The 71,777-nt window shown below is 47.8% G+C and overlaps 2 protein-coding genes across 2 annotated transcripts; both read right to left on the bottom strand.

Annotated features, from left to right (window-relative positions):
• Window positions 1–20,652: 20,652 nt before the first annotated feature.
• Window positions 20,653–23,316, bottom strand: LOC125526761 (endoglucanase 3). Its single transcript, XM_048691400.1, has 6 exons — window positions 22,859–23,316; window positions 22,565–22,771; window positions 22,231–22,431; window positions 22,043–22,135; window positions 21,385–21,822; window positions 20,653–21,267 (listed from the first exon to the last, which is right to left on the bottom strand). The coding sequence occupies exons 1-6, from the start codon at window positions 23,081–23,083 to the stop codon at window positions 20,935–20,937; spliced, it is 1,497 nt and encodes a 498-aa protein (XP_048547357.1). The 5' UTR covers window positions 23,084–23,316; the 3' UTR covers window positions 20,653–20,934.
• Window positions 23,317–60,433: 37,117 nt separating this feature from the next.
• Window positions 60,434–61,109, bottom strand: LOC125537790. Its single transcript, XM_048701103.1, has 2 exons — window positions 60,964–61,109; window positions 60,434–60,880 (listed from the first exon to the last, which is right to left on the bottom strand). Exons 1-2 carry the CDS (start codon window positions 61,031–61,033, stop codon window positions 60,603–60,605), a joined length of 348 nt encoding a protein of 115 aa, XP_048557060.1. The 5' UTR covers window positions 61,034–61,109; the 3' UTR covers window positions 60,434–60,602.
• Between the last annotated feature and the right edge of the window lie 10,668 nt (window positions 61,110–71,777).

Below are 71,777 nucleotides of genomic sequence, written 5' to 3'. Positions count from 1 at the left end.
GAGATGAACAATGGGAGTTAGTCAGAACCAAGAAGGATAGATCCATTGCATCTTTCATCCAGGAGTTAAACCAGCACATTCGACGCCACGAGAACCAGATGTGCAATGATATGGTAGAATTGAAGAATGCGAAGGCAAGGATCATCGAGCTAGAAGGAGAACTGAAGTCTACACGCAAGGACTACATGGACGAGATCGTAGCTCTAGCGAGACACAATGGCGATCTTAAGCAGGAGATTGAAGAACTCAAGAGGAAGTTAGCATCCAAGGAAGAAGACGAGTACGTCGCATGTCCGGACAACTACATCATCATCGACGACACCGATTAGGATCCAAGTGAACCCGACTTTGAAGAGGAAGCTGGAGCAGATATCATGGAGTCTTCCACCGGTTCAAATTTCTAGATGACCACCAGATAGTAGTAGTATTCCCCCATGTAAACATTATAGTTCGAGCACTTTTGCGATAGTTTTAGACCGACTGTAAGCCCTTGTTTAATTGAATGAAGTGATTTTGTGTGCATTTGCTCATGTGCATTGGGGTAGTGTTTTCCCTTTAGACCCCCTCTATTCTTAATTCTCGTCTTTTCTAAACCCTCAGATGCTTCCGAGACGTGACAATGGATTCCCACCGGAGCTCACTCAGTTGATCCAGCAACAGAATCAATTGATGCAGATGTTAGTCCAGAACCAACAAAACAACAACAACAACCCACCACCACCACCACCTGTTGACCACTTAGCCCGTTTTCTTAGGCTAAATCCGCTGGTGTTTTCCAGTAGCACCGAGCCAATAGTAGAAGACGATTGGCTCCGCAAGATAGGAAGGGAGTTGACCACTGCAGGATGCACGAATGGTGAGAAAGTGAAGTTTGCCGCTCACCAGCTTGACGGACCCGCGGCAGCATGGTGGGAGAATTTCATAGCCACTTACCCAGTTGACACTGTCACATGGGATCAGTTTCAGCAAGCTTTCCGCACTGCCCATGTTTCAGCAGGAGCTATGGCCATAAAGAAGCGTGAGTTTCGCAACTTACGCCAAGGAGGAAGGACAGTTGGCCAGTACGTTGACGATTTCAGCAAATTAGCACGTTATGCCCCAGATGACGTTGCTACAGATGCAGCTAAGCAGGAGAAGTTTCTGGAAGGACTGAATGATGAACTAAGCATGAAGTTGATGGTAGCAAGTTTCAACAACTACCAGGAGTTGGTAGATCGTGCCATCATGATTGAAGGGAAGCAACAGCAGATTGAGAACCGCAAGAGGAAATATGGATAGGGGAAGTATAACTCTGGAGCCCAGCAGAAGCCCCGTTTTACCCCTAAACCGGGATTTCAGTTTCAGCATACCCATGGAGGAGGTAGTTCGCACAACCATAATGGCCACAAGAATGGTAATGGGAATGGAGGAAGCAACAGCCAGAACCGGACCACCCCATCGACCCCATCCAAGAGAGACCTGAGTCAAGTCACCTGTTTCAAGTGTTCCAAGACCGGACATTATGCCAATGAATGTCCTGAAGGCCAGAATGGAAATGGCAATGGAAGCTCTGGGAAAAAGCCGAGCCCTTTCAATAGGGGACAGGTGAACCACATTAATGTGGAGGAGGTTGAAGCTCAGCCTGATGCAGTAATAGGTAAGTTTTTGGTTAAGTCATTTACTGCACTCGTTCTTTTTGACACTGGTGCATCGCATTCATACATATCAAGGGGATTTGTGGATAAATATAACCTGCCAACCCAAGCCCTTAGGTCACCCATGTTAGTAAGCTCACCAGGAGCGGAGTTTATGGCTAGACGATGGTGTGATCGGTTACCATTAAGGATTGGTAACTATGTTTTTCCCTCAGACCTAATAGTATTGGAATCTCAAGGTCTGTATGTGATATTAGGTATGGATTGGTTATCAAAGTATGAAGGGAATATTGAGTGTGCTAGTAAGTCAATTTTGCTTACCACACCAGAAGGAAGAAGGATCAAGTATGTATCCCGGCATGTGCCAAACAGGACACAAGTAAACTGCCTAACAGGAGTTGTGCAAGAAGAAGTACCAGTGGTAAAGGATTTTCCTGATGTATTTCCTGAGGAATTACCAGGCATGCCACCGGATAGGGACATAGAATTCTTGATTGAGTTATTGCCAGGTACAGGCCCAATATCGAAACAACCATACCGGATGCCAGCAAAGGATTTGGTGGAAATTAAGAATCAGATTAAAGAGTTATTGGATAAAGGTTACATTCGCCCAAGTTCTTCGCCTTGGGGATCACCCGTACTTCTAGTGGAAAAGAAGGATGGATCATTAAGGATGGTTGTAGATTATTGAGGATTGAATGAAGTAACCATCAAGAATAAGTACCCACTGCCAATGATTAATGATCTGTTTGATCGGTTGCAAGGAGCTAAAGTGTTTTCCAAGATCGATTTGCGATCAGGGTACCATCAATTGAAGATTCGAGAGCAGGACATACCTAAGACAGCATTCACCACGAGATATGGACTGTATGAGTATACCGTTATGTCATTTAGATTGACTAACGCACCTGCCTATTTTATGAACCTGATGAACAAAGTGTTTATGGAGTTTTTGGATAAGTTCGTCGTAGTGTTCATTGATGACATCCTAGTTTATTCAAAGAATGAAGAGGAGCATAAGGAACATTTGCGTTTGGTTTTGGAGAAACTAAGGGAACATCAGTTATACGCCAAATTCAGCAAATGTGAGTTTTGGTTGAAGGAAGTTGGATTCCTCGGACACGTTATATCCGGAGAAGGTATAGCAGTTGACCCCACTAAGGTTGAGACCGTAACCGAATGGGAAGCACCAACGACAGTTGGAGAGATCCGGAGTTTTCTTGTGACTCGCAGGATACTGCCAGAGGTTCATTGAGAACTTTTCAAGGATTGCGAAGCCTATGACTGAATTGTTGAAGAAGGATACTAAGTTCAAATGGACTGAGGAATGTGAGGCTAGTTTCCAGGAATTGAAGAAACGCTTGGTTACCTCACCAGTATTGATATTGCCAGATCAGACCAAGGATTATGAGGTGTATTGCGACGCTTCACGTCGAGGACTTGGAGCAGTGCTTATGCAGGAAGGGAGAGTTGTTTCGTATGCTTCACGGCAACTGAAGCCTCATGAGTTGAATTATGCCACGCATGATTTGGAGTTAGCAGCCGTAGTGCATGCATTGAAAACATGGAGACATTTCCTCATTGGAAATCATTGTGAGGTGTACACGGATCACAAGAGTTTGAAGTACATTTTCACGCAGAAGGAGTTGAACCTCAGACAAAGGAGATGGTTGGAGCTCATCAAGGATTATGACATGAGATTGCATTACCATCCCGGAAAAGCTAATGTGGTAGCTGACGCATTGAGCCGTAAGAGCCATATCAACACCCTAGTGACGGGAGAAGTACCAAAGGAGTTAGCAGAAAACCTTCGTGAGCTATGTTTGGAAATAGTTCCGAGAGGCTATGTAGCAACATTGGAGATTCAGTCAACATTGATGGATAAGATCAGAGAAGCTCAGAAATCTGACAAGGAGATCGCTGCTATAAAAGAGAAATTGAGCGAAGGAAAAGCAAAGGGATTTCGTGAGGACGAGCACGATACCTTATGGTGTGAGGACCGTGTTTATGTGCCCAATGACCCGGAGATCAGGAAGTTGATTTTGCACGAGGCACTTGATTCACCATATTCGATTCACCCAGGGAATACCAAGATGTATTTGGATTTGAAGGAAACATTCTGGTGGACCGGAATGAAGAAGGATATTGTAGCATATGTAGCAGTTTATGACGTATGTCAGAGAGTAAAGGCAGAGCATCAGAAGCCAGCAGGATTGTTACAACCATTGCCGATACCCGAATGGAAGTGGGATAAGATAGGCATGGATTTTATCACAGGACTACCCAGGACAAAAGCAGGCTATGACTCGATATGGGTAATAGTTGATCGTTTGACGAAGGTAGCACATTTTATTCCAGTTAAGACCACTTACACCAGTGCTAAGTTGGCAAAGATATACATGACTAGGATCATTTGTTTGCATGGAGTTCCGAGGAGTATCGTATCAGATAGAGGAACTCAATTTACCTCAAAGTTTTGGAATCAGTTGCATGAAACTTTAGGAACCAGACTGGAGTTCAGCACAGCTTTTCACCCACAGACAGATGGACAGACCGAGAGAGTCAATCAGATTTTGGAAGATATGCTGAGAGCTTGTGCACTAGATTATGGATCTAGCTGGGACGATAACTTGCCGTATGCGGAGTTTTCTTATAACAACAGTTACCAAACCAGTTTGAAGATGGCACCTTTCGAAGCTTTATACGGAAGGAGGTGCAGGACACCGTTGTCATGGGACGAAGTTGGAGATCGTCAATTCTTTGGACCAGATTTGATTAAGGAGTCTGAACGGAAAGTTAAGTTGATTCGCGATAGGCTCAAGGTAGCCCAGTCCAGGCAGAAGAGCTACGCAGATTCTAAACGCAAGGAGACAGTTTACGAAACCGGAGACAGAGTTTACCTTCGAGTATCCCCACTTCAAGGAGTTAAGCGTTTTGGAGTTAAGGGAAAGTTAGCACCGCGTTTCGTTGGACCGTACAAGATCTTGCAACATATGGGAGAAGTCGCTTATAAGTTGGAATTACCAGAGGAGCTGTGAGGAGTTCATGATGTATTCCATGTTTCTCAGCTGAAGAAATGTCATGCCGAGATGGCGGAGGTACCGCTAAGAGATACCGTGCCCCTCGAAGCGATTCAGTTGAAGGACGACTTAACATATGAGGAGAAGCCAGTCAAGATTCTCGATTATGCCAGCAGAGTTACCCGCAGCAAGGTTATCAAGTTTTGCAAAGTTCAGTGGAACCACCACTTAGAGGATGAAGCCACCTGGGAAACAGAAGAAGATTTGCTCAAGGACCACCCTCACCTATTTTCTAGCCAACCCCAATCTCGAGGGCGAGATTCATCTTAAGGGGGGTAGGTTTGTAACATCCCAAATTTTCAATTTGGAATGTTATACACTAGATCATCATGCATATCATATTTTCGTGCATTTTGGTTGATCCTAGAAATTTCACGCAACTCAAGGACCTTCGGAGAGAGTTGGAGATTTCGTTATTCCCATATTTGAGAGTTTTCTCGAATTGGAAAAGAGGATCATTTGATTTATTTATTTCATCTTCAATTATTTTTCCAATATCAAAAAAATGAGAGAGGGAATAATATGACCCTCCCAAAGTGAGGAAAAATGAAGATTTAATGAATAAGTCAAAATTTGGATTTTCCGGTGTTTATTCGCATTTTATTTGGATAGGGAAAAATGTGCACGTTTTCAAAAATTGCATTTAGAGCCAAAAAAATGTTCATCCTGTTCTAAATATTTTATTTAGACGTGAAAAATTTGTTTTGGCATTTTTAGAATTTTATTTATTTTTCTAGAATTTTTTTAGTTGCAGCGAAATATTTTAAAAAAAAGAGACCCCGCGCCCGACTGGGCCAAGGGCCCAGCCGAGCGGCCGGCCCAGCCAGCCGCCGCCGCCTCCGCCGGGTCGGGACAGAGTCCCGACCAGCGCCGCCGCCCGAGTCCGGGGAGGACTCCGCCTCCCGAGGCCGACCCCTCCCCAAGTCGCCTCTCCCCCCCCCTTTATAACCCCCCTGCAGCCCCCACCGCCCCGCACGCCGTCGCGCGCCACCCGCCGCCCTGCTGGAGTCTCACCGGAGCACCACCGACGAGGTAGCCGCCGGCCGGTTTTTGAGAAAAAACCATTTTGGTTTTTTTTGAAAACCCTAGTTTTCGTTTTTTTAAATAGATCGGTTTTTCTCTGGTTTATTTATTTAGCGAGCGTTCGCTCGTCCGTTCGTTTTAACTAACGCGTTTTTCGTTTAGTTCCTGTTAACGAACATTCATTCATTAACCTGTTCGTCGTTTTTCTTTTTCTGGATTAAATCCATGATTTTTCTGATCGCGATTTCTGATCCGATGTTCGTTTTAGTTTAACTTTTCGCTCATTTGTCGGAATCAGGCGATTCAAGCGCCTGGAGTTTCGTCTCGAAACCCTCTTTCCGTTTAACCAACTCAAACAAGTTTTTTCCTTGGTAAAAATTTGCCCTAGTTTCCGATTAGTAAACGAAGCTTATTTCTTTTACCTTTTACCTTTCGTTGCTTCTTTCGATTTGGTTCTTTTGCCAACCGGAGTTCTTAAGTTGAACTTTCTAGTTAGGTCTCTTATTCGAGTTTTACCTGTGCATTAGATGAGTACTTATTGTATGCTTGTTCGTTTGCGATAGAGTACCCGGAGTGCGCCGCTTGCTACTTCGAATCGCTAGGTTTCACGGATCATCAGCAAGGCAAGTAACACTTTGATCATACTTCCTATTACCCAGTTTTATTGCATTAGATCAACCCTCACACATTGCATTGTTTAGGATCTAATTAAATTGTGGGTATGGGAAGTAGATGAGGTATTACCTATTACCTATTATTATCAAACCGTTGGGAGTTATTTCTACGTTGCTTATTATGCCATGCTATGCTAGTAGACGTGGATTGGGTGAGTGTATCCATGACAGATGTGAGATTGTTAAATTAATGGTTTATCTAAGGTGGCAACTTAAATACACATCTGGGTGGATTGAGGCACCTGGGTATTCCAGCGATTGCCTGTTTTCTTTTGGACCGCCACCCAGGTTCAAAGGGATCATGAGATTATTCATGCTAGAAACTTCCGTGTGCAGCCATAAGCTATTATGGGCTCTAGCATAGTTGACTAAGTCCTGCGAACTCTTAAAGTGGTAGACTAGCGGATGTAGGGGATGTAGGTTGGTACAGTCTACCCGATCGTAAGGTGCTAGCGCTTCTAAAAGACTATGTCTCGGTCATCCGTTTCTCAAACACCATGTAGTGCGAGAAATCCAACGGAGGAGATCGAGCCTTGTGGGTAAAAGTGCGCAAACCTCTGCAGAGTGTATAAACTAATAATGGTTAGCCGTGTCCCCGGTTATGGACATCTTGAGTATCTAGTACTTGGATTATCATGTGAATCTCATCATGTTACTCTAAAATTAATTTTGTTGGGTTTTTAATGATGATGCTTAATTGGGATTGAGAATGCTGTCAACCATTCTCAATGTTTAAAAACTACCATGATAGTTAAATAAAATTTATTCCTTTGTAGTAGGGAAAAATTGGCTTTACGCAAAAACTATAACCATAGAGCTTTCCACCAGCCAAATATGCATATAGAATAGCCTTATTCTTCCATTACTCTCTATGTGTTACTTTGCCAGCATATTCCATGTGCTGACCCGTTTCGGGCTGCAACATTAATGTTGCAGACTTTTTAGATGACGAGTAAGGTGCTTTAGGTCGTGGTTCTATACTCAGTGATGCTGTTGGAGTTGATGGACTCACTTATCTTCCAAGCCTTCCGCTGTTATCGTTATTAGATGGCCTTAAGCCATATTTTGTAATAAGTTCTCTTTTGAGATACTTGATGTAATAAGTGTGTGATTGCTACTCTATTATAAATCCTTCAAGTACTGTGTGGTGTCAGCATTACTGATCCAGGATGACACCTGAGCATAGAGATTGGACCGTTTGAGGTCTGGTCGCTACAGGTTTGATTCCTTGCAATAGTTTTGCGATATAAAGATGGTGATATTAGAGTCATGCTAGTGGGTAGTTGTGGATTGTAGAAATACTTGTGTTGAGGTTTGTGATTCCCGTAGCATGCACGTATGGTGAACCGTTATGTAACGAAGTCGGAGCATGATTTATTTATTGATTGTCTTCCTTATGAGTGGCGGTCGGGGACGAGCGATGGTCTTTTCCTACCAATCTATCCCCCTAGGAGCATGCGCGTAGTACTTTGTTTCGATGACTAATAGATTTTTGCAATAAGTATGTGAGTTCTTTATGACTAATGTTGAGTCCATGGATTATATGCACTCTCACCCTTCCACCATTGCTAGCCTCTCTAGTACCGTGCAACTTTCGCCGGTACCTTAAACCCACCATATACCTTCCTCAAAACAGCCACCATACCTACCTATCATGGCATTTCCATAGCCATTCCGAGATATATTGCCATGCAACTTCCATCATCATCATATTCATGACTTGAGCATTCATTGTCATATTGCTTTGCATGATCGTAAGATAGCTAGCATGATATTTTCATGGCTTGTCCGTTTTTTGATGTCATTGCTACGCTAGATCATTGCACATCCCGGTACACCGCCGGAGGCATCCATATAGAGTCATACTTTGTTCTAGACATTGAGTTGTAATATTGAGTTGTAAGTAAATAAAAGTGTGATGATCATCATTATTAGAGCATTGCCCCAGTGAGGAAAGGATGATGGAGACTATGATTCCCCCATAAGTCGGGATGAGACTCCGGACTTTACAAAAAAATAAAAGAGGCCAAAGAAGCCCAAAAAAAAGAGGCCAAAGAAGCCCACCAAAAAAATAAAAAAAATATATAAAAAACCAAAAATGAGAGAAAAAGAGAGAAGGGGCAGTGCTACTATCCTTTTTCCACACTTGTGCTTCAAAGTAGCACCATGTTCTTCATATAGAAAGTCTCTTGAGTTATCACTTTCATATACTGGTGGGAATTTTCATTATAGAACTTGGCTTGTATATTCCTATGATGGGCTTCCTCAAATGCCCGAGGTCTTCATGAGCAAGCAAGTTGGATGCACACCCACTTAGTTTCAGTTGGAGCTTTCATACACTTATAGCTCTAGTGCATCCGTTGCATGGCAATCCCTACTCACTCACATTGATATCTATTGATGGGCATCTCCATAGCCCGTTGATACACCTAGTTGATGTGAGACTATCTTCTCCTTTTTGTCTTCTCCACCATCATATTTTATTCCACCTATAGTTTTATGTCCATGGCTCACGCTCGTGTATTGCGTGAAAGTTGAAAAGGTTTGAGAACGTCAAAAGTATGAAACAATTGCTTGGCTTGTCATCGGGGTTGTGCATGATGTGAGTATTTTGTGTGGTGAAGATGGAGCATAGCCAGACTATATGATTTTGTAGGGATAACTTCCTTTGGCCTTGTTATTTTGAAAAGACATGATTGCTTTATTAGTAGGCTTGAAGTATTATTGTTTTTATGTCAAACGATAGACTATTGCTTTCAATCACTGGTATCTTAATATTCATGCCATGATTAGACATATGATCAAGATTATGCTAGGTAGCATTCCACATCAAAAATTATCTTTTTTTTATCATTTACCTACTCAAGGACGAGCAGAAATTAAGCTTGGGGATGCTGATACGTCTCCGTCGTATCTATAATTTTTTATTGTTCCATGCCAATATTATTCAACTTTCATATACTTTTGGCAACTTTTTATACTATTTTTGAGACTAACATATTGATCCAGTGCCCAGTGCCAGTTCCTGTTTGTTGCATGTTTTTTGTTTCATATAATATCCATATCAAATGGAGTCCAAACGGAATAAAAACTGACGGAGATTTTTTCTGGAATATATATGATTTTTGGGAAGAAGAATCCACGCGAGACGGTGCTCGAGGGGCCCACGAGGTAGGGGGGCGCGCCCTGGGGAGGCAGGCGCGCCCCTGACCCTCGTGGCCACCCCGTAAGGCGGTTGATGCCCTTCTTTTGCCGCAAGAAAGCTAATTTCCGGATAGAGATCGTGTCAAAATTTCAGCCCAATCGCAGTTACGGATCTCCAGGAATATAAGAAACAGTGAAAGGGAAGAATCTGAGAACGCATAACCAGAGAGAAACACAGAGATAGATCCAATCTCGGAGGGGCTCTCGCCCCTCCCACGCCATGGGAGCCAAGTACCAGAGGGGAAACCCTCCTCCCATCTAGGGAGGAGGTCAAGGAAGAAGAAGAAGGGGGGCCCTCTCCCCCTTGCTTCCGGTGGCACTGGAGTGCCGTCGGGGGCCATCATCATCACCGTCATCTTCACCAACAACTTCACCGCCATCATCACCAACTCTTCCCCCCTCTATGCAGCGGTGTAACCTCTCTCTTACCCGTTGTAATCTCTACTTAAACATGGTGCTCAACGCTATATATTATTTCCCAATGATGTATGGCTATTCTATGATGTTTGAGTAGATCTGTTTTGTCCTAATGGCTATTTGATGATCGTGATTGGTTTGAGTTGTATGTTTTATTATTGGTGCTGTCCTATGGTGCTCTCTGTGTCGCGCAAGCGTGAGGGATTCCCGCTGTAGGGTTTGCAATATGCTTATGATTTGCTTATGGTGGGTGGCGTGAGTGACAGAAGCACAGACCCGAGTAAGTAGGTTGTTTGCGTATGGGATAAAGGGGACTTGATGCTTTAATGCTATGGTTGGGTTTTACCTTAATGAATCTTTAGTAGTTGTGGATGCTTGCTAGAGTTCCAATCATAAGTGCATATGATCCAAGTAGAGAAAGTATGTTAGCTTATGCCTCTTCCTCATATAAACTTGCAATAATGATTGCCGGTCTAGTTATCGATTGCCTAGGGACAAATAACTTTCTCGTAACAACAAACTCTCTACTAAACCTAACTTAGTTGTGTCTTTATCTAAACAGCCCCTACTTTTTATTTACTTGCTCTTTATTATCTTGCATACCTATCCAACAACACCTACAAAGTACTTCTAGTTTCATACTTGTTCAAGGTAAAGCGAACATCAAGCGTGCGTAGAGTTGTATCGGTAGTCGATAGAACTTGAGGGAATATTTGTTCTGCCTTTAGCTCCTCGTTGGGTTCGACACTCTTACTTATCGAAAGAGGCTACAATTGATCCCCTATACTTGTGGGTTATCAACCACGTGATGAAGAAAGAGTTGCTACACCACCAACCATTCCTGAAGTTGTTCTCGAGGAGAACGTGTCCGACCCTCCAGCTCCTGAAGTGGAGGTTACCAATACTGAGGCAGCCACCAACATCAACACTGAGGCCGATGACGTTGTCATGGCTGAAGCCAATGTGGCGCCTGAAGCTAATGTGGTGCCAGAAGTGCAACCACCTGAAGCAAATGTGGCCCCTGAAGCCAATGCTGCACCAGATGTAATCATTCCTCCTGAAGCTCCTGTGCCCCTTGCAGCCCATGTCAACGAAAATGCCAATGCTCCTGTACCCCCTCCAAGACCTCATACTATTGAGCTGGCATTTGATCGTGGTCAACCTGTTATGGTCCGTTGGCCCATTCTGGTTCCTCCACCTGCTGCGGGTCCATAATTTGACTATCATGTCGAGCACAGACCTCAAGTCCAGAAGCCCAAGCCAAGACTTCCAAGATTCCCAGTCACTGCAACTTCACCTGGGGTCTTCAATGTGAATGGCTTCGTGGCACATAACACCTTCTTCAACAGCGCCAAGAACCCTTACTCCAAACCTCGCATTTCATCGGATCGGTTCTGGAGCTATCAGCAACACAGCTACTATTCATGCGTCTTATACAATCAAGGGCACATATTTCCTCATGTGCATCTCGACACTGCAGCTATAGCTGGCCTGCCCTGTCTAGAAGAAGCGTTGGATTGCTTCAGGGACGCTGGACTCCTGCAATTTGTCACAGACAAGGAACCCTGGAATGAAGAGCTTCTGTTACAGTTCTATGCAACTCTTCACATTCGAGGCTACAACAGGGATCCAAAGACTTGGGTCCTTGAGTGGATGACAGGCAATGTCCATCATGAAGCCAAAGCTCTTGATATCATTGAGCTCACAGCCCTGCCCACTCCTGGTGAATACTATGAACCAGGTTGTCAACAACACCAGAATGCTTTGGAGAGCATTTTTCAGAAGCCAGAACCCAACATGAGCCAAATGTTGAGCATGATGAAGCCTTTGCCTCACGACGCTAACTACCCATCTGAATTCTTTGTTGAAGACCTAGAGTATCTTCCTCGCACCATTTTCGATATCATCAGAAAAACTCTATGGCCTGTCAAAGGACATTCATCTGCAGCGAAGCTTGAAGGAGCAATGAATACTTTGGTTTTCTATATCTTCAATGGCATCAGCTTCAATGCTCAAGACTTCTTCATCAGACAGTTGGCTGCATCTGGCTCCGACATTTTTGGTCTAAAGTTCTATGCTCCATGGGTAATGCGTCTTATCAAGCTTCACTCTGCCTTCAACTATCAGCCATCTGCGTGCAATCATCTTGTATTCTTGCCAGAGGTTGGTCTATCTATTGAAGCTATTTACCAAGAGCCTGCTAAGGATCCAATTTATCTTCACAATGCTGACCGTCAAAGCTTCACCCAGCCCATTGAAGGGGTTCAGGCAGTCTCTCGTGTTTATCCCTTGGCTGGTAACACCCGTGCCCCTCGCGCTCAAACTGACGCCACTGAAAGCACCATTGCCCAAAGGCCTCGGAAGTGATCTCGTGTTCTCAATGACCGAGAGCTTCTCGTCGTGCTACACCAGAAACAGGATAAGCATCACAACTGGCTTAAGCGTCAGATGCAAAGCCTCTTGGTGGATGTCAATCGCATTCGCAATCTTGCCACCAAGAATGCCTTTGTTACTCATGAAACCTGTCGGAGGTCTTGGAAGAGTTTGACATTACTTAGTGTTGAAGCTGATCTGCAAGACGATGGCTTCACCGAAAGATTCAAGTTTGACTCAACTCCTCCAAGGAATGCTCACTTGCGTCGGACTCCCTCACTTGAAGACTCTGACTATTCGTCTTCAGCTGCGACAGTGAATACCAGAGTCATCGATGACCAAGATGATGCCACTTCACCTCCTCCAACTTCAGTGCGTGTCGACACTGCACCAAGTTCTTCTGCACCACCGAACCTCAACGGCGACCTTGCTGCTTCGCCTGCACCTCATGGGAATGAGTAGGCGCTCTATGTCTTCAAACCTTTTTGGTCCTTACTGACAAAAGGGGGAGAAGCATATGAGTTGATAGTCTTCAAGCGGGTCCATATGGGTGGTTGCTTTACTTTTTGCTACTTTTTGCCAAGTGTTTACAACTCTCGCTTTTTGATACATTTGGTTCTTTGAGTTGTAACACTTAAACTCGATGGTCGTCTGCTACTTATTTGCTATTCTGTGATGCGATGATAAATTCCGCATGTGCGATCATAACTTCCGCACTTAGGTCATTTTGCAGACGTCCATTTTTCATTATGCATGTCATTATCTTCGTTATATCAAATCATGCATGATGAATTGTCATCATAAGTTGAAGAGGATCTCCACAAGTACAACCTGCCATGTGCATTTGCATTCCAAAAGCAAATTACTTATATGCACATCTTCAGGGGGAGCCTTTGCCACTTATGAAGACAATACCCTATCCTTTACAATTTCACATATTTTATTCCCCATTGAAAACTTCAACCAGTTTGTCATCAATCACAAAAAAGGGGGAGATTGTAAGTGCATCTAGTGCCACCCCTAGTTGGTTTTGGAGTATTGACGACAAACCTGGTTGAAGGACTAATGTGTTTGTGAGAATTGCAGGATAACACAGGTAGAAGTCCCTCATTGATTCGGTTTTCCTACCAAAGATGACTCCTAAAAATGTATGAAGACATTGAAGTCAAAGGTGGTATGTGAAGACATTCACATTGAAGACTATGACAAGAGAAGACATCGCGTGAAGACTATGGAGCGCGAAGACTTAGTTGTTTCATCGTTCTTTTTCCCCTTTGTTGAGTCATAGGAACCACCGTACTGTTAAGTGGGGTCCAAGTGAACCAGTCAGAATGACTGAAGTGATGCTTAACCAAAATCCTATGTCTTCGAGCGAAGACAATGAGAGCGAATCTTATCCAGAGCTGGATAAGTCGGCTTTGCTTGTAGCCCAAGTAAAGTTGCCGTGAGTGTTTGAAATCTGACCGTTGGAACACGTGTCAGTTCCTTAGTGACCCAGGGTCATTTCGGATAAATCAGGTCGGGTTGCCTAGTGGCTATAAATAGCCCACCCCCTACACCATAAATTGGTTGGCTGCTCAGAGTTAGTGTACGGCTTTTGTCGTTTGAGAGAAACCCACCTCGAAGCCTTTGAGAGAGAATTCCTTGCGAGGAAAAAGACCTAAACACTCAGAGCCAAAGAGTGTTAGGCATCACGGAAGTATTCCTGTCTGTGTGATCTGAAGACTTATTGCACTTGAGGACTATGAATCCTCCAGCCGGTTAGGCGTCACGTTCTGAGCATCCAAGAGTCATTGTGAATCGCCGGTGAACGAAGTCTGTGAAGGTTTGGAAGTCTAACTTGAAGACTTACCAGAGTGATTGGGCGAGGACTGGGTGTCCTTAGCTCAAGGGGAATAAGGTGAAGACGCGGTCTTCTGAGTTGAATCTCAGCCTCCCTAACCAGACGTACAGTTGTCATAGCAACTGGAACTGGTCCAACAAATCATTGTCTTCAACGAGCCACTGGTTCTATTCTTCTCATCTCTTTATTTGCAGATTGGTCCTTGTGAAGTTATTGCCTGTTTGCATTATCTATTTATCTTCACTGTGTGACTGCTTGTTCTGTTTGGCTTCGTACTATCTTCCATCCTGATCTATACTGCCTAGCTGCTATTAGTCTTTATGTTTTCATCTCATTGAATACTTGACTATGGCTTGCTTAGTGTAGTCTACCTTCCGCTGCATGGTAATAGGTTTGTTTCTATCGTTTGTCTTCGAAACTTCCATGTTTTGAAGACTTTCATAAAAATCGTCTATTCACCCCCCTCTAGTCGATCAATAGCACTTTCAGAAACGAAAAAAATGCCTTTTCGTTTTTTGCCTTTCTGCGAGAGGCAGGGTTTTGCTTTCATGAGAGGCATGGTCATGCCTCTCGAGAATGAAAATTATGTGTTTTTTCTTTCGTGAGAGGCACGATTTTGCTTTCGTAAGGGGCACGATTTTGCTTTCGTGAAAAGCACGGTTGTGCCTCTCAAAAAGGAAAAAATATGTTTTCTTATTTTCCTTCCGTGAGAGGCACGGTCATGCCTCTTTCGAAAAGGAAAAAAGTGCTCCGGTCCGGTTTTTCATTCTGTTTTTTTGTGAAAAAAAAATCGTCAAACCTATCAACATGTAATCTAATTTTAAAATCTCGACGCGATGTATCCATCGATGAAAACGATTTGAGATTTGGACGTATGGTTTAAAAGATAAAACATTTTAAATAAACGAATTTATGAAAAAAAAAGAAAAACTCACAGATTGCGACAAATGACGTGCATGTAATGCGCCATTTGTCGCATCTTGGAGAGTACTTCTTAATTGGCGATTTCGCCACGGCAGATACTCCAATTCTTCGCTTTGTACGATAAATCAATCGTAAAACACGCACTAGGCCAGCCCACATAGCACGCTCTTGTGCGCTCCCCTCGCACGCGGGAAAAAAAATCAGTGTGCCCACTGTGAAGGAAAAAAACAGGCTATCGGTATTTTGAGAGACTTTTTTTAACACAGTACAAACGCTCATACATACGCGTATACATTCATCCCTATGAACGCATACATACACATCCTACCCCTATGAACACTCATAGGTGTCTCGTCATTGACTGGAACGTCTCCTCCCACTGAAAGCGCATTGTTGAAAATCCTGAAAAAAAAATCAGAAATAATGCAAGTACCGGGACTTGAACCCTCATGGGTTGGGGATACCATTGCCTCTCTTTTTTTCTTTTTTTTGCATTCCAATCAGAGAGCTTTATTCAACGAACGAACTCCTGGCATCATCAGCTAATAAGCTGATAAGCAGGAAAGAGGGTTTTGAGCCCGTCCAACTTTTGGTAACCATCAAAGTGCATGCATGTTTTGCACAAAGATGGACCGGTACATTAGCTGCTCGTTTTACATGTTGAATATCAAAGGAAGAAAAAACTGAAGGTAGCTCTCTAATCTCTCCTAGTACTGGTGCCACTACAGAAAAGCTGTAGTGACGAGTTTTCCAGAGATTGACAATCTCCAGGCAATCTGTTTCCATGATCACATATGAGAAGCCGCGTAAATTTGCAAAGATGACTCCATCCCGCAGCGCCAAAGTCTCACCAATGAACAGATCAGAGACCCCATGGTGAGGCTTACTCCAAGCCCCAAGTAACGCAGTACTTGAGCGCGCCACTCCGCCTACATCCACCTTATCAGAGTCCAGTCCCAAGGCTGCATCCATATTGATCTTCACCACTCCTTCATCAGGTGGTACCCAGCCATGTCCAGGAAGAATGGACGCATGCGACTCAGGTATATCAAGCAAAGCAAGATCCTCCCTGATGCGCTTGACAGAAGAAAAAGGATCGAGCTGCTCGTCATCATGGGTGACCCTGTTTCTTGAATGCTAAATAGACCACATGACCGAGATCATCACAGCCCTCTCGCTGTCAGAGAAATGCCCATCACATAGAATATCACGAGACCATGCATTTGGGTGCAAACGAGGTCTTGGGATGCCAAACATCGAATGCGCTTGATCCCGAAACATCTTGGCATGAGAGCAGTGCACTAAAGCGTGCATCAAACCTCATCCATCGCAAGACAAATATTGCATCTACTGATGACTTTGATATGACGGCGCCGAAGGGTGCATTCATCGGGTAGAATACCACGGATAACCCGCCACCAGAATACACGCACCTTTGGCAAAACCTTGAGCTTCCATAGTAGTTTCCACATCTGTTCATCGGTCTGTGAGGTATTGGTCACCGTCCCTTCCTCTAGAGCAACACGCTCTTTCCGAGTCACAAGAGCACGGTACGCGGATTTCACAGAGTAGATACCACTTCTTTCATGGGCCCAAGCGAGAAAATCATCACCACCACCATGGCGCAAAGGAATGTTTAGGATAGGTTCGGCTTCTGGTGGGATAAAAAAGTGTCGGACCAACTCTTGCCTTCATGTCCAGTTTTCTGAGTCAATAAGTTGATCAACCGTGACAAGTGTTGTGCCCCCAGGCATGACCGAAGGAGATAAAGTGGAAAGACCCGGTTTGGTTCATGTATTTTGAGAGATTTGAAAAGTATTACTATGGAATAAAAAATATTCAAAAAATAATCTCCAATTTTATACAAAATATCGTTAAAGCTTATAATAAAAATGATTTGAACATCTAAAAATGTTCATGAATTTTATAAAATGTTCCTGCATTTCTAAAATATTCAAGATCTTTTAGAAATGTTCAAAAAAAATGAAAAAAATTTTGGAAGTTTTAAGGGAACAAGAGAAAAAAGAGAAGGACAAAATAAATAGAATAAAGACAAGAAAGAAAAAAAACACTAAAATCGGGAGAAGAACTTATGTAAAACCCAATAGAACGACCGCTGAAATGTCTGTGGTGTTGTTACGGGGCTAGCCCATTCTATGGTGCGGGGTGTGATTTGTACGCTTCACCTCCCATTCATCCTATAGGCAATGGGTAGGATTTTCTATCCATGGCACTACTTAATTCATCCAATGTAATAAACCTATGCGGTGGGATTCGTGAACTGTCATGTGTGACCTATATCTAGCACGCATATCCTACTTAACTCTCTCATGCATCCACATCAATCGAGTTTCCCACCTAGTATTCGAGAGTTTGCGAGTTCCTTAGCGGCTTTCCTACCCGAGTGCACCAAACCCTCCCAATCTTGCGATATAACACCTTGGAAGCTTGAGATTTTTATTAGTTTTTTGTGCTTTTCTTGGAAGGGGTTGCATGTCGGATCCTCCGTATGTTCTCACCCTTCAATGGGGTCAATAGCAAGAGTACAGAGGTCACAGAGATTAGACAACCACGGTCCCTTTTACAATTTGGGTTAGAGTACAACGGTGTCTGGACTGAATCAATTCCTTTTGCAATTTTGATTATTATTTTTGGTCCTTTCCCGTCTACCGTTTTGCACCTGCATTTCTATCATATTCATGTGTTTTTCTCTCCCAATGTTTTCAGAACCGTGAACCAAGTATGCATTTACCAATTGACCAGGAGTGACCACTCCACCCAATGGCATCCCATGTTCTCCCAACACACATAAGTACATCCATGTGTACGTGCTTATCCTCTGACATGCCCCTCCAATTTCCTTATGCCGTTTACTTCGTGGCCCCCAAGAATCAACCAAATATACTCCAACTTGCTTGCTGCATACGTACCACACGTACGAGCAGAAGAATCAGGCAAAGTTAAAACACATCAGGGCTGCTTCTTGCCTGGTCCGGGTAGCTACAGCTAGTGTAGAAACCGCAACTGACCTGGCCTTTGTTTTCGGCACTCGACGTTGGCTAGGAGAAGATTGAACATGGCGGGAAGCCGGTCTCAGAGGAGAGCGATTGATCAGAGCAAATATGGTTTCTGTGATAGTTTACTGCTCCCGGTATTGCCGCGGTGACTGACTGTCCAGCGCAGTCCTACAAACACTGTGGTACTTCCGATTTGGAGCATATATTACTTGGTGATGGATAGAAGGTTTGTCAGGCGCACGTTACGTTGCCATTGAAAGCATGCGCCCATCATGTGATCTCTGCTCAGCAGAGGAGCCTACAACTGGACGCATTTAGCTGACGAAAATGCGTCCAGTTAACTTTCTAAACTGCAGCGCATTTTATGATAATATAATAGCAGCTGCGAGGGTAAAAGATTCACATATCTGTTTCGAAGTTATTGTAATATCCACTGGATTCAGGAACACATGGCAAGGGCGGCTGCTTTGAACAGCTTCACGTGAGATGCTTGTACTTTCTCTCCTGGATCATTGGGGATGGAGTCCTGTGAAAGAATATACCAGCTGGTGTAGCTGGACTGGATGATGGATCTCTGGTTTCAGGCATTTTTATAGCCTGATCCAATCTTGGATTGGATCTCTTTCCTGGCGGCAAATTCATTTGTTTGAGGCCCCTTCCTGACATCGCCTCCTGGTGCATGTTCGATGTTTAGATAGTATGATTTACATTGATGCATCTTAGAGCAACTTGAATGCGGATTACCAAAACGAACATCGTCAAATGTCCGCGGACGCGTTCGGATGTGTCATGTGTCGTGACAATGATGGGGTGGATGTCATCCAACTCTACCGAATAAAAGAGGACACAATTTTCATACATTTTAGAACATTTTGTACATAGCAAAAGGACAGGATTCTACCTGGCCGTCATTTGTCACCGGTGGAGGTCAGGTGCACGATCCCCGCATTGGACGGTATGACCTCGTCGTTGATGCGGGACGGCACAAATGAGGTGGAGTTGTCGACTTCGGTGTCGTCGGCCGCCGCCTCTAACACATTGAAGAGGGGGTTGCGCTCCGCCACGTTGAGACGAAGCTGTCAGCTCTCACGGCAGATGATGTGGCCGTTGTGTGAGGATTCGAGCACTGCCCGCTGCTCACCGACGAGGCCCAAATCCGCCGTGACCATGGCTGCAACGGCATCTTCGGATGCCCGCATCACTGAAACTAGAGTTGGTCCTACGCTAGTCGGTGGTCCTCGAGGAGAGTCGGGTTGTTCCGCTGCTTCTGCTACAGCAGGCGAAACACGGAAACCGGCGACGCCTTCTTCTCTTGCTCCGCCTCCGCCGGCACCCGGTTGTAGTGTTGCTCCGCCTGCAGCAGGGTGAAAACAGAAGTCGGCGGCTCCTGCATCAGTGCGGCACATGCTCCTCGTCCTCCGCCTCCTTCATGACAATCTCCGCCATCGCCATGGGGTCGTCCTCCTCCTCCTTCATCTCCGACTCGCTCGAGCTCTACTTCGGAGAGCTCGGAGGTTGGCCTGTACCTTTGCAGCATGGACCTCGACCTCGATCTCAACGCGATGCCGCAACGATAGGGAAATACAACAGCCACAAGAAGCCCCAATCATTGCAATGGAGGGCGACGGACAATGGTGGGATCGTCAGCCGGCGGCTAGGACGGACGGAGAAGGTGAGCGGTAGGGTTTTGGAGAGTTGTCGGGCGACTTTAAATAGCCCAGGCATGCAGAGCGTCGGGTTGAGTGCGGGTGGCCGAAGTAAGCTTCTCGGTTGCCGCATCGATGTGGATGCATGGCAAGCGGATGACCGGTTAGTCTGAATGCGTCGCAGAGAGCGGGCGGAGGCAATGGAAGAGGGGTTTCTGGGTGAGAGAGCAGAAGGTTGGGTAAGCCGAGGGTGACGGAGTCCGAGATGGCTTATTTCTGGACTCCTTCAAATCTCCCTCGTTTGGTTTCGATTTGTGGTGTTTTGGACGTCCAGACTAGTCTCCACATTTGGAGTAGGCTGGATTTCTTATCTTAGTTTCCTATGAAATAGTAAATCCTTTTAGTTATACTTATACGCTAGTACATAGATAAAATAAAAGAAAATGGAGTCAGGGCGGAGCATCTACAGTTGGGCAATTATGCTAGGAGGTACAGCGAGTCGTCATTGCCATGTCCATGTGGATCACCCAAGAGATCAGCGCTGCGTTTCAGTTATTCGCTTGTACACCTCGTTCATCTTGACCGCTCCTCTGGCTATGTATGGTTGTCGTCTTCTCGGTGAATGATACTCTTCGCTGTTAAGAGTGTCAATTTTTAATTACAGGAGTACAAAGTCAGCTAAAACCTGCCAGATTTGTAGCCATTGACCGGTCTTAACGATGATAACCTCTACTCTAGTGTGTGTATGCTTGATAGTGCAACAAACCAAATGAAACAGAGCTGCACATTACAGCAACCGCCCAAAGCAAGGATCGAGTAGAATCACTTGACACAAAGACTTGATTTCACAACGAGTTGCGAGTTGCAACAACGACGGCAGCAGTACATGAACCACAGTTGGGCGTACGTACTTAGCACTTGTACTCAACACCTAAAGAAGTAAGTAGTAGTAGGAAGGATAAATCAAGACCCACTAGTGCGCGCGTGCCCTTGTTTTGCTTGCACTGGGGTCTCCGGATCACTTCACAGCGATCAATTAGATCGCCGGAACAATCAAGGCAACGAAGAATCTCATCTTGGGACCGGTAATGCGGCTAGGCTAGAGCTGGCCGGAGGAGTGGGCGAGGTAGGCGAGGGCCCCGACGAGCGGCGCGTTGATGTAGGTGGCCGGCTCCGAGTGCTCGTAGTCGCTGCGCTGGTCGGGGAACTGGTCGTTCTGGTTGGGCCCGCCCACGACGGCGCCGACGTGCACGTTCGGGTTGGCGGCCGCGGAGTAGAGCCCCGTGAACCCCTGCGAGCAGCCGATCTTGCCCGGGTGCGCCGCGACGGAGGGCAGCGAGGAGGCCCGGTGGTGGAGCTTCTTCGGGTACTTGGCGCCGTACCCCACCATGTACGACATGCCCATCGGGTTGCTCCCCAGCAAGTAGTCAACCTGCAATCACATACAGGAAGCAACATGATCTGCTCTGCTCTGCTCTTCTGTTGACGACGACGACGATGATGGATTGATGGAGAGTCAATGCAATGCAAGAAGCTGAGAGAGACGGACCTGGCGCCTGGCGATGGCGCGGAGGCGCTGCGGCGTGACGGCGACGCCGCCGCAGGAGACGGTCTTCTTGGCGGAGACGAGGTACTTGGCGTAGGTGAGCAGGAGGAAGGAGCTGGAGGTGACGTACTGCATGTTGCTGTCGCTGAGCTTGAAGAGGAGGCCGCCCCGGGTGTAGGTGGTCTGGTCGGTGGGGGTGCCGGGCACCATGGAGCAGATGAAGCTGTCGGCGTGGGCCTTGTACTCCTGCAGCGCGCCCAGCTTCTGCACCAGGAAGGACTTGGAGAGGAGGATCCGGGCGCCGGCGTGCTTGTTGTCCCACCCGAAGGTGTTGTCCTGCTCGTCGGCGCCGAGCAGCTGCCCGTTCACCTTGATGTAGCTGAGGTAGACGGGGCTCTTGGTGGCCCGGTGTAGCCATGCGGCGCCCCATAGCAGCTCGTCCTGTTCCCATCCAGTCATTCATGCATCGGTCCCTCCCATTAAACAAACCAACGGCACGACACGAGAGGAGGAAAAGCAGACGAGACGACGGCGAGCATAGGGCAGAGCGCCGCTGGCGCCCATGCTCGCTCGCTCACAGGTCTGTGGAGCCGGCCAATGGAGGAAAAGCAGCGCAGAGCAAGAAAAAAGACAATAATGGTGGCAGCAGCTGGGACCCTACCTGGTATCCGGAGTAGGAGCAGTAGTAGGGGCAGACGTAGGACGAGAGCTTGGCGCTGTACACGCCCCTGTGCTTGTCAGCGAACTCGAACACCTACGCGGAGCAGAGCAGCTAGCTAGCGTTACGGCGAGAAAGATGCAGCAGAGGCAATGGTGGATGTGGTGTGTGGACAGCGGAGGAGTACGTACCCTCTTGGCCCTGGCGACGAGGCGGCTGGAGTAGGCCGGGTCGGACTTGCGGAAGACGAGGGAGGCCGCGGCGAGCGCGGCGGCGGTCTCGGCGGCGACGTCGGAGCCGGGGGTGCTGGGGTCGACCTTGTACACGGTGCGCGGCGTGTCCATGTCCTCCGGCCGCTCCCAGCACGCGTGGTCCTTGCCCGCGTCCCCGACCTGGCATCAGCGACAGTCGGTCACGCTCACAGTGAGTTGAGGAGTGGTCCGGTCCACATGAGTTTGTACTTTGCGGTGACGAGCACCCGCTCCAGCCATGCATCAATGAACAGTGCCGGAATGAGGGACGGACCTGGACGTAGACGGTGTCGGGGTGGGCGGTGGCCTTGAGGAGGTAGTCGGCGCCCCAGCGGACGGCGTCCCGGGCGTGCTGGAGCTCGCCCTTCATCATGCCGCCGAACTCCAGCACGCTCCACGCCAGCATCGTCGAGCTGAACGCCAGCGGGAACCCGAACTTGACGTTGTCGCCGGCGTCGTAGTACCCTCCGGTCAGATCAACCTGAGACAACACATCCCAACAACATGTCAGCCATTGAACGAAACGCAATGCAGGGGAAATGCAGCAAGAAGGGCCGGAGTTGCTCGCCTTGGCGGAGGAGCCGTCGGAGAGGCCGGAGCTCCGGCGCCAGGACACGCGCTGGGACGGCGGGAGCCGGCCGGACCGCTGGCCCTCGAAGAAGAGGATGGACTTGGTGAGCGCGTCCCGGTAGTCGTGCTTGGCGGGGCCGTGGTGCGGCAGGGCGGCGGCATTGCCGAGAAGCAGGCCGGCCACCAGGGCCAGCAGGAGGCAGCAGCGGAGGATAGCTGCCATGAGCGAGAGAACAAGCGTGCTCTGCGTGCGCAGGAGGAGGAGAGAAGAGCCGGAGCAGAGCACCAGTGCTGGTTAACTACCGGCTACCGGCTACCGGCCACCTCTCCTCTCTGCCCGCTCTGCCATTGTAGTTGGCACTGGAGCGCTGCTTTTAAAGACGGGCCATGGGTTTCTCTTTCCCTCCCCCGAGAATGAGACGGAACAGTTTTCCTGCGAGATGCGAGCTCGTTCACATGGCAGTGCCAACTGCCAAGTGGGAGCTGAGGATTTGACAAAAAACTGGCGTTTGAAGATCATTTTGGGCTCACTCAAGAAGACATCGTTTCTTTTAGAGCAGTTCAGTTTTCTCTGCGAGATGTGGGCTCGTTCACATGGCGATGGCAGGTGCGAGCTGGGCCAAATGGCACTACTTCCATTGGTGGTACTGGTTTCGCTCTTATGGCGGAAGAAACACTACTGGCGTTTTCAGATCGTTTTGGCGCAGGAAGACATGATCCAAAGATGGCTTGTTGCAACTTATGGCACTGTGGCAGCGCAAGTACGTACATTACACAAATGCTCACTGGTACTCACCGCTTTGAGTAGCTGGTTTCCCGCCTCACTCAAAGGTTATTTCATTCCGATGCTGGTAATTGTGCTCATGTGCTTAGTTTGGGGAGCCGCTGCATCGATAGCACTCACCAAAATATTACTCCCTCCATTTTTATATACAAGGCACAAACTCAAATTACAGATACCAAGATAAAAATTAATGTGTGGTTTATAAGCCAATTTGTTTTCTCGTTTACCGGGTTAATTAATAGGGTGCATGCACATTAGAGAAGACCGAGTGGCCGTGAGAGAGGAAGTAGGTGACTGTGTCATTATCATTCACTACATGCATGCTAGTAATTAAGTCATGGATTACTAGTACGAGGAAACATCATTAATATTTGACTTGATTAATGTTGGTGGCCTTGTATAGATGCAAAATGTGTTTTTCATAGTGGCCTTGTATAGAAAAATGAAGGGAGTACAACAAATCATCAAGAGTAAGTCTGCTCTTATCTAGACAATAATCACTGCTATGCTACCAGTATGAGCCCGTACGAATCAAAGCTGCGTGCATGAGGTCATTCCACACCAAATCGCCCCTTGATCTACTTCATCCTCCACTCAAATTTGTGGATCTGAGCCCCCCAAACATCCTTGAGGTATTCCCCCCCATTCCCTCCAATTTGTTTTGGTTAGAACATCTCCTTTTGGTTGCATTATTCAACATTGGGTGATGGCAAACATGGATGCATGATTCGGATAACACACAAAATGATCCACTAGGGTTCTTTATGTTACAATGGTAAGGATGTGGATGATGATGACGATGCCGGTGTTAAGAATGATGATGACGATGACAGTGGTGATGATGTTGTAGGCCCCTCGGGCGTGAGGAAGAAGATGCCCCTCTTCTCCTTGCCAATCCCTCCACCGGATGAATTTCGGAGGCTAGGGTTCCGCCTTTTGGACGAGTTTCTGGTCTCTCTCGGCGTCTGAGTCCTGATCTGACTTCACGGGGTGGAAGTAGTCAATCCGGCGGTGGCGTTGGCACTCCATACGACCACCCATGCGAGCGGACGCGGTCGAATGGAACGCCATCTTTTGCTCTGGAAGCGTGGCGATGATTCCTTCTTTAACCTTCCTGCTTGATTCTTTTATGGTAGGTGATTATCACTTTAAATAGGTGATTCCACTACCATTTCTGGGGATTTCTTCCATATTTTGCTAAATGGTCCAAAAGGCGTTACATGGGAGATTATCAACAAAAAGAGGTGCGCGAACGCGATAAAATTCCACAAATCCTACCATGCAGACACAAAATACTTAGTGAAATTATCACATAAATTGGACTCATCAATGACCCATGAACCACTCCAGTTGTCTTGGCGCTCGGAAGGGACCAGAGCAAATACCACTAGCAACACATTGTCGTTGGAGGAGTGCGTCATTGCTAACATTAGTATGCCCTTGTATCTACCGGTCAAGAAGGTGCCATCTATAGACAAGACCGGGCGACAATGCTCAAATGCCGCCACACATTGCCCATAACTCCAGAAGGCACAGTGGAAAACTCCGTCATTATCATCGACCACATGATGCTTGCCCGGGTTCCTATGTGCAATCGCTACCAACAATCTCAGGAGGTGGTTGTATGCTTCTTCGTAATCACCATACAACATCATAATAGCATTTACCTTGGCCTTCCATGTCTTCCCATACCTGACTTCGTAACCAAATTGTTTTTTCACCATCTGTTAGGGCATATTTCTCCCTTAGTGGTTTTGGTGATTGATGACAATGCATTTGCGGACTAATCGTGTGCATTGAGCATTTCAGATAATCTATCATATGGCACAAGACGTTTCGAGCCCCTTGAAGATATAGAGTGAAGACAATTATTTTTCCTGCATTTCCTTTTGGTGGACTTGAGGCGTAGGAAAATCGTACTATTAAGAGGGGTCCGTATCGGAAAGGTTTGGGTGGAATCATCATGTATACATCTTCATTTGCACCCACTTCCATTCCCGCATCCTCTGTGCTTCTCGGAACTAGTCTTGAGGCAACGGTAGTACCGCTCTGGGCAGTAGTAGTACCGTTCATGCGGTACTGCCGCTGATCCAGTTTCGCGCCCTCTGCCGCTTATTCATTGCGTTCTGTTGCCTCTTCGCGATCAGCGGTAGTTGACTGGAAGTAGAGCGGTTGTACCGCTTGTGGTACTTCCGACTCAACTACAGCCCCACCTCCACTGATCTCGCCATAGCTCAGGAACATAAGCGGAAGTGGAGCGCCTGTAGAGCGGTAGTATCGCTAGTAAGCGGTACTACCGCCCAAACCGCTGCCACTACCGCTTAATCGTTGGCTTCTGGACTAGTTTGCCACTGAACGGAAGTAGGGCGGCAGTAGGACGACGGTAGTACCGCTGCTGCGGTACTACCGCCCGACTCCCCCTACCACTTCTAGTTCCTATCTAAAGCACCCTGGGCAGTAGTATCACTAGGGTGAGCGGTAGTACCGCTTCGGCGGCCCTACCGCCTTGGGGCACTTTGCCCATGCACTTAGGTATGGAACTACCGCCCGGGCTGTAGTACCACTCCCATAACGGTAGTACCTCTTGTGTGCGGGATGTGGACAAAAAACGGTTGGATTTGTCCTCACTATATATAGGGGGTCTTCTTCCCCAAGAAGACTCACCTATTTCTTCCACAAACTCCATTGTTGCTCAAAGCTCCATTTTTGCCCGATCTCTCTCCCTAGCCAACCAATCTTGTTCATTTTCTAGGGTTTGGTTGAGAAGGCCCTGATCTACACTTCCACCAAGAGATATTCGATTCCCCCACTAATCCCTTGCGGATCTTGTTACTCTTGTGTATTTGAGCACCATAGACGAAAGAGGTCACCTTGGAGCCACAATCCATTATGATGAAGCTTTGTGGTGGTGTTGGGAGCCTTCAATTAAATTGTGGAGATTGCCCCAACCTTGTTTGTAAAGGTTCAGTTGCCGCCTTCAAGGGCACCACTGGTGGAATAGCGACATCTTGCATTGTGCAAGGGCGTGAGGAGAATACGGTGGCCCTGGTGGCTTCTTAGGGAGCATTGTGCCTCCACACCGCTCCAACAGAGACGCACTTCCCTCTCAAGAGAAGGAACTTCGGTAACACATCCTCGTCTTCACTAGCTCCACTTGTGGTTGTCTCTTACCTTTACTTTGTGCAAGCTTGTATTGTGATGTATCATTTGCTTGCTTGCTTGTGTTGTTATTAGCATCACTTTAGACAACCTATTTGTTGCTTGACCTAATTTGACAAGAAAAGCTAAAATTTGGTAGTTGCCTATCCACCCCCCCCCCTCTAGTCAACATATCGATCCTTTCACCATCCGCATGAGAAATTTCACTTTGACAATGGAATCAACGACTATGTCTATCATAAATTTTAATCCGAGATACTCAGACATGAGCTAACGGTGTGTCTTACGAAGTGATTTCGATGGCGGTTTTGCACCTATGAGTGGCTACACAACTTTTTAACACCCTTCCTCTAGTTTCTTCAAGATTTCTTGCATGAACCGCCCATGGCATACTCCTTGCTCACACTTCACGGTGTAACGCAATTTTTTGTCGGAGTGCTCAATATAATATGGCCTATGGTTCTGAATGACATAGTCATACAAACAAACCTTCATCCCAGCCAAACTTAGGAACTTCACTCCTTTCTTCAAATAAGCATGCTCGTCCTCGTTCTCCTCCCTAGGTTGGCGCGGATCCGGGCATGGTGTTGGCTCAATCACCATTATTCTCATGCACCATCAACTACGGCTTTATGGGCAAGGCTGAGATCTCGAAACAAGTGAGTTATTTTTTCTAAGCCCGTCAATTCAAAGTAAAATTGGTTTTTATCCTTCGTGAACCAATCCTCGTTCAATTCTTCCTCCGAACCTTTGTCGTCCGAGTCATACCCATATACACGCCTAAAAGGTAACTCACGATCCATGTCCTTTTGCGCTATGTAGGCATCGAAGTTGCCATCATCATTACCATGAAAACCTTCCTATTGCTCATCGTCATCACCATGAGCATCACCACCCTCTTGAATTACTTTGTCACTAACAATCACCTCAGCTTCATTTGCTTGGTGTAACGCCCCGGATGTAATTTGCCATATTTGTACTCCGACTCTTGCGATTTCCGGCTTTAAGTTATGAGATTCCTTCATGGTTGGGTTTTGTCTTCGTTTTGCATTTTGTCCATGTCATGCATTTCATATCATGTCATCATGTGCATCGCATTTGCATACGTGTTCGTCTCATGCATCCGAGCATTTTCCCCGTTGTCCGTTTTGCAATCCGACACTCCTACGTCCTCCGGCGCCCCCTTTTGCCTATTTTCATGAGCGGGTGTTAAAATTTCTCGGAATGGATCGAGATTTGCCAAGTGGCCTTGGTACACCACCGGTAGATCGCCTGTCGAGTATCATGCCATTTGGAGTCCGTTTGATACTCCAACGTTTAACCGGGGAACCGTAAAGGCCTCGTGTGTGTTGCATCCCAACACCCCTCTAAAACGGCCCAATAACCCTTCCAAACCTATCCCATGTCCTCCATTGTCGGATCAGGATCGCGTGGTCGAAAACTACACCTCATTTGGACACTCCTACCTCCTCCTAGCTATAAATATGTGCCCCTCCCGGATTTTTCGCGCAGATGAAACCCTAGCCTAGCCCCTCTCTGCCGCCGGACACGTCCGGATCTCACCGGACGAAAATTGCCGCCGCACCTGCACCAATTGGAGGCCGCCACGTGGCACCCCGGAGCCTCCACCGCCGCCGGCCCGCCAGGCCCGCGGGGGGCCCTCCCGGCCTACGCGCCTCCCGCACCGCTCCTCCATGCCGGAGGGTGCCGCCCCCGTGTCAAGCTCCGGCGACCCCGCCGCCCATCGATGCCTCGTTCCGGTCGTCGCCGGCTACCGCCGCCTCATCCCGACGCCGCCTGTTCTCCGCGCGCCGCCTCCTCTCTCTCGCCGCCGCGCCCGGTGCCGGACGGATCCGCCCCGACCAACCCCGGATCCGGTAACCCTAGCTCCGGCCACCGTGAGGACTGCTCCGACCACTCCTCCGACGAGCCTCGGCTTCCTTGCCAAACCCTAGATCTGGATTTCGGAGAGGTTGTTTCCACTAAGTCTTTTCCCCCCTAACATTTTTAGCCCATGTTCATCATGCCATAACTTCATGTGTACTGCTCCGTTTGGTGCGTGCTATATATCAAAATGTTCATCATGATGTGATCTTTATTTTGTTCCATTGTGCCATGCTCGTTTGAGTCCATCTTGATGCCCAAATCGTTGATGCAAGAGTGCTATAAATTGTTAGGTGCTGATTCTTAGCAGAGTATGAGCATTTGTCATTTTTGCTACATTTGTTGTGTGCTTCATATGTACATGATCTCTACATGTGTTTTGGGCTATGCCATTCCATCTTTACAGGGGTGTATACCATGTATTTTTGTGATCTTTGTGGTGACTAGCACAAGCATGCAAAGTAGCCTTCGTGATATTGTTGATTTCAGGATCTCAGGTTTTTGGCTAAGTCTATGTCTGATGTTATTTTAATGCCATGTAACCATGTTGCTACAGTGAGATCCATGCTTTATTTGAGTTGCTTCAGTAAGGATGATTTTGACATATGGTTATGCTCTATCCATCCATGCCCATGTTTGCAATTATGGAGTGCCCTGGCACGTCCTAATCTTGCCCTACTTTTGCTATAAAATGTTCCTGACAGATTGTTTACATGTTAATCAATTTTGCCATGGTTGTTCAGGATCTCAGGTTTTTGGCTAAGAATTATATGAGTTGTTGTTCTAAGAATGATCATGATGCCCTCATGTCCGTATTTTATTTTTATCGACACCTTTATCTCTAAACATGTGGACATATTTTTCGATTTCGGCTTTTTCGCTTGAGGACAAGCGAGGTCTAAGCTTTGGGGAGTTGATGCGTCCATTTTGCTCATGCTTTTATATCAACATTTATTGCATTATGGGCTGTTATTACACACTATGTCACAATACTTATGCCTATTCTCTATTATTTTACAGGGTTTACATAAAGAGGGAGAATGCCAGCAGCTGGGATTCTGGGCTGGAAATGGAGCAAATATTAGATGATTCGGCCAACTGGCACCCATCTACCTTACTGGCACCGCCGACCCCTCTGGTCCTCCGAGTCCGTCTGCGGCTTCCAAGGCTGCCACTTTATCTTTGTTTTACCTGCTTAGTAGTCTGAATGAACTTGTTATTTTGCACAATTCCACCCACTAGGTGTGGGTGTATCCTGAACTCCTATTTGATGATTCGGCCAAGGGCCTTTCTATGTAAATATTTATCCGCGTTCTATGTCTTCTTGCTTATTGCTCTTTGGCCTTTTCCTTTGCTGCCTTCCCTTGGTTGCCGTTTGGCTAGTCGGACAGCCGCTCTGCGGACTGCCGCTAGATAAAATACTTGGCTTCTTTGGGAGGCAAGTACTTAGCCATTTAGAGTTTTTAGCAAGTTAATTTAGAAAACGGCGAGCCGGCTGCTCAAGGGTTGGTTGCAAAAGGCTAGAAACCGGCTTAAGCTTTGTGCATGCTTTGAGTCCTTAGCCATTTTTCGTATGGAGACCCATTCTACCTTACTCCTACTTGCCAGTCAGTCGCTCTGCGATCTGCGGCTTCTAACAGGAGACGGCTTGAGTGCCACACACTACTTGTCCGGCTGCAGGAAGTCATTTCATAACTCAAGACGGCAAGTCCCCGGGCCGACTAGTCGAACCCGGTGCCAAGCGGTAAAGAATAACATACTCATAGGCATAACTCTTTATCATATAGATAAAAGAAGGCAGTTCCCAAGATCTTCTCGAGGGGCCCGAAGTCTTCGTACTTTAATACAAAAGGTAGCGTGATACATACTGCATTAACTGTAAAATCTTCAGAGGAGATTTGCATTCCATGGCCGCTCCGTCTCTTTGTCGGAGTCGTCCCTTTTGCGCGCTCGGGGATTCTGAGCGTCGATCAGGTAGTAGGAGTCATTGCCCAACACCTTGCTGATGATGAAGGGGCCTTCCCAAGGTGCTGAGAGCTTGTGCTGGCCAGCTGTTCGCTGAATTAGCCGAAGCACAAGGTCTCCTTCTTGGAAAGATCGCGGCTTGACCTTTCAATTGTAGTATCGGCGTAGGCTCTGCTGGTAGATGCTGGACCGGCGGAGTGCCAACAGCCGGCCCTCTTCCAGCAGATCGACGTCGTGTTGACGTGCTTCCTCTTCTTCCTCCTCGGTGTACATGGTGACTCGAGAGGAGTCGAACTCTATGTCCGTTGGGATGACGGCTTCGGCACCGTAGACGAGGAAGAAGGGCGTGAAGCCGGTTGACTTGTTTGGAGTGTGTGCAGGCTCCAGAGGAAGGCTGGCAACTCATCAAGCCAGCAGCCTGCCGAGCGCTCCAGAGGCTCGACCAGTCGGGGCTTGATGCCGGACAGGATTAGGCCATTTGCTCGCTCTACTTGGCCATTGGACTGCGGATGGGCAACGGACCTAAGTCCAGTCGGATGCCCTGCGTCGCGCAGAAACGGGCCAAGGCACCCTTGGCAAAGTTTGTGCCATTGTCGGTGATGATGTTGTGCGGTATGCCGTACCGAATTGTGATGTTGGAGATGAAGGTCATAGCAGTCGGACCATTCAAACTCTTGATTGGCTTTGCTTCTATCCACTTGGTGAACTTGTCCACTGCAACAAGTAAATGAGTCAAACCACCTCGCGCCGTCTTGAATGGTCCGACCATGTCCAGGCCCCAAACAGCAAAGGGCCAGGCAATAGGAATAGTTTTGAGTGCCGAAGCCGACTGATGAGGCTTAGAGCGGAACTTCTGGCACCCCTTGCATTTTTGGACTAGAGACTTGGCGTCTTCAAGAGCAGTCAGCCAGAAGAAACCATGGCGGAAAGCTTTGGCGACGAGTGCTCTTGAAGCCGCGTGATGGCCACATTCGCCTTGATGGATGTCTTTGAGGATTGCATGGCCTTGCTCTGGCTCCACACACCGCTGGTGAATACTAGTGACGCTGCGCCTTACGAGCTCTCTATTGATGATGGCGTACGCTGCCGCCCGGCGTTGTACTTGCCGAGCCGAGATCTCATCGGCTGGCAGCTCTTTGTTCACCATGAATTTGAGGATGGGCTGGGCCCATGAAGGTGCTGCAATTTCTGCAACCGCCAAGACTACGACTTGGACGAGGGTGGCTGGGCCGGGAGGTGGCGGGTTGGAGTCGGCAACTGCTTGCTGTGTCGATGAAGTCCCCGGGCAGAATGGCGCAGTCCCTGGGCCGGGCTCCGAAGTCTCCGGGCCGGGCTCCGCAGTCCCTGGGCCGGGTGCGACTGCCACGATCCCCGCGCCGCCTGCCGGAATACTCGCGCCGTCTGCGGGGGCTCTTGAGTCGGATCCGACTACTTCAGGAGGAGCCGACACGAAGATGGAGTCTGACTCCGGTGATGGTTTGACTGACGGCTTGAGGAGGCGCTGGAGGGCGACGCCGGACGGTATCGCCCAACGGGTGGAGCCGATTCGTGCCAGGGCGTCTGCTTGGTCGTTGTCGTTTCTTGGTACATGGAGAAACTCGCATCCCTCGAAATACCCACTGAGTTGCTGTACGAGGAAGCGGTAGCTTGCCATGTTTGCGTCCTTGGCGTCCCAATCGCCTGACGACTGCTGGACCACCAAGTCGGAGTCACCATAACACAGGATCCGGCGAATGCCGAGCCCTTTGGCTAGCCGAAGCCCATGAATGAGTGCCTCGTACTCGACGACGTTGTTGGAGGCAGCAAAATGAATTTGCAGCACATACTTGAGCTTGTCGCCCTTGGGAGAGGTGAGGACAATGCCGGCTCCCAAGCCGGTCCGCATCTTGGAGCCGTCGAAGTGCATTCGCCAATGGGTGGAGTCGGGCGCTGGTGGTAGATACTGGGTTTCGGCCCAGTCGACGAGAAAGTCGGCCAGCGCTTGTGACTTGATGGCAGTGCGAGGTTGGTAGTAGATGGTGTAGGGGGCCAAATCTATGGCCCACTTGGCCACTCGTCCCGAAGCGTCTCGGCTGCCGATGATCTTGGCTAGAGGAGCCGTGCAGACCACAGTGATTGGGTGTTCTTGGAAGTAAGGCTTCAATTTCTTGGTGGCAAAATGCACACCATAGCACATCTTCTGGTAGTGGGGGTAGTTTTGCTTGGAGGTCGACAATACTTCACTCAAATAATATACCGGTCTCTGAACTGGTAGTGCTTTGCCTTCGTCCTTGCGTTCTACTACAATGACCGTGCTGACCACTCGGCTGGTGGCGGCGATGTAGAGGAGCATGAGCTCCTTAGGAGTCGGAGCCGCCAGAACAGGTGGAGTCACCAGCATCTTTTTTAGTTGGACAAATGCTTCGTCCGCCTTGTGGTTCCACTCAAAAAAAGTGGTCTTCTTCATGAGTTGGTACAGGGGAAGGGCCTTCTCGCCCAGCCGACTGATGAATCGGCTGACGGACGCCAAACAGCCAGTGAATTTTTGTACGTCCAGTAGTCGGCTGGGTACCTCCATCCTTTCAATTGCCTTGATCTTCACAGGGTTGCATTCTATGCCGCGTTCGGAGACCAGGAAACCAAGGAGCTGGCCGGCTGGTACTCCAAAGACACATTTCTCTGGGTTGAGCTTGATCTGAAATCGGCGCAAGTTGTCGAAGGTCTCCTTGAGGTCTTCCAGCAGTGTTCCACGCTTCTCCGTCTTTACCAGCACATCATCCACGTAGACGTCAGCATTTCTGCCGAGCTGCTTGAGGAGACACTTCTGCATGCATCGTTGGAAGGTGGCGCCGGCGTTCCTCAAGCCGAACGTCATGGTTAGGTAGCAGAAAGCTCCAAACGGCGTGATGAAGGCAGTTTTCAGCCTGTCGGCTGGGTTTAACTTGATCTAGTGATACCCTGAATATGCATCCAAGAAACTCAACAGCTCGCATCCGGCTGTGGAGTCTATCACTTGGTCGATCCTTGGCAAGGCAAACGGGTCCTTGGGGCATGCTTTGTTGAGGCTTGTGTAGTCAATACACATTCGCCACTGCTTGTTCTTCTTGAGTACCAAGACCGGGTTGGCCAGCCATTCTGGGAAGAATACTTCCATGATGAAGCCGGCTGCGGGCAGCCGGGCTATCTCTTCTCCAACAATTCTCCTCTTCTCTTCTGAAAAGCGGCGTAAAGGCTGTCTGACTGGTTTGGCATCAGATCGGACATGTAACTTGTGCTCGGCGAATTCCATCAGGACACCTGGCATGTCCTTGGGGGACCATGCAAAGATGTCTTGATTCTCACGGAGGAAATCAACGAGCTCGCCTTCCTATTTGCTGTCGAGGTGGGCGCCTACGACAGCGTACCTCTCTGGGTGCTCCGGGTCCAAAGGTATCTTCTTTGTTTCCTTGGCCGGCTTGAACGAGCCCTCAGCTTCCGACTCTTTGGGATCAGGCGACATCTCTGGCTGCTTGCTTGCCATCGCCACAACTCGATCTAGCAGTCGCTTCTCAGCTGCAATCACGAGGGACTCGGCCAGCCGACTACTCTCCGATGCGCAGGCGGACGACCTCTTGTAGTCACCAGTTATGGTCAGAATCCCTTTGGAACTCGGCATCTTCATCTTGAGGTGGGCATAGTGGGGGACGGCCATGAACTTGGCCAGGGCTGGCCGGCCAAGCAGTGCATGGTATGGGCTCTCTAGGTCCACCACCTCAAACCATATTGACTGACGGCGGAAATGATCTTTGTCTCCGAATAGGACGTCGATCAAGATCTTGCCGATTGGCGAGCAGGAAAGGCCAGGGACTATGCCGTGGAACACCGTTCGGCTGGACTACAGTTGCCTCTGCCTAATTCCCAACTTCTCCATGGTGTCTTTGTACAAGATGTTGATGCTGCTGCCGCCGTCTATCAGGACTCTGAAAAAATGAGCAGCTCGCTTATCCGTGGCAAAGTGTAACGCCCTCGATGCAGCTATAGCTCCCACGTGTCGAGGCACGACTTAGAGACATAACCGCATTGAAAGCAATGTCGCAAGTCAGGCAATCATTACAACATGTGTAATAGAATAAAAGAGGGAGATACATAGTTGGCTTACACTCGCCACGTCACATCAAAGTACATAAATAACACCCATCATTCAAACACTCATGGCCCGACTATGGCGCCAAAATAGAAAAGAACCCAACTTGCGACAAGGCCCCGAATCAAACCCCAACTAGGCACCACTACTGATCATCAGGAGAAGACACATAATATCGCTGAGAGTCCTCGTCGAACTCCCACTTGAGCTCGTACTCATCACCTAGAGCGGAATCACCTGGACCTGCATCTGGAGATATAGTATCTGTGAGCCACAGGGACTCAGCAATCTCGCACCCTCGCGATCAAGACTATTTAAGCTTATAGGAAGGGTAAGGCAAAAGTATATGTGGAGCTGCAGCAAGCGACTAGCATATGTGGTGGCTAACTTATACGCAAAAGAGAGCGAGAAGAGGAGGCAAAGCGCGAGCGAGAATCTAGAAGAACAACCTGCGCAAGCATAACTCCAACACCGTGTCCACTTCCCGGACTCCGCCGAGAAGAGGCCATCACGGTAACACACACAGTTGATTCATTTTAATTAATTAAGGTTCAAGTTATCTACAACCGGACATTAACAAATTCCCATCTGCCCATAACCGCGGGCACGGCTTTCGAAAGTTCAATCTCTGTAGGGGAGTCCCAACTTAGCCCATGACAAGCTCTCACGGTCAACGAAGGAATAGACCTCCTCCCAAGACGTTCCGATCAGACTCGGTATCTCGGTAATTCAAGACACTTCGACAGGTTAAAACAAGACCAGCAACACCGCCCGAATGTGCCGACAAATACCGATAGGAGCTGCACATATCTCTTTCTCAGGGCACACTCAGATTGTCCTAGGTACGGGTAGGCCAGCCCAGAGTTGCCCCTGGTGGCCACCGGTAGCTGACAGGTGGACCAACACTCAGAGGAGCACTGGCCCGGGGGGGTTAAAATAAGATGACCCTTGAGTCTGCAGAACCCAAGGGAAAGAAAAGGCTAGGTGGAAAATGGTAAAACCAAGGTTGGGCATTGCTGGAAAAGCTTTAATCAAGGCGAAATATCAAGGGGTTCCCATTATAACCCAACCGCGTAAGGAACGCAAAATCCGAGAACATAACACCGATATGACGGAAACTAGGGCGGCAAGAGTGGAACAAAACACTAGGCGAGAGGCCGAGCCTTCCACCCTTTACCAGGTATATAGATGCATTAAGATAACATATCAATATAATGATACCCCAACAAGTAAATAAAAGATGTTCCAACAAGGAACGGTCTCCAAACTTCACTTGCAACTAGCAACGCTATAAGAGGGGCTGAGCAAAGCGGTAACATAGCCAATCAACGGTTTGCTAGGACATGGTGGGTTATAGGTTCAACATGGCAATTGGGAGGCTTACAAGCAAATGGTAGGCATCGTAGCATTGGCATAGCAAGAGCGAGCAAACTAGCATAGCAAAGATAGTAGTGATTTCGAGGGTGTGATCATCTTGCCTGCACAGTTGTCAGAGTTGACTGGATCCTCACAAGCAAACTCAACGGGCTCCTCGGTAGCGAACTCGTCTCCCGGCTCTACCCAAACAAGACAAACAAGCAACAAGGATACAATCAACCACGTGCAAGACAAAGCAATATGATGAAATGATGATATGCTATGCGGGATGCGATGCAAGATGCAAAATGCAAGATATGACAGGAAAATCATGAACCTGGCCTCAACTTGGAATTCCAAGTGTGCCACTGGATAGAGGGGATGAAATCGCTTGAAAATGATATAAAGATCGTTGGAATCGGAGTTACGGTTTGGAAATGGCAAGCGATTTAAGATATGACACCGGTCTGCGATTTACAGCAAGTAGGCATCTAAATGAAATGAGATGAACATGCTACAGCCACCAAACATGACAACAAAATACATGGCAGGGATGCACACAAGATGCTTAACAAAAGACTAGCACTGAGACACGTCCAATTCATCCATCATGTGGTTCAAACAAGCATGGCAAAAACGCAAATGCAAAACAGATTCCAGACTTAGTGAAATTAACACTAGTCTGAAATTTCAGATCACGAAGCCCTCTTCGGAGCAGCAAAACAACATGAAACAAGACCTGATTAAGACAAGTAAGGACATGGAATGGAGCTACTCAACAAGCTTAATAAAAGTCCCAAAGTGACCTGGGGCCAAAAGGGATCACAAAATATACTAACGGGCACACGAACATAGCAAAAACACAATCAGTTTTCAGACTTAGTGGAAACTGAGACATGCTGAAATATAACTCACGAAGGCATGTAAACGAGCTCGATGCACTCACTACGGTGCAAGTCATGGCAAGGCAAGCATATAACCATAAATAAGGCACAAAATACAAGCTATACATGGCAAGAACAATGACATAGCAGGCACGGATCAACTACAACAACGCCGGCAAAATCGCAAACGAGTTGACGATCTGCCCAGATTCACCATGAAGCAAAAGTAGAGCTTGCTTGACTCAAGCTAGGGTGCTCCATAATTGCAAAAAAGACATGGATGGATGGATCATAACATGATTAACAAAACTCCTTTACTGATCATCCTCAAAAGAGGCACGGATCACTAGGAAACAAGCTGAACATATGGCATCATGAACTAAAATATCCCAGACTTAGTGAAAACAACTAAGTCCCTGAAAACAGATTTACCGGGTGCCTCACTTTGCAAGCTTGCACAAGTCACCACACACATCCTAAAAATGCATGGGCTGCACCTATGGAAAGAAGACAAAATGCTTAACAAAACATATGAAGGACTCACAGGCATATCATGCACACAATAATCATGGCAAAAATGACAAAAGTTTAAGATGAACTAGCAGATCTGACAATTAACTCACGAAGCCTCCTTCTAACAGCATTTTGGGCATCAAGATGAGCTCAAATGAAAATGATGCAATGGAATGAAATGATGTACTCGTCGAGACGAAGATTTCGATATACTATATGTCCAAATCGGAGCTACGGATGCAAAGTTACGGCAGGTCAAAGTATGCTCGAAAAATTAGGGTTAGGAGATAAAAGTCAACCGAGATGACCCAGATCCAGATCTGGCGCGTTCTTCGATGTTCGCCGGAAACACTGTAGCACGAATCGCCGGAGAGGAGAGGGACGGCCGGAGCTCGAGGAAGAGGTAGGAGAGGCCGGGGACGGGGCCGCGGCGGCGCGCCGGCGGCGAAGGGCGGCGTCGCGTGGCCGGTGGGGTCCGGCCGCGGTCGCCGGGGCGGCGAGGGCGCGCGGTGGTGCGCGGCGCCGGCGGGGAGGCGGTGAGCAGCGGGGCGGCGGCCGGCGAGCTTCGGCCCCCGGGGCCGGGGAAGACAAGCGGCGCGCGGTGGTGGCTCCTCGGGCCCGGCGAGGTGAAGAGGAGGGCCCGCCTCGGGCCTGCGGGCCGGCGGCAATGTGGGCACCGCCCGGGGACAGATGGCAGGACGGGAGTGGCCGGGCGCGACGGGGCGGATGTTGTCCGGTCCGCACCGGACACGTCCGTCGGCGGCAGATCTGAAACCTTTTTTTAGGGTTTCGAGAGGGGAGATGATCCGAAAACGGAGGGGTGTATATATAGGCATAGAGGGAGCTAGGAGAGTCCAAATGAGGTGCGGTTTTCGGCCATGCGATCGTGATCAAACGCTCTAGAATATGGAGCAAAGTTTGGTGGGTTTCAGGCCAAATTGGAGGGGTGTTGGGCTGCAACACACACGAGGCCTTTTCGGTCCCTCGGTTAACCGTTGGAGTATCAAACGAAGTCCAATTGATACGAAACTTGACAGGCGGTCTACCGGTAGTAAACCAAGGCCGCATGACAAGTCTCGGTCCAATTCGGAAATGTTTAATCCCCACACACGAAAGAAAGTTAGAAATGACCACCGGAGGAGAACGAAGCGCCGGAATGCAAAACGGACAACGGGGAAAATGCTCGGATACATGAGACGAACACGTATGCAAATGCAATGCACATGATGACATGATATGAGATGCATGAAAACGAAAACAACACACGGAGACAAAGACCCAAACCCGAGGAATAAATATAACTCAACGCCGGAAACGGCAAGAGTTGGAGTACAAATTGGGAAAGTTACATCCGGGGTGTTACACAAAGGTGGCGTCCAAAACCAAAGCATAGGAGCCGGGTCTGGGCATTACTTCGGGGTGGTCAGGCCAACTCCAACTGATGGACTTTTCAGACCAGTGCATGAACTCCGGTGTGTCAGAACCTACTGCATTCATCTCCTGCTGCTGCAGCTGTCTGCCACGTCGATCGTCGGCCACACTGGTGAACACGACGTATGCTCCCTGCTCTTCTGGGTACTCGTCTTGCACTGCGCCGACTGGTCTGACCGCCGGCTGCTTGTGCGAAGGGGGAGGCGGCTGCCCAGCAGGTGGGGGAGGCAAAAGGCCGTCTCCCTTTGCGATCCTGGTGAGCCAGTGGCATTTCCGAGTGGTGTGGTTGGACGGCTTCGCGCCACTGTGGAACTTGCAGGGTCCATCCAGAGTCTGCTCATATGAGAAAGCCAGCTGCCAGTTGGACTTGCCGCCCTTCTGACGTCTGAGCGGAGGCTGCCCTTCCGGCTGTTCGTCTTCAACTGTTGCCACCTGCCACCTGGTGGAAGTCGGCGGGGGGGGGGGCGGGGGGGCTTTACGCTTGTGGTCGTTCTGCTGTTGACGTCGATTGGTGTCTCCGGCTGGGGTTCGGGGGGCCTGAGGAGCCACTTTGCCAGTTGCGCTGACTTGAATCTCCATCTTCATGGAGGAATCGGCCGTGGCGTATTTGTCTGCTATGATCAGCAGCTCGTCGAGGGTTTCCGGCTCGTCGCAGAGAAGCCTGTGCTTGAGGAGGGTGCCCTCTCGGCATCCTGCAGTGAAGTACTCAATAGCCTGCACCTCGTGCATGCCCTCGCAAGAGTTTCGGAGCTCGGCCCAGCGCGTGAGGTAGTCACGAGTTGACTCGCTGGGGCCTTGCACGCACAAGGAGAGCTGGCGGGGTTTGCGAGGTCGCTTGTACGTGCTAGTGAAGTTGCCGACGAAGGCGTCGGTGAAGTCGACCCAGCTGTTGATGTTGCGGGGCCTTAAGCTGTTCAGCCACGTCCGGGCCGTGCCCTGGAGCATGAGTGGGACGTACTTCACAGCAACACGCTTGTTGCCGTTTGCTATGCTGACGGCCGTGGAGTAGTTGATCAGCCAGTCCTCCGGCTTCACGGAGCCGGTGTACTTGGGTGTGTCTCTGGGAAGCGTGAACCCTTTGGGGAAGGACTCATCTCGGATGCGGGGGCCAAAACACGGTGGACCCAACTAATCTTCTTCCTCAAGCGCCAGGGATCGGTGGAGACGGTCGATCCGATGGCGGGCGTCGTTCTCACCGACTCCCTCTCAGCGGCCAAGGCGGTCGTCGAGCGTCGGGTGATCAACAGGCGGCGGGGAGACTCGTCTTTCCCTCCGAGGGGGAGGAGGCGGACAGTCGTCTCGTCGTTCCACTGTTCTTGGGCGGCCGTCTCGGTCGCGCTCTATGGTGATGCGAGTCCGACTGCGGCTGGCAGCCGGCTCCTTGTCTTTTCTCGGCGTCCGAGACTCCGCGCCTTGGTCTCGGCGTGTAAGCAGGTTGTCATTCCGTCAGCGCGGTGCATCAGTGTGGCAGACAGCCTCGTTCTGCTCAGCAGCCGCTTCAAGGAGTCGCTGGACGCGCTCCGTCATCAAGCGACGCTCTTCGCCCTCGAACTTGTCCAGCTCGTCCGCCGCCACCTGGGCGGCTCGAATATTCTCCGCATGTGTGGCGTAGATGGGGAGATTCGCCCCGAACAGATCGGCGATAGCCGCACCGCGCTGCTGGACCGTGCCAAGGCAGCTAGCCCTAGCTGGAGCCGGTGTGCCGCCCACCGCGCGGTCCATCTCGCGCTGGTAGGCTTTTGACAGGCATCTCGTGTTGGCCACCTTTTTGGCGCCTTCGACTAGCTGAAGGCGGCGTGCCTCCAGCGTCTCGGCGTCGGCATCTTCAGGGATGGGCGCTGCCAGGTCTTGCAGCGCCGCATGGAGCGGGTCGTAATCACCCCCGCCGGAGTGCTCGCCATGATCGATGACAAGCACTTCCGTGATGGTGCTTCCGCCGCTCTCCGCGCGAGGAAGCGGCTCGTCATAGACCACCACGCTGGTGGGGAACATGTCAAGCGACACGGTGTCGGAGTCGACCAACATCGGATCAGTGGAGCCTACGGACTCCAAGTCCCATGCTGGCTCGCTGGCGACGTGAATTGATCGAGGAGGCCCGCGAGGAGGCTCTCGGGGCCGCCTGTGCCCGTGTCGGATGCGGGTTCGTCAGAGAGGCGGACCTCGCCTACAAGATCGGCGAGGCAACTGGCCGTGCAGGCGATTTCAGCGCCATGCAGCGCGTCGGCGCAGACTCCGTCTGGCGTGCCGGGCTGGCTGCGCTCGCTAGGGAGGAAAAGGATTCCCGTCCAGAACAGGTCTCCGGACGACGGTGCACCAGGCCCCACGGTGGGCGCCAAATGTCGGGGGTTGGGTGCGACATATGCCAATGGATGGCTTATCATGGTGGGGGCGAGTAGAACATTGTGGGTGCCTGGAAACGGGATGAGGCGTAGACACGAACGACGGCGGACTTTACCCAGGTTCGGGGCTCTCCTAGGAGATAACACCCCTAATCCTGCTCTGCGGGGTCTCCGCATGATCACTAAGGCAAAAGTGAGTACAATGGTGCTCCTCGAGCTGTATCTGTGGACAGGAGGAGACTAGGCCAGCTCTCCCCCTTCTCTAGGGTCTGGTCTAGTTCTAATGGATCGGAACCCTTTGCATGGGTGCCCTGGGGGGTTTATATAGGCCTACCCTCCAGGGGTACAATGGTAAACCGACTGGGCGCAGGGCCCAGCCATCAGTCTCTTCGCCTGCCGGCCTCTATGCCGACTGCTGGGGCCCTCCGGCTGGTGGGCCCCGCCAACTGGTCTGGTACGGAGCCGACAGGCCGTACCCGCCGCTTGCGGGTCTTGCCGACTGCCGATTACTGTAGTCGTGCCTCTAATGACGCAGGCTTGGTCATGGGGTCGTGGCTACAGCCCTGCTACCTGGCGGGCGATTACTGTAGCCACTCCCCATCTCGTCTAGTTAATGGCGCGTGGGACCCATAGGAGGGGCAGGCCAACTTCCGGGGGCCGGCTCCCTTCGTGTCCGACTGGTGGCGCTCTTGCCGCGTTCTGGACTCTCGCTGACCGGTAGGGCCCATCATCCGTGGACCGTACCGACAGGCCATCGTGGGTGCAGAAATCCGCCCACTGTTGCTGATATCAGGGATGGCACGACAACAGTGCCTCGCCGGACGGAGATCTTCACTGGTACGACGCACTGTGGCCTAGCCATCCCATGAAAAGGGGAGGGAGTGGGATTTACTGTTGTCACTCCCGTCCCATCCCCCCTTATGAGGGCATGGGCTTTGTTGGTGTCGTGGGACGACTCCCCGTGGTCGGCTTCTCTGGGAGCTGCCAGGAGGGAGTCGGCCCATCTTGACCTCGCCTCCAGGACTCGGCCGCATGCGGGCAGTCGGCTGCTCCTTTAGCCGGCCTCTGGAAGGCGGCTCTCCATCCTGGTGTCTTGAGGGGCGCAGTCAGCCCCGATGTCTTGAAAGGTTCTGGGCCTCGGGTTAGCCTACCCGTGGCCCATTACTCCGACACACTCGTAGATAATTAGCAAACTATTGTGAACATCACGCATTTGTCTTGTGTGTTGAACCCCAAAAGGTCTATGAGGCACTCGAAGATCCGGATTGGCTCAATGCCATGCCTGAAGAACTCAACAACTTCGAGCGCAACAAAGTATGGAGATTGGTGCCAAGGCCAACGGGGAACCACAATGTCATTGGAACCAAGTGGATATTCAAGAACAAGCAAGATGCTCATGGGATTATCATTCGCAACAATGCTCGTTTGGTAGCACAAGGCTACTCCCAAGTCGAGGGTATTGACTACGGTGAAACCTTTGCTCCTGTTGCTCGTCTTGAATCCATTCGCATGTTGATTGCATATGCTTTCATCATAACTTTAAGTTACAACAAATGGATGTGAAGAGTGCTTTTTTTAATGGTCATATTAATGAATTGGTATATGTCAAGCAACCCCCCGGGTTTGAGGATCCCTACTTTCCCAATCATGTGTATCAACTCGATAAGGCACTCTATGGCCTTAAACAAGCCCCACGTGCGTGGTATGACCACCTTACCGAGTTGTTACAAGATCGTGGTTTTGAAGTTGGGCTAATCGACCCCACTCTTTGTACTAAGAAGGATAAAGGGGAGTTGTTTGTGTGCCAATTATATGTTGATGATATTATCTTTGGTTCCCCTAACAAAGCTTTCAATGAGGAATTTGCCACTCTCATGACCTCAAAGTTCGAGATGTCTTCCATGGGAGAGTTGAAGTTCTTCCTGGGTTCGAAGTGAAGCAAAGGAGAGAAGGAACCTTCATCAACCAAGCCAAATACACTCAAGACATGCTCAAGAGATTCAAGCTAAGTGATGTCAAGCCGGCTTCCACTCCAATGCCCACCAAGTGCCAACTTGACATTGATCCCAATGGTAAAGCGGTGGATCAAAAGGTATATCGCTCCATGATTGGCTCCTTGCTTTACCTTTGTGCATCTAGACTAGATATCATGTTGAGTGTGGGGATTTGTGCATGGTTTCAAGCCGCACCTAAGGAAAGCCACTTTGTGGCAGTCAGGCGAATCTTTCGATATTTGGCTCATACCCCAAACTTTGGCTTATGGTACCCAAGAGGAGCAAACTTCAAGATTGTAGGATATTCAGACTCCGATTGGGCGGGAGACAAAGTGGATAGGAAGTCCACTTCCGGAGGGTGCCAATTTCTTGGTTGCTCTTTGGTGAGTTGGTCTTCCAAGAAACAAAGTTGTGTGTCTCTCTCGTCCACCGAAGCGGAGTATGTGGCAGCATGTAGTTGTTGTGCACAACTTCTTTGGATGAGGCAAACTTTAAAGGATTACGGTGTCATTTGTGACAAAGTGCCTCTTTGGTGTGACAATGAAAGTGCCATCAAGATTTCTCTCAACCCAGTCCAACACTTCAAGACGAAGCATATTGAGATTCGGTATCACTTCATCCGGGATCACATTAGGCGAGGGGAGATCGAGCTCCACTATGTCAACACTCATGATAACCTTGCAGATATATTCACGAAGCCCTTGGATGAAGCAAGATTTCGCGAGTTAAGGCATGAGCTAAATATCATTGATTCGAGCAATGTGACTTGAACCCTTGCACAACCCACCACACTCATCTTGATGTCTAGTTTAGATGTAGGCATGGACATAGGAGGAGTGTTGTTCTCTCAATGAACTTTCCCTCCCCCCATAATGCACAAACTAATCAAACTCTTTCACATTAGCCATTTTTGATGGTACTTGTGCTTCAAAGATGAGTGTTGGTCATGGGCCCAAGGTTAAAATCTTCGCGGCACCATACCACTGAACTCAAACATAGGTGGCCTCGGCCACCGCCCTCTCTTGGAGAGGTGTGAGTTTCTCGTTCCCTTTTGTTGGTTTTGTGTGTGTGTTTGTGCGTGTTTTCTTCTTGGTTTCTTTTCTTGAGATAATCCTTTTTGGCAAGTCATTTTTGCGGCTGAGCGGTACTACCACTGTGTGCGCGGTACTACCGCTGATGAGCGTCAAGCGGTACTACCGCTGCGGGGCGGGCGATGGGGGGTTATGTTGGGGCAGGGGGAGTTGTTTTCTCCCCCATACCCATTCGCCCCCAGTCGCTCGTCTTCCTCGTCGCTCCAACGACGTCTCGCCGCAGGAGGACTTCGGCCGGCCGCCGTTTTCGTGTCGTCCCTCTCCATTTTCTCCGGTGGAGTCGATCCCCACCTCGTCCTCTAGCCATGGATGCCGGTATTCCCCCCGCTCCCGTTCTCTCTTTTCCTAGATCTTGCATCTAGTTTTTAGGGGCAATAGACAGTGTTTTTCTTGTCTTTTGGCTATGTCGAGGCTTGAGTAGGACGGAGTTGGCGTCTAGGCCCTTTGGATTGATGTTTGGTAGGCCTATTTTTGAATTTGGCATCTCCGGTAGTGTCGGCTCTGTCCACGACAGTAGGGAACTGCCGTTCCCCGTCTTGAGCGGTACTACCGCCCATCTTGAGCGGTACTACCGCGCGAGCGGTACTGCCGCGGTTGGGTCGCGGTACTACCGCTGGATGCCCAGTCCCATCATTTCCTACCACATTTTGATCCATGTTGTTTTGTTTGGTGGCTTATGCTCTTTCTCTCGTTTTGTTTCTTTTGCTCGTGTGTTTGGCTTCAGGTGATGATCATCCTGAGCAGCAGGTCCGCCGTGTCAACCTCGGTCGTGCAACGTCAAAGCGCTACCGCACATCTGAGTCAGCAGGTGGTTCCTCAAGTGCTCCACTGCCGCCAGCGGTGCTTCCTCAAGTGCTCCAAAGCTCTCGAAGAAATCTGCCAGCAAGCCAAAGGGGAAGACTATGCCTGAGAGGACTGCCAAGGAATTCTGGGCAAGGCGTCCCCGCAACCCCTATGAGGAAGACCAAGACCCCACTTTGGTCAACCGCCCGTTCTGGAACCGCTTTCAGTTTGCCATCTACTTTGATGTGATCAAGGCTAAGAAGTATCTCTATGTTGATGTACGCTCCATCGACACGGATGCTATGGAGAAGGACCCTGAGTACTTTGGCGAAGCCCTTCAGATGTGTTCTCAGCTGAACATTCTCAGAATCATGCAGTTCAACAAGGATTTTGATGTAGATTTGGTGGCTCAATTCTATGCTACTGTCCATCTTGGAACTGATGCAGAAAGGACTCTGACTTGGATGACAAATGGCAAGTTGCTTTCTGTCAAGTGGAAGGCCTTCATGGAGTTACTTGGGGTGGAATATCACGGGCTTGAGACTCCAGTCGGCTTCCGCCCTCACCACAATGCTTCCTCCACTCACAAGCAAGCCCTCTGGCCCTACTATTCTGTGAAGGTTCACCCTGTGACTAAGAAGGAAACCTATGAGCTGTCTACCTTTCTGGACATCCTTCATCGTGTCTTCCAAGAGACTCTTTTCCCTCGCATCGGGAATCTGGATATGGTCCACTCCTATCTCGTGGACATGCTTCTCTTCTGCCATCATGAGACGGAAGCAAACACTAGCGAGTCCCTGGACATTTCTCATGTTATGTGGTCTGAACTTCTTTCTGCCGTTTCTGAGCGCAAGTGGCCGATCTATGGTCCGTTCATCATGCTTCTCATTGAGAAGGCCTGGGCACGTGTCTATCCCAAGATTATGCTAGAAACTGGAGAATTGATTTCTCATGAGATCAAGCGTCTGAGGAAGAAGGACAATTGGGGCACCCCAGCTCCTAAATCCGGGGATCCATCTACTGCTGCTGACATGGAGACCGAGGGCGGGGCTGAGGCCGATGAGGACTATGAGCCTTCTGGAGCAGAGCCCTCTTAGGCAAAGAAGCTCAAGCGCAAGATGAAGAAGCTCTTCTGCATGGAGTCTCATGGTCAGTACATGACTCATGTGGCTGAGAACCAGGCCAGGGGGCGTCACAAGGAGCTCATGCGTCAGCTAGGTGCGACCGTTGCGAGTGGTTCTGAGGGCCAGATCACTGAGGAGGAGGAGTGGATTCAGCAGCACTGTCCGTGGACCGATTCAAACACCGAGCAGTTTCCGACTGAGGATGGCAGTGCGGATGACCCTGCCAGGATGTGATGAGAGAGCTCCTCAGTTTGCTATCACCTGGAGCCGTAGCAATGCTCTTTGCCCTTTTGGTGTCTCGATGCCAAAGGGGGAGAGAGTTTAGGGATTTGTGTTGTTGATGTGTTTGCGAGTGTGTCTTTGTGGTTTGGTTTGTGGTGTCGTTGTGTTTTCTCGCCGTTTGCGTTGTTTGGTGTTGTGCCCGTGAGACCTAAGTTCCAGACATATGGTGTGAGACATATGCTACCTTATCCTTACCTTATCATTATCTATGTCTTTCTAATACTTTAGTATCTTATGAGTTGCATGCTTATCCTGTTATATACCCTGCTCTCATGTATCCTTTGCTTAGGTTGTTGGACTATAAAATATAGGGGGAGTGTTGATCCTATTGTGTGTGTCTTGCATTCCAAAGGCACTACTAATTAGGTGCACACATTCAGGGGGAGCCCGTCTATATTTTGTAGTTCTAAGTATCTTTACTTTCATGTCTTATCTTTGTGCAAATCCCTGGTTGTCATCAATCCATCAAAAAGGGGGAGATTGTTAGCGCATATCTCTCTCGATGTAGTTTTGGTGATTGATGACAACATGTTTGCGGACTAATCGTGTGCTTTGAGCATTTCAGAGTTTCATCCTTTGGCACGAGACGATTTCTTTCCCCTTAGGGTGTTATTCAAGACGTGTAGCTCTTTCGTTTCTATTTTGGTGGACTAGTTTCGTAGGAGGCACCGTACTATCAAGAGGGGGTCCGCTTTGGTAAGGCTAGGGTGGAATCAACACGTACACATTCTTTTCACACCCTCCGAGCCTTTCCGCTTCTATGGAGAGCTCATTCCCCTTCCTTTGTGCTTGTTTTGGGTCCCAGCGGTAGTACCGCGGTTACCAGCGGTAGTACCGCTCAAGAGCCACAGGCGGCAGTACCGATCGGCAGCGGTAGTACCGCCTGTGGGTCCTCAGCCGTAGTACCGCTGCGGCACCGGGCTCCTACCGCGTCGACTCGAGGGGGTCGCCTCTCGTGTAGGATTGTGCGGCACTAAGCAGCGGCAGTAGATGTGGTAGTGCCGCTCGAGAGCGGTAGTACCACCCTACCACCGTGGTAGTACCGCGCAGGGGTCCGAACGGCAGTACCGCGTGGGGGGAGCGGTAGTACCGCGGTCCCCCGCTGCCCTCAGCAGTAGTACCGCCCTCTACGGGGCTGTTCAAGGGGGTAACGGTTGGATTGTTTCCCCCACTATATAAGGGGGTCTTCTTCCACAAAGTTGACTTACCTCTTCTCCCAAAGCTCCATTAATGCTCCAAGCTCCATTTTCGCCCGATCTCTCTCCCTAGCCAATCAAACTTTTTGATTTGCTCGGGATTGGTTGAGAAGGCCCCAATCTACACTTCCACCAAGAGAAATTTGATTCCCCCACTAATCCCTGGCGGATCTTGTTACTCTTGGGTGTTTGAGCACCCTAGACGGTTGAGGTCACCACGGAGCCATAGTCCATTGTGGTGAAGCTTCGTGGTGTTGTTGGGAGCCTCCGATTAAGTTGTGGAGATTGCCCCAACCTTGTTTGTAAAGGTCCGGTCGCCGCCTCCAAGGGCACCAATAGTGGAATCACGGCATCTCGCATTGTGTGAGGGCGTGAGGAGAATACGGTGGCCCTAGTGGCTTTCTTGGGGAGCATTGTGCCTCCACACCGCTCCAACGGAGACGTACTTCCCCTCAAAAGGAAGGAACTTCGGTAACACATCCTCGTCTTCACCGGCTCCACTCTTGGTTATCTCGTACCTTTACTTGTGCAAGCTTATTCGTGTTACTTCCCTTGCTAGCTTGTGTGCTTGTTGTTGTTGCATCATATAGGTTGCTCACCTAGTTGCACATCTAGACAACCTATTTTGACGCAAAGTTTAATTTGGTAAAGAAAAGCTAAAAATTATTAGTTGCCTATTCACCCCCCCTCCTCTAGTCAACTATATCGATCCTTTCACCGGTTCAAGTCAATTGCAAACCGAGGAGGTTCAACCTTGGTAGCAAACAATTCAAGTGACTTGTCTTGGGATTGGACAACATTTTCCTTGTATACATCCCAATGCAAATCCAAGGTGACACACATACTTTTCAAGCGAGATTTGACTCCAACTCCAACATCATACCTTCCAATTAATTGAACACCATAATTGGGGTCCATCCACTTTAAGACATATCTAACTTTTGCAACAGCCTCCTCATACCTAGGGCTTGTATAAAAAAACCAGTGGTTCCTCACCCATGTCAGCCTTATTATTCAAGAATGCCTCCTTGACCATATAATGAACATTAACAAGTCTCTCCATCTAAAAACAATATGAATGAATTTAAGGCATCAATGACGATTGTTGATTATCCAAAAACAATCCATTATACCTAAATCATATCAACCTAAATTATCGATGATGTCCAAAAAGTGTCATTAATTAACATACAGTAAGCAAAGTTTACCCTAAACACTAACTAACCATAACCCCCCAATCTTTCTACTCAACAACCAAACATTCCTACTACACACCATGCATATCCCTATATTACCAAAGTTAAGCAAAACATTCACACTAAAATTAGGGGGAAAACATGAAGTAGGATTCCTCCAACATGTAAAAATGCTAGCAAAATAACAAGATTTAACCAAAAAAATTGGGTGATTCGGGAGAGATTACCACAAACAACAAAGTGATGGAAAGATCCACTTAAGGAAATCATCTTTTGGAGAGATTTGAGGGGGGGCTTGAGGGGTGGTGGAGAGAGAGGGGAGGGGAGCAACAAGTGTTCTTGCGGGTCGGGCTGGATTGGGGAGAGTGAGTGGGGTGGGTCCCCTTCACTCTCCCGTAGGGTTATTCACTTACCAGGGTGAAACGCCAATGTGCGTGGTGTCTTGGTCGGGTCTGGAAACACCAAGCACCTTGGCATCCAATCCTTTGTCATGTCAGGAGATCAACGAGGTAGCGGGTCGTGCGAGCCAGGGAACAGATGCTAGGGATCCTAGCGTATCCCGTGTAAGCAGAACGCCAGAGATGTCGGCGTGGCAAAAAAAAGATCAGATTTGATTATTTATTTTTTGCAGACAAGGTCAATTCATGAATTAGTTAGCCCAAAAGATTAGAACAGAAATTTTGTCCATTACTAGTAGTAATGGCTTTGCTTTTATGGTGAAAGAAAAACTGGCGTTTTCAAATCATCTTGGTGCAGGAAGACGTAATTTGTGAGGAGTCCGGTTGGTTTTCTCTGCGAGCTGCGAGTTCGTTCACATGGCAATGTCAGTAGTAATTATGGTTTTGCCCTGCAAGATGTGAGCTGAGCCAATGGCTCAACTTCCATTAGTGGTACTGGTTTCTGCTCTTATGGCGAAAGAAACATTGACGTTTTCAAACCAGTTTGGAGCAGGAAGACATAATCCAAAGCTGGCTTGTTGCAACTTGCAACTAATGGCACTGTGGCAGCGCTAGTACGTGTACTCTACATTACTCAAGGCTCACTTAGCACACACCGCTTTGAGTAGTAGCTGGTTTCCCGCCTCACTCAAAGGTTATTTAATTCCAATGCTGGGAAATCCAGTACTCTCACGTGCTTAGTTTGGGGAGCTGCTGCATCGCTACTACTCATCATCAAGAATATTTCTGCTCTTATCTAAACAATAATTACTGCTTCCCTCGCAAAAAAAACAATAATCACTGCTATGCTACCAGTAGGTCCTGGCCTTGTTGTGGGATACGAATCAGAGGTGCGTGCATGAGGTCATTCCACAGTCCACCCATGCCGCCCGCCCCAAGTCTTCCGTGCGTGACGCAGCAATAGCATAGCATGCCTGCTGCTCACCACCACCACCAGCAGCAGCAGCACAGCTCCACATCGTTGTTTATTTGGTCACGTGTGCTCCCAGCCCGAGCGAACAAGTGTGTGTGTGCGCGCGCGCGCTTGCAGGAGGAGAGGAGAACTGCAGCACTATAATCGCAAAAGAAAAAACACAAAAACCGGAGCAGCGCACGTTATCGGCCACCTCTCTCCTCTGCGGCTGGATCACATGCACTGTGCCAGTGCCTCCTCTGCCATTCATAGCTCCGCGATGCTTTTCAGAGACAGAGGCACGAGTAATATTTGCGTTCTAGAGAATGAGAGGCGGAACAGCTGGCCGTTCGGTTTTCCCTGCAGGATTCCAGCTCGTTCACATGGCAATGGCAGGCAGGGCTGGGGGGAGCTTTGAATCACCAAACAATACAAATGGCTCTGCTCCGGCAGTGGCAATGGTTTCCCTTTTTTTATGGTCGAGAAAAACTGGCGTTTTCATACTGCAGTTTTGGCGCGGGAAGACGTAGAAATCCAGTTACTCGATTTGAACTGAAGATGCTGTAAGGCCAACTCCATCGCTCGACCATATCATGTCCGCCTCCATCCGTTTGAAGTAGAACGGACGAATAGCGCGGCCCAGCGCACGGCCTCAAATAAACAAATATTCAGATTGCGTCCGTTTTCGACCCATCCCCGCCCCAAACTTCCGCTTGGTTTGGGGTGAAACGGACACGCGCGGACGGCCTGGACGCACGCCCTTGTCCCCCCTCGTGGCCCGCCTGTCGAGGACACTAGCAGTCCCTCCGCTCCCAACGCTTTCACCATCTCGCTCCCGCCCCGCCCCGCCGTCGGCGCCGCTGCTATTCTCCGGCCGCCTCCTCACCGCGCAGCCCCCGGCCGTCCCTACCAAACCACATCTCGACATGGCCGCCACCACGCCCGCGCCTTGGCCGTAGTTTTGGTCATCGATCTGAGGTTTGGCCATCGCCGTCTTTGCCGGTCACAGAGGGGACAAGACCGCCGGCGACGCACCACGGCGTTCTTGGCAGCTTCCGACGAGAGCTCCATAACGGCCAGTAGCCGGCCGGCAACCCCCCCTGCTGCGTCGAGGTGATCATCGCGGCCTCTTCGCCACCACGCCCGCAAGGTGTTCGACATTTTTCCCACAAAGGTATGGACAGTGGAGACGAGTTTTTCTTCCATCGCTTCCTTTGTTCATCGGACGATTCATCGTCGGATGATGAAGATATTGTGGTGGCTGCACTGGTAGTTCACGACCACATTTAACGGCAGCTTCCTCGGTACAGGGGGTCACTCCCTGTCCGTGCTCCCAACCTGAACCGCAACAAGGAGAGAGGTCACGCCCTGCTCTATGCTGATTACTTTGCCAACACCCCTCTCTTCAAGCCGGATAAATTCCGTCGCCGTTTTCGAATGGCTAGGCATGTGTTCAATCGTATCCGAGAGGGAGTGGTTGCTCATGACCCATACTTCGAGTGCAAGACGGATGCCCTTGGCAAGCTTGGATTCTCCTCTTACCAGAAATGCACCGCGGCCATCCGCATGCTTGCATATGGAATTCCAGGCGATCTGGTGGATGAGTATGTGCATATGAGTGAGACAACATGTCTGATGTCAATGTACAAGTTTTGCCAGGCTATGATCGAGGTGTTTGGCCCAGAGTACTTGAGGCAGCCAATTGCCGCTGATACAGAGAGATTGTTGGCGACCAACGCAGCTAGAGGCTTTCCACGCATGCTTGGCAGCATAGATTGTATGCACTGGGAGTGGAAGAACTGTCCATTTGCTTGGCAGGGCCAGTACAAAGGGCATGTCAAGGCGTGCACTGTCATATTAGAAGCGGTGGCATCACAAGATCTTTGGATATGGCATTCTTTCTTCGGCATGGCAGGTTCTCACAATGATATCAACGTGCTGCAGCGTTCTCCCGTCTTCACGAGGCTTGCAGAAGGCCACTCCCCACCTGTCAACTTTGAGATCAACGGCCACCATTACAACAAGGGATACTATCTAGCAGATGGTATATATCTCAGTGGTCAACTTTTGTGAAGACAATCTCGAAACCCCAAGGTGAGAAGAGAAAGAGATTTGCCCAAATGCAAGAGAGTGTTAGAAATGGATGTGGAACGTGCTTTTGGTGTGCTTCAATCCCGGTGGGGTATCGTTTGAAACCCTGCACTGTCATGGGATGAAAGGAAGCTTTGGGAGGTGATGACTGCTTGTGTGATCATGCACAACATGATCGTCGAGGACGAGCGTGATGAGAGTATCTTCGACCAAGGATTTGATTATCAAGGTGAAAATATTGAGCCCCTGCCAAGACCCGGCCACATTTGAACAGTTTGCCCAATTCCACCGTGAGATGCATGATTGGCACACTCATTTGAATCTTCAAAATGACTTGGTTGAGCACGTGTGGGATCACATTGACAACTAATAGATGTATTGGTCCATTTTATGTTTAGTCAAGAAAATTTCGATTTGATTGTAAAACTATTTTATTAAATACAATTTTAATTGGGTTGTAAAACTATTTAATTTTCAGACAAAAATTTGGGTTGGAAACTAGTTTTGATGAAAATTTGGGCATTTTTTGCCATGGCAAACAGGATGGGGCAAAATGATGCGTCCGCGCGCTGGGCGCACGGCCATTGCCTCCCAGGACACGTCCGGACACGATTTCAAATCCCTACCCAAATGGACAGAATCCGGACAAACGAACGTCTGTTTGGGATCGCGGTGAAGTTGGCCTAAGAAATCCTTGGGTCGTGGCGCGGGAAACCTTTTCCCCGAAGTACGGTGTGGAGTGGCGTTGCCCCGCATCACCGCAGACTATTAATAAGTCACCAGATAAATACACACACCTCCAAATTAAATTAAAGTGGCACGATGCTGCTTTCCACTGGGCCTGCTTTGTTCACCCGTCCAGCCCAAGACAGCGGCGGATTCATCGCAAAGATATGGCACTGGCATGTTTGCAGTTGATCTTCTGGAACGAATGAAGAAAGAAAAAAAGAAAAAAGTGGCGTGAGGCGCCGGAAATCCGGGGCCCGGCGGTGCACGGACGGAACCGCTGCGCGGTGCACGGACTCGTCAAGGAAGACGGCGGCTCGCGTGTCCCGCGTCGTCCGCCGCGCGGCGCTGCGCTGCTTTTTGCGTCGAGTTCCCGAGGGCCGAGGTCAGGGCGTCACGTGCTTGACCGCGGTCGTGGCTCGCGCCTCCACGACGGGGCCCCGCTCGCTACGGAGTTCAGAGCACCACGATTGGGCCTGGCCCGCTCGCACTCCTCCGGAGTTTGGTTCAGAGCGCCTACCCACCGTGCCGCCCGTCGCATCTGCAACTTGCGACGCAGCGCGCCGCGCGAGCGCGTGTATGTGTCCCGGAGCATGTACGCGCGGTCCGCATCGGCCATCGGCAACCCTTGCTGCGTGCTCTAGATTCTACTTCTACCATCTTTTTTCTTTTATTTTTTTGAGACACATTTTTATTTTTATTTTTTTCTTTTATTGAGAAAGCTTTCCCTCAACCGGGCCGATTACAGCGCATCGTACGCCGCCTCAAACGCGTGATGGGTGTCTGTTGTGGCCCATCACCACTCATCCTTTTTTCCTTTTTTCTTATGCAGAATTGGTACATCGACGGACCCTTATTATGGGGTTTTACGGAATGGGTTTGAGTTGTCAAATTATTATTCGATTAAGAGTAGTGAGGGGCCCCACCCACCTGAAAATACGGGGGGGGGGGGGGGGGGGGGCGGTAAAGCTATGTAACAACCTGTACGCTCAGCATTTTCGTTTCTTATGTCCGTCGCGAATGAGAGCCGCTCGCGAGAGCGGCTATTGTGCTCCGGTGCTTATCTGACCCCTGGTGTGTACGTTAAATTCAAAAGGATCGGTTCCTCAAATTTTCGTGATGCTTACACAATTTCGGTGTGAGAAACTTTGAAAAGGAACACTATTTAAAGCTGATTTTGCTTTTTTTGGTACGAGCCTCTTAGATGTCCAAACATCACGAAAATTTGAACGTATCTTGCGCACATAAGCATCTTGGATGCATAAAAATTCAGATTTTTTCACATGAGTTTACTATTCACCGGGTGTTGATGAGCCTCGACACCGTTTTGACTCGCCGGTCGCTCGGGCTCTTTCTTTTTCCTCGTTCGTCTTCTACATCCAGCTTCTCCCTTCGACTTTTCGCCTTAAGATGCACTCTCCAGGGAGGGGGTGAGTGCCCACCGGAATGGTGTTGCAGGTCTGTGTCGCTCACAGCCAGATCTAATCCACGACCTACATCCTATCCCTTCCCTGTCATCTCCCTCTCTCACCCGCATGATTTTTTTTTCTACGGACTGATTTTCATTTAAAGGAGTCGAAAATGTCTTTGCAACAGTGGCTTGTTCCAATGACAATGCACACTGCTCAAGATACTTTTGGAACGAAGGTTTGCAACAAGGGTTTTGTTACAATGGCGACAAACACAACCAGAAGCCCGAGGTGATTTTGCAACAAGAGTCATATACTCGTATTGCAACGAAGGTTGCAACATATCATGTTACAATGAGGTGAGCAGAGAAGATGAATGATTACACAGTGAGCATCATACGATTGGAAGGCTCGCGCCCCGGCAAATCTTTGTCAAAGTTCATCCAGCTGACACGTAGCACACCCTTTTTTGCAGGGGGTTTGCTAGTTGTTATTTAATAGGCACGCCTACTTGGTATCAACATCGCCATCTCGGTAGCTCCTCTCGGCGTCGGCCTGATTTGCTAGTACACGCCCCACCATCGCTCTCCCCTGCCCAGCCACCTCATTCCACCACACCGGCTGCCTCTCCACTCCGTACCAGCCAGCCCCAGCTGCGTCCAGACTTTGGATCCGTCTCCTCAGCCTCCTCTCCATGCCTGGTCGGCCGCTTCCCAACTGGTGGTCTCGACACACATGGGTGACCGGCCACCACCTCTCGGTTGTTGCCCCCGCACTTGCCGAGGTCACTAGACCTTCCCCGGTCGGTCATCGCTTTTTGTTGTTTGCATTACCTTCGGACATCTGCAAGGTGTTTGAGAAATAGAAAAAAATATTGAGAAAGATTTATTGAGATCTGTTAAAGCACCTCAACTATAAATTTTTCTAAATTATTGGGACACTTCAATAACCCGTATCGGAGAAGTTTTTATGACATCTGTTGAAGATGTTTTAGTTACAAGCTTAAATTTTTGGGATACCATCAAGAACCATTTATTGTAGAAAATTTTATTGGGATTCATTGAGATACTCTAAGTGTTCCTTCCGTCCTTTTTACTCAACGTATGAGATTTGTTTGAAGTCAAACATTGTAAATTCTGGCCAGATTTAAATTAAAAAAATATCAACATCTACAATAATGAAGTTATACAGTATGAAAATTGATTTCAAGACGCATGTAATGACATTTATTTTGTATGAATGTAGGTAACTTTTTTATAGAGTTTGTAAAGTTTGACTTCAGACAAATCTTATACGCGGAGTAAAAAAGAAAAGTACAACATGCAGGTGATACAAGCCGTGCCCGGTGGGGTTTTTAGACAAAGGTTTTTTGTTTCAAAAAAGGGGGTAGATGAGTCTGCCATAAATCCATATCTGTATTTGTACCTTATTTTTTACTAATAATAATAATAAAGAATATAATAATAATAATAATAATAATAATAATAATAATAAAGAAAAGTGCGTTTCTCTGATTTTTTCATCCGTTCACCATTTAAAATAATTTTTTTCTATCCGATGTTGTACTAAATTTTTGCTTGTCTGTCTGCTAGAAAATAAAAAACGGATTATCCAGAATTTCATGCATGGGCCGCGCGTTTTGTGGCCCAGCGAAGGCAGCCCATTTCTTTTCCTGCCTTTGCAGCTGGGAAACCCTATTTGCTGCAGGTGGCAGCAAATACACAGAGCTTCGCAAATGGCGCCCAAGACTGGGCATCCCGTTTTACTTCTATTTTTCTTTTTATGTTCCTTTCTCTTTTTATTTCCTGTTTTTTCCTTTTCTCTTCTAAGTATATTTTTATTTTATTTTGTACATTCAAAAATTTCAAAAAAATTTAGATTTTCAGTTTTCGTTCAAAATTTCAAAAATTTATCAAGATTTTAGAATTTTGTTCCTGTTTTGAAAAATATTTGAAACTTTCTTTCTCATTTTGAAATTTGTTCGAAATGAAAAAAGTTCCCATTTTCAATTTTTTGTGTTTTTCGAAATTGATCAAGAATTTTGGAAATACTATTGTGTTAGTGTTCATAAATTCAAAAAAATGTCCATCTTTAAAAAATACACTTTTGTAAAATTGTTCTGAATGTTGAAAACATGTTCCTGTTTTTAAAAGTTGTTCACAAATTCAAAAAATGCTTGTGTTTTTATAAAAGGTTCATGTTTTCAAAAAATGTTTGTGGTTTTTAAAAAACGATCCCATTTCAAAAAAAATGTTTTCCAAAAAATGAATTAAAAAATGGTACATATTTCCAAGATTGTTCAAAAATTCATAATAATAATTATTTTCTGAGAAGTTAAAAAAGTAAAAAATAAATAAAGAAAATGTTTCGAATCTGACACTCTAGTATGTTCTTAAATATTTGCGCTAGCCATTGATTAGCAGGACGTGTTTGTTCGAGTGGTTGGCAGTACTTTGTCAGGTCTTTTGAGGTCGTGAGTTTGATCCTTCAACTTGTTTTTTCTGAATTTTTAGTTGTGCCTTACAAATATAGCTCGTTTCGGTGCCTCAGCCTTTCACAGCCTAGATAACTTAGCTGCCCAACTATTTGAGAAATAAAGCAAAAATATTTTAAATAGTCTCACATTGCTTCTTTATATGCAGTCGTACCAATTTATATATGTGCACGAATCTACATGTAGTAAACTGGACGAAGCATGAATGGCTTGGTACGTGCGCTAGCTGCAAAAGGACCTTGAATTTCTGGAAAAAAGGATTTAAGTCCAGTACATGAGCTAGATGGATGGATTGCTACTGAGAATTCCTTGAGGATTGCTACCCAGAAAAAGAGAAGAGAAGACCCTATCATGTGAGCTAGATGCATGGAAAAATAGATTGAATAATTTATGGGCCTTTTTTAGCGTGTGATGACCTAACAAAACCCTTAAACCCCCTTGATGAATGAATTAAAAAATAGATAATTGATTACTTCACACGCGGCGAAATCCATAACCTAAATGTTCCTTCTCAATGTGCACACAGGGTTTTGCTTGCATGTGTAATTCTCACTAAATTTAAACGCGCACAATTTTTTCTCCCGTTGTAATGCACGGGCATATGTGCTAGTCTTCTCATAAATTTTCCATGTCAAAAAATCACCCTATAAATTTAGATACATGCAGGTATTAAAAGCCCGATTGGTTCACCCCGACTGGCAACGAACCTAATAACTGTAAGGTGATCTCCAGGTAACCACGCAGGGCCCCAGACTCCAAGTAAGGATCAGAGACAAGAATATGACATTTCAAAGCCAAACTTCAAACACAGCAAGACCACACACTTCAGAGTCACGGAAGCTAATTATAGTTAGACCCATACGAAGAGAGGCGGTGCAACAAAGGCTATCAAACTGATCACATCATTTCGATCCTAGGTACTATAGGCGTCCATCCGTGCGCTCTGTTGAAGATCTTCAACATCATCCTCTTGATCTTCGTGACTGCTTCATCCATTTTAGGTTAATTTTGGCTTGTCTGCAGTCTGGCGAGATAATGGCAGAAACGAAAACAGCTGCAGTGGGATCGTCATGCATTTTCTTATCAAAACAAGCAAAATTCTTGGATTTCCATATTGCCCAACATAGTAATGTCCCGCCAACCAGGACCATCTTCCTATGATCCGTCGGGAAGAGATTTAGCCAGGGCCCCACCCAAGCCATCAACGTCCTCATGGGGCCTGACTAAACCAAAAGCGCCGAGGACAACCCTCGGGGAAACTTTGCCAAATAATAATAAAAGAAAATATGCTTAATAGTTTCACCATGGCCACAAAAGTAACATTGACTATTCCTCGTGCATCCTCTCTGAAGAAAATTGTCTTCTGTTAGGAACTATTTTTTTATGAAAATGTTAACGCCCATACGTATGGGCGTTTGAACATCGCCCACACGCCTCCATCACCATTCATTTTGCCACGTATGAATAGATGACATTAGCAGAAATTTTTTTGGTTTTCGGCTTAAAAATGTTGTATCTCCTAAATAAAAAAGCGAACTAAAAATCCGTTTTCACCATTAAATCCGTCTCGATGAGATCTTTAAAAACTAGACCCCATGTTGATATGTTTCGATGATTTTTTTTGCCCAGAAGTTGCCATGATGTTTACACTGCAGTTGCCATAGGGCTTAAACTAAAGTTGCCATGTGGCAATTTTAGTTTGTAGATCATGGCAATTTTAGTATTTTGATGATGCCAACTCCAGTACTTTGACCATGAAAATTATTTTTGTATGAACCATGGCAATTTTACGTGCATGTATCATGACAATTTTAGTTTATGGTTCATGGCAAGTCTAGTTTCTTAATTCCCCGTTTTATAAATGTCAAAATTTACTTTTAAATGTAGAAGAAAATAGCTGAAACATATCATGGCAACTTCAGTGTAAACATCATGGCAATTCATATGCAATAGACATGGCAACTTTTAATCCAAAAAAAAATTCATCAAAACATATCAACATGGGATCTAGTTTCGAAGATCTCATCGCGAGGAATTTAATGGTGAAAACGGATCTTCAATCGGATTTTTCGTTTAATAGATAAAACATTTTAAAAACTGAAAATCCAAAAAGATTCCTACATGCATGCATGCGATGACGTGGCAATCTGTTTGCATTAAAGACGTGTGGTGCGTCTCCCTTCCTGCCACACGTGTGGCAGTTAGCGGCGTCCATTTTTTATCATTAGCCATAGAAAGTTATTGATCTTTAGAGGCATTTCAACTTTCCAGATCCCTCCGTGGTTAACCAAGGCAGAAGCCTTAAGTTGCATATATAAATCTCAGACAGTAAACGTTTGCTTCCTGCCAATTTTCCAAGGCACTCTGTCAAGATTGTCAGATAGAGCAATGCCATCCACCAAATATTTCAATTCTTAAAACACTCACAAATGTTCTTCGAAAATGCAAGGAATCCTTCCCTTCAGGCTTAACAAAAAGCAACAATAACCTGCTTGGTAAAACATACATAATCCAATATGATGATTAGCAGCTACAGAAGTCTCATATCAATCCAAACATCCTCCAAAAAAAGTGTTTATCCCCATCACCAAGCTTCTTTTGGGCAAAATGTTGAAAACTTCTATTTACATTCATCACGCGATCATGGTCATGGTTTTGAACATGGCGTGCTTTCCGACTATTGGTGTATTGGTACCATCGTTAAATAGATTTTAGAAACTGTTAAGTTTTAAATTTTTGTAATTTCATTTTTGATCCTTAAGATTCCAATTTTCAAACTCATAGACTAGCTAGGACCGGTGTTACTCCTCCCCAAGGGCGGCATCTATGGTTGGGCGCACTCCCAGTCCATTGCTTTTCCTGTAAACATTGTTATCAATGAATAATGCCTAGCGTTTTGTTGCTAAAAAACAAGTAAACGAGGATCCACAACATATGATGCTTGGGTGTTCCTTCTCTCGCCAAGTATGGTAATTCCTTCTGGTGCCCTATGAGCTACACCGCTTCACGCCCATACAACAAATTCACACTGTGGATTGGTGGACAAGTGTCATGGCGGCCGCGCAGCGGTCTATGCACCTGGAGATATCATCCTCCCTAGTGGCCGTCGGTCTACGCTTCATTTGGCTTGAGAGCAACATTAGGGTGTTCGACAAAATTTCTACACCCTCGGAAGCTTTGCGAGGAGAGCAAGGGAGGAGCTGCTCCTTTGGAGGCGGGCATGGAATGGCGGACATGCAGGAGAGTAGTCTCTTGTGATCTTTCGAGGGGAGGGGGCGTGACACATGAGATCTATATGTGTCACTCCAAATCTTGTTACGTAACTATGTAAAAACTTCTCTCCAATCTTAATTCAAAGACACGCAAGTTTCATGCGTGTTCCGGAAAAGATGGCACATACAACAACGTCACATTACTCACATACTTATTTTCTGTTAGAGAAGATAGAAAAATAAAATATCAAAATCACCTCATAAAATTTTCCCCGCAAACAAAATCACCCCATAAATCCAGATACATGCAGCTATTTAAGGGTGAAATCCGTTATGTCTGACGGACGTATGGAGAATTACTCCACCTTACTGCATCATCAGTTGCCATCCATCTGTTCATGCGTGTAGGTGGTTCCGTCGCCGCCGGCGGAGGCGGGCAGTGAGGGTGGCAGGTTGGGGCAATTGGCCTGACATTCGTCCCGCCGAAGATAACACGGAGCCTCCGGCAAGTTCATGCAGCAGAAACATTCGGTCGCGATAGGTTCACCCTTGGTGTGGCAGTCCCGATGCACGCAGATCTTCAGCGATATCTTGCTCTCGCCGCCGTCAGCCCGCCACCCATCTCCGTAGCTTCTCCCGGCCTCGACACGACCCACTGCGTGCAACGCCGCAAGTTAATTAGAGAGCGAGCAGAAAAATAATGATCCAAGGAGGAGCAAGGCTTCGGCGCTTGCTTACACTCGCCGATCACCGCCAGGTACCCGATGAGCAAGATGACGGTGATCGTCACATTCACGTACGCCCTCATGTTTCTTCTAGTCTAGACTAGATGGAAGGACTGTAATATCACGAGCGAGTTAGATTTGCTAGCTCGTAGGTGTCTAGGTGAGGCCGGCGATGATGGCTGCCCCAGCTCCTCGATATATAGGGAGAGATGATCGTGTAGTTATTGTACTAGTAAATCGACATGCGTTCGCTGAGATATCCTTACCATTAATTTCTTTTGGGTGGGGTGATTAATCCACGAGATTTCATATATCCAGCAGATCAGCTAGTAGATTCCTAGTTGCCATGCACAACTAGCTAGCTCGTCGGCCTCTTGCTGCTAGTAGATTTTACATGTCTACGAGCAACTGCCACGAGCGCGTGCTGTGTCCGGGGCATGCCTTGTGCCAGAAACGACCCTTTTCGAAAAAATTAGCCAACGTAAAATGATGTCATGCTATTCCATCAGCCGCGGCGATGCTGGTTGACAAACTTTTTTCCTGTTTTTTTTTCTCCAGCTGTTTTCTTTCATTTTCTTTTCTGTACGTTTGGAGTTTATCTTTTCCTTTATTTTTTTCACTTCCTTTTTTCTGTTTATGTTTTTCTTTTACTGGTTTACTGGTTTTTCTTTTTCTGTTATTTTCTCTGAATGTTTTTTTGATATTTTTAAGAGCGTCTGAAATATTCAAAATTTGTTCAAATTTGATGTAAAATGTTCAAAAACAATCACAAGACAATTTTTTTCCTTCACATTTTCAAAGATGTTTGCTTTTATTAGAACAAAAATAATACTGATTTCAACATTTTTTGAGGTTTTACAAAAAAAATCACGTTTTCAAAAAAGAGTTCTCCTTTTTTAAAATGCATTTTCTAAAACAGGATTGTGATTTAAAAAATGTTCAGGTGTTTCAAGATGTGTTTCATTTTTTTAAAAAAAATATTTTTTTCGAAAAAAACCAAAAAATGTTCACATATTCAAAAAGCGTTTTATTCCAACCCCAAAAAACAACATATATTATTTTTCCCGTGTTTTTTGAATTTCGGAATATTTTATTGATTTTAAAAACTTTTTTTAGTTTGTGATTTTTTTAAAATTTTGGGAAAATTTTCAGCTTTGGAAATATTCATTTTTCAAAAAATGTTCGAAATAAAAAACAAAGAAAACCTGCCGCTACAGTGCGCCGGTCTCTACAGTATGCGGACCACTACAGGGCCAGGTCGTCGTTCGCTGCGTGTGCTGCTGGCTGGACGGGCCAGCCAAGCAGTGGCGCACCCTGTGCGAAGTGTATCCTTTCCGACGCAACGAGCGTCCTATAGGTGCCCCCATCCCCATTACTACCCAATAAAAAACTAATACCAGGAAATTTGGGCTAAATCGACATGCGTTAGCGAAGATATCCTTACCATTAATTACTTTTGGGTGGGGTGATTAATCCACGAGATTTTACATATCCAGCAGATCTGCTACTAGTAGATTTCTAGTTTTTTTATTTTTTGAGCAATTGTTTTTAGCGAATCTAGTAGATTTGTACTAGTTGCCATGTACAACTAGCTAGCTCGTCGGCCTCTTGCTGCTAGTAGATTTTACATGTTCACGAGCAACCGCCACGAGCGCGTGTTGTGTCCTGAAAATGTAGCCAACGTAAAATGATGTCATGCCATTCCATCAGCTGCGTCGAGGCTGGTCGACAAACTTTTTTTTCTGTTTTTTTCTCCAGCCGTTTTCATCGTGTTTTCTTTCGTTTTCTTTTCTGTACATTCAGAAGATATTTTTGACATTTTTTAAGAGTGACCAAAATATTAAAAAAAAACTTGCTTTTTTATATTTTTAAGAAAAAAACCTTGTTTTTAAAATAATTTTTAAGAGTGAACGAAGTATTAAAATGTTCAAATTTTATGTAAAATGTTCAAAAACAATCACAGGACAAATTTTTTCTTAACATTTTCAAAGATTTTCGCTTTTATCAGAACAAAAAAAATTCTTATTTCAACATTTTTTGATATTTTTAAAAGTTTTTCATGTTTTCACAAAAAGTTCTCCTGTTTTAAAAAGATATCACATTTTCAAAAACATGTCTGTGATTTCAAAATATGTTCAGGTGTGTCAAGAGTTATTTGTTTTTTTAAAAAACTTCTTTCAGAAAAAGTTCAAAAATGTTCACAGATTCTAAAAATGTTTTCTTCCCACATAAAAAACAAGATATATTATTTTTCCGTGTTTTCTAAATTTGCGAATATTTTATTGATTTTAAAAAAATAGTTTGTGAACAACATTTAAATTTGGGACAATTTTTAGCATTGTTAATATTCATTTTTCAAAAAATGTTCGAAGTAAAAAAAATAAACCTGTTGCTACAGTGCACTCGTCTCTACAGTATGCGGACCACTACAGTGCCAAGTCGCTACAATTAATCGGCTCGCTACGTCGTCGTGCGTTGTGTCGTACTCAGTTTTTTCCCCTCGAGACATAAAATCCCTCTCGGGCGATTAGGGTTTCGCGGTGGATACGACGGCGGCCGCCTGAACTGATCGGCAGGCTGCACCGGATCTCCGACGAGGGATGGCCGCAGCTTCCCAACACGCAAGTGGGGGGACGCCTCCCGACTCTCCCCGGTCGGCTAGGGCAAAATTGGAAGAAGCGCTTGGGAAACTTGGCATCACCGTGGAAGAAGCTACGCCCTTGGTGATTGATGACGCAGATGATGGCAAGGCGAAGATGTGGTTACTGGCAGGCAAGGTCCTTCATCAACACCTACTCCACATCCAAACTATTACCAGTGCCCTTCGCCCAGCCTGGGGGAACCCAAGGGGTCTGCAGTTCAGATCCATGGGGGAAAATACTTTCGTGGCAGAGTTCGAGACCCAAAGAGATCGAGATAAAATTTGGATGGGCTCGCCATGGCATGTCAGCAAGAATGCAGTTATCCTTGCTGATTTTGAGGATCATATGAGGCCTGATGAGGTGACGTTTGACCGGCTCCATCTGTGGGTATGGGTCCCAAATTTGCCTTACAATCCGCGAGATGATACATGGGGCAGATTGATAGCCCAGCAAATTGATAAGAATGCAACTTCGGTCTAGTTTGATCATGTGGGGGGCTTCTTGAGAGCCAGAGTCTCCATTGATGTCAACAAGCCTCTGCGGAGGTGGATCTTGATTAATTCGGCCAAGAGGAAAAAACTGGAGATATACGATATTCAGTACGAGCAAGTACCTCACTTCTGCTTCTCTTGCGGCCGCTTAGGGCATAATGATCTTTACTGCCCTACTCCAGGGCCAAGGGACAAGAATGGTGATCTTCCCTTTGGACTCACGTTGAGGGCACCAGAAGAGAGGAGGAAACCTGCCTCGGGTGATAGCACGAGCAAAGAGCAGTATTCAGGCCCGAGCAGCAAGAGAGAATCCAAGAACTCAAGTAATGTGGGAGAATCTGCTGAGGTGAACTCTCCAAGCAAGAGACACCCCTATGCAAAACGGAAAGAGGCACCAAAGCAGGTTTATCGCAGGATTGAGCAACCTCTTCTTATCACCGCAGGAGAACAGATGGATCTAACTTCATATGATAGTGGTAAGGGGCAGGAAAGAGACGAGGATGCAAGGGATGATAAGGGGCTGGAAAGGGAACCGAAAAAGAAAAAACCTACACCTGACAACTCGGCGGCGACTGCGGAGCAGCGCTGCCCATCCCAATGAACATCATAAGTTGGAACTGTCGGGGGCTTGGGAACCCTGAGGCAGTTTGAGAGCTTCGCAGCGTGGTGAAGCAAGAAGGGCCCACCCTTCTCTTTGTTATGGAGACGAAGATAAGGGCAGCGAGGGTGGAAAACCTAAAGTTAAATTTGGGTTTCGATGGATGCTTCGCAGTTGACAGTGTGGGTCTAAGCGGAGGCATTGGTTTGTTTTGGTCAAAGGATGTTTCAGTTCAACTAAATAACTACAGTATCGGCCACATTGACACTGTGGTGCGGAAGAGGGATCAAAGCTCTTTCGAGTGGAGATTCACAGGTTTCTATGGTGCGTCTAGGTCAGAGGACCATCATCATAGTTGGCGCTTCCTCCGAACTTTGAACACGTTACCCCATGATGCATGGGTGTGCATGGGGACTTCAACGAGACCTTATACGGAGAAGAACACTTTAGCCGCTCAGCACGCCCTGAGTGGCAGATGAGAGCGTTCCGTGAGGTAGTCGAAGAGTGCGCTTTCCAGGATCTGGGATGGTCAGGTGTCCCGTTCACTTGGCACAACCGACAGGCGGGAGAAGCGAATGTCAAAGCCAGAATTGATCAGGCCTTCGCAAATGAGGCGTTTAGGCAGCAGTTCAGCTTCACCAATGTTCGCCACATCAGTGCAGCTGAATCAGACCATTGTTTTGTCCATATGGTGTTTCGGGAGCAGCAAGGGGACGCAATGCAAAGGGGTACACGACCCTTTCGTTATGAAAATGTCTGGCAAACACATTTGGACTATGAAAATGTGGTGACAGAATGCTGGCTAGCTCAGCATCGATCACCAAACCTGCAGGGCATTGTTGACTCATTGAGTGCCATGCAACAACGACTCGAACCTTGGGGTAAGAAAGAATTCAGATGTCTCGCAAGGACAATCAGAAAGCAACAGCAAAAGTTGGACAAATTGCGACGACAGTCTGTAGGACGTGGACCTTCCGATGAAGAGAAAATCATGATGCTTAAGCTGCGTGAGGCTCTTCGACAGGAGGAAATATGGATTCGCCAAAGATCACGAGTGTTATGGCTACGCGACAGTGATCGAAATACCGAATATTTCCAAGCACAAGCGAAACAACGACAAAGAATAAACAAAATTTTGGGGTTGAGAAGGCCAGATGGCTCGCTGTGCGCTAATGCTGAGGAAGATATTGAGGAGATCATGTCTTTTTATCAAACTTTATACACCTCTCAGGGTCCTGTGGATGCCAGTGAGTTGTTATCGCATGTGCCTGTTCGCATCACTCCGGCGATGAATGCAGCTTTGGATAAACCCTTTGAACCGGAAGAGGTGCACAAGGCACTGTTTCAAATGGCGCCGTCTAAGGCGCCAGGAGTCGACGGCTTCACTGCAGGCTTCTTTCAGAAGCATTGGAAGCTACTGCGTGATGATGTAACTACTGCAGTGCTGAGCTTCTTAAATGGTGGTGAGCTACCTCTGGGTTTAAACGACACATCGATCACACTCATCCCAAAGGTACGAAACCCACAGTCCATCTCACAATGTCGTCCAATTTCCTTGTGCCCGGTCCTGTATAAGCTAGCTGCTAAAGCTATCACAAATAGATTGAGGGAATTCATGGATGAGATTATTAGTGAGGAACAAAGTGCTTTTATCCCCGGTCGACTGATCACCGACAATGTACTGGTTGCTTTTGAGAGTATCCATACAATGAGAAGAAGAAAGAAGGGGAAGAACTACGCTTGCGCGGTCAAGCTTGACATGATGAAAGCCTATGACCGAGTAGAGTGGAGTTATCTGGAGGCCATCTTGCACAAGTTTGGGTTTGGCGCTGACTTTGTTAGGCTGATAATGAAGTGTGTAACTTCGGTTCGGTTCTCAGTTCGAGTGAATGTGCAGTTGTTACCCTATTTCAGTCCCTCCCGAGGGCTTCGGCAGGGGTGTCCCATGTCACCCTTTCTGTTCCTCCTGTGTGCAGAAGGTTTCTCATCGCTCCTCAAACACTATGGTACAATTGACAGAGGAATCAGAGTTAACTTTCGTGCTCCATGGGTCAACCATCTGCTCTTCGCGAATGACAGTCTCATCTTCATGAAGGCTGACACCGCTAGCGCGACGAGGTTAAACAGTATCCTGCAGGTGTATGGCAATGCATCGAGCCAATGTGTGAACCGTGAGAAGAGTGCAATCTTTTTCAGCCCGAATACACCAAGCGGCTGTAGGCAAGCTATCAAGAATGTTTTAGATGTTCACGTCGAGACATTCAGTGAACGGTATCTTGGTCTTCCAACAACAGTGGGTAAAATAACCAACGGTACTTTCGATCATATAAGGGAAAGATCAAGGAGTAAAATGCAGGGGTGGTCAGAGAGGTTCTTTGCTTGTGCGGGTAGAGAAACTCTGATAAAGTCTATCGTTCAAGCAATCCCGACGTTCAGCATGAGTGTTTTTCTCTTGACCAAGAAGGTTTGCAAGAGTCTCACGTCTTGCATGGCAAGATTTTGGTGGAGCAGTTCAATTGACAAACGCTCTCTACATTGGATATCTTGGAAAAATCTCGCTACGCCAAAATGCACAGGTGGAATGGGATTCCGGGACCTCCATCTTTTTAACTTGGCACTACTGGGTAAGCAAGGTTGGCGCCTCATCACAAATCCTAATACCCTGTGTGATAGAGTACTCAAGGGCAAGTACTTCCCAGATTCAGAATTCATGCAGGCTTCAACTCCAAGATCCTCCTCGGCCACCTGGAGGGCGATTGTAGCTGGGCGGGAAGCACTAGCCATCGGCTTCATCAAGCGTGTGGGGGATGGATCCACCATCTATATATGGGATGATCGATGTATCCCCTCGACCACCACCTTGGCTCCCTTATTCCGTCCTCCAAACGCGAATGTCAACATGGTCAGCGAGCTGACCGATGAGGATAACTGGATGTGGAGAAGGGAACTAATTCAAGATACCTTCATCCTCCCAGATGCAGAAGCGATCATGAATATCCCTTTGCGCAACGGTGGAGGTGCTGATTTCCTAGCATGGGCGCATGAAGTTTCAGGCAACTATACCGTCAAGTCGGCGTACCGAGCTCTAATGACTCACAACGAGCGTCATGCTCCAGAGGAAGGGCAGGCTACCGGTTCTTCATTTAACAATCAACGGTTGTGGATTGCTCTTTGGAAGCTGAATGTTCTACCCAAGGTTAGGGTTTTCTTCTGGCGAGTACTACGGGGCATCCTCCGAGATGAATGCACCTTGGTATATCGCCATATAAGGCAACAGAAATTGTGCCAAATTTGTTTGGCCAAAGACGAGGATCTTGTGCATGCACTGATGGAATGCTCACATGCAAAACAATTCTGGGATGAGGCGCAGCAACTGCTGGACTTCCACATGCCTAGGCTGCATCCATCAACATGGGCCAAAGATATCATATGCGATGAGCAATTCTCCTCTAGAGATAGGGCTGTTATAGTCTCGGTCATGTGGGCCATCTGGCACTCACGGAACAGGCTAACCCATGGAGAAGAAAGGCTCGATCCGATTAACTCAGTATGCCGGACACGGGAGACACTGGCACTTTTGGAGGTACCTCGCCAGCAAGCCCTGGTGATGCCGGGTCATGGATGGAGGCCACCTGACCCTGGCTTTGTCACGATCAACACCGACGCTGCTATCAAGCATGAAGATGGTAAAGGAGGAGCCGGCGGTGTTGCCCGCTCCCCTAACTCTTTTCTGGGGGCCTGGAGTAAACCCTACCCCGGAATTACGGATCCTCTTATAGCTGAGGCTATGGCGGTACGGGATGGTGCTATATTCGCAAGCTTAAGAGGTTTTTCAAATGTCATCTTGGAGACGGACTGCCTGGAGGTCGCCAACCTCTGGACCACTTGCCACGACTCTCGCTCGATCGTGGCTCCTATTTTATTAGAGATTGGAGAGCTTACTGCTAGTTTTAATTCCTTTACTATTCGTCATATTGTAAGATCAGCTAAAGGTCCTGCTCACATCTGTGCTAAGCATGCTTGCACAATCGACGTGACTGATAGCTGGATCGAATGTACTCCGAGCTTCCTGATCAGTAGCCTGTTGGCGGACTGCTCAGTGAACGCTTTTATCAAATAAAGCTCTCAATTTAGCCTGCAAAAAAACGTCGGCGTGCGCTCGCTGCTGGCTGAATGGGCCAGCCAAGCAGTGGCGCACCCTGTGCGAAGTGTGTCCTTTCTGACTCAACGAGCGTCCGTCCTATAAAACAGCCCCAACAAATTCTGAAATGCGAAAATCTATTAGGGACCCATAAAATCCAATCCAACTTCTCCAACATTTAGGGGAAACAGCTTTCCTATGAGCATCCTCAATATTTAGGTTTCTAGCTTTTGTGGTTTCCCGTTGCAGCAAAAATAGTGACCCAGACACGGCCGTAGCAAAAGCCGATGATGGTTGCAACAAGAAATTATCGTTGCCACTGTCGTGGGTCACATCAACAACATGGATAGTTGCCGTAATTGTCGTCGCCGGCAGTAGCAAAAACCAACAATGGTTGTAGCAAATCGTCGTCGCTGCCGTGTCGACATGACTAGTCATAGCAAAAATCGTCATAGGTTGCGGCACCGAGGCTCGTCGATTGTAACAAAATTCACCGTGGTTGTAACCCCCGACGTCCGCAGGGTTCCAGGATTTTTCCATCGTGTGTTGTAGTCCGACGCCAGCCAGTTCCGGCGCATGGGTCGTCGTGTCTCCAATCTCTGGCTTGTTTGTCGCAGCTCTGGCATTGCTGGTAGCCCCACCTGGTGGCAGCATCTAGTGCTCGCCCCGTCGCGCACGGTATGGTGCCTTGTCCCCAGTCGTTGTCCCTACGGATGGGCTGTTGAAGCATGCAGGGATCCTGAAAAATAAAGCAGTGATTAGCAGCGGGCGGGCGACATCACCGAGTGGTGGTGTCCACCGAGGAGAGAAGCTGGCGAGAGGAAGAAGAAAAGGAGGAGGTCGGTCAGGTCGTGGGGAGAAGATAAGGGAGAAAGAAACTTCATCGGTCGCGGCAGAGAAGATAAGGGAGAAAAGAGTTCGGTTGGTCGGGTCATGGCTATACTGGTGGAGGCAGATCTAGTTCTTTCCATAATAATTCTGATGGTGGCAACATGAATGCTTGAAACTTCCACAAGAATAAAGGGTCCAACAATTCTTCTTGGCAAAAGAAAAACTACGGACGGTCGGCTTCTTCTGGATCTAGCAAGGCGCCTTTCTCTTCGGTTGTGGCTGCTAACTGCTTCAAGTGCGGGCGTCCTGGCCATTACCAAGCAGCTTGCGCCAACCCCCCGACAGAATAGAAAATCGTTAGTACCCTAGGTAGGGTACTCTGCCAGGTTTTGCTCCTGTTGTACTCAAAGTTGGGAATAGGGTTATTCCCTAGGATGGAAGATGCAATACTAATGTTGGGAAGCCATCCTAGCTGACTCTTGCCTCTCTTCCTTCCCTATGTTTTATGGGTTTTTATCAGCTGTCGGAAGGCACTCACGCTGGGTTCAATAAACATAGAAGTGGATTTTATTGGAACTCATCTGATAACAAGAAAAAATATAGATTGGTTAAGTGGAAGATCATTTGCATACCAAAGAGTCATAGTGGGTTGGGCATTATTAACACTTCCATTATGAATAAATGTTTAACCATCAGATGGTGGTGGTATCTTTCATACGCCTCCTTTCTTTGGTTCGACATCCTAAAAGCTAAATACTTCCCTTCTCCGAGTCCTATGTTTTCTTATGCTTCTAATGGCTCCCAATTTTGGCGTGATTTGTATAAGGTATGCGGTGACTTTCAAGCTAATGTCAAATTTGTTGTTAAAAATGGCAAATCCACTTCGTTCTGGTTGGATTGGTGGGTTGGAGGGTCCTTTATGTTCTTTTTTCCCAGTGTTGTTTTCTTTCTGCGGCAATCCTGATATTTCTGTCTCGTATCTTGCCCTTAATAATTGGGACTGGTGTTTTCGCCATTCTTTATCGCTTGTAGAGTTGGAAGATTGGCACCCTCTTACAATCTTCCCTACGCCCTCGAAGATTTCGGATACGGTGACTTGCCCAAGTTCCTCCTCTAGTTTGTTCACAGTTAAGTCGTTATATTTGCGTCTAATTACTAGTTCTCCTTCCTCTAGGTTTAAGGGTGTGCGGCGGGCTCGTATCTCGTTCAAGATCAAAATTTCTTGTGGCAGACAATTAGGGAAAAGTTATGAGCTAATGACGAGATTTGTAAGCGGAATGGTAGGACTTCCTTTGTGTGTTCTATTTGCTCGCGTGCCAAGAATACTAACCATATTTTATTTAACTATGACTTTGTGGCTTTGATCTGGAGCTGCATCCGGTGCTGGATGTTAATTGGGCGCCTTCTTCCTTTGGTCAATTATTATTGCAGCTAGTTAATTCTCTATCTGATTAGATTAAGCATCTCTTTTGGATCGGTTTCTGTATTGTCAGTTGGCTATGTGGACTATTAGGAATAAATTCACTATCGAGTGTGTCTTCTCCTCTAATCATGCTGATGTTATCTACAAATCTGTGATTTACTTGCAGCAGTGGAAGCCGCTGGTTGATCTCAACGCGGCGGAGCTGCGGATCTCTCGGGTTCTCCAAGAGCTCTGTGTTAGGATGATCTCCACCGTATGGTCCCAACGGCCCACCGGGCCCTTAGATCCACGACCTGATCGGGGGCGCTCAACCCACTATGGGTGACGGCCCCCTGTCACCTGCACTATATAAAGAGGTGGGGGCCGGCGGCTTGCATCACGAGGTTCGTCGTGACGCCGTACACCCCACCTACATCCCCTACCGTTTTAGGGTTAGTGTAGTGCTGATGGGAAGCACCGCCACCGCTACTCTCTGCCATCACCTTCCACCACGGCCACTGTTTCGGGTTCATTAACCCAAGAGAAGGTAATCCACCGAGGATCTCTAACCCTACTCGATCCAGAGCTTCTAACAATGGTATCAGGCCATGCAAGGCTAAAATTTTTCGGTACAAAGAATTACAGAAAAAAAAGATCCCTCTCTCCCCCCAAGAACCCTAGACAGGGCAAAGTAAATCACCGGAGAAGGGCCTCGGGCCTCA

This window comes from Triticum urartu, chromosome 1 (assembly GCF_003073215.2).
Source record: "Triticum urartu cultivar G1812 chromosome 1, Tu2.1, whole genome shotgun sequence".
In the NCBI taxonomy this organism is placed as follows: Eukaryota; Viridiplantae; Streptophyta; class Magnoliopsida; order Poales; family Poaceae; genus Triticum; species Triticum urartu.
The sequence above is the reverse complement of the archived record's forward strand: the minus strand, read 5'-3'. Positions and strand labels throughout refer to the sequence as shown.

Excerpts from the sequence above, each read along its gene's own strand:
- LOC125526761 (XM_048691400.1), bottom strand. The coding sequence starts at position 23,083 with ATGGCAGCTATCCTCCGCTGCTGCCTCCTGCTGGCCCTGGTGGCCGGC. Across the intron at positions 22,432-22,564 it reads CCGACACCGTCTACGTCCAG|GTCGGGGACGCGGGCAAGGA; the intron begins GTCCGTCCCTCA and ends CGCTGATGCCAG. Across the intron at positions 22,136-22,230 it reads TCGTCGCCAGGGCCAAGAGG|GTGTTCGAGTTCGCTGACAA; the intron begins GTACGTACTCCT and ends TGCTCCGCGTAG.
- LOC125537790 (XM_048701103.1), bottom strand. The coding sequence starts at position 61,033 with ATGAGGGCGTACGTGAATGTGACGATCACCGTCATCTTGCTCATCGGG. Across the intron at positions 60,881-60,963 it reads CCTGGCGGTGATCGGCGAGT|TGGGTCGTGTCGAGGCCGGG; the intron begins GTAAGCAAGCGC and ends CGTTGCACGCAG.